The sequence below is a fragment of the Prionailurus viverrinus genome, chromosome D4, assembly GCF_022837055.1.
Source record: "Prionailurus viverrinus isolate Anna chromosome D4, UM_Priviv_1.0, whole genome shotgun sequence".
NCBI classification, from domain to species: Eukaryota; Metazoa; Chordata; class Mammalia; order Carnivora; family Felidae; genus Prionailurus; species Prionailurus viverrinus.
In genome coordinates, this window is record NC_062573.1 from 33,251,811 (window position 1) to 33,323,899 (window position 72,089).

General features: G+C 36.9%; 1 pseudogene; it reads right to left on the bottom strand.

The window, feature by feature from the left end:
* Positions 1-70,702: 70,702 nt before the first annotated feature.
* LOC125149859 (GTP-binding nuclear protein Ran-like) overlaps positions 70,703-72,089 on the bottom strand; it is a 2,609-nt pseudogene continuing 1,222 nt past the window's right edge.

The following is a 72,089-nucleotide window of genomic DNA, read 5'->3' on the forward strand; positions in this document are numbered from 1 at the left end:
TTGATCTCTGAAAGGAATACAATTAATGAGAATATTGGATTCACAGAAACCTCTGAGTCAGGATGTCTGTGGATGCCAGCATTGTGATTATGGCTTCATCACTTGACAATCAGAGATGATTTTTAAGAGTTCCCACATGAGCATATATTGCACATTACAATTTTTACTTATAATCTTGAATCAGCTGAGAAATCTTGTTAATTGCTTAAGCTACTCCAGACTTGTTTGGATGGAATATCACCCTGAAACCTATTAGCTCACTTCTCTCTCAGCATGGCCAGTTATACAGGCCTGAGCGTCAATTCCAGAAAAGTTATTTTTTAGGATGTCATTCAACATTTCATCAAGTCCCATCACACTTGGTGCCTTGAAAATATCCTCTATAATCTTTCTTCCCCCCGAAGCGTGTATAAACAAATCTAATTCCTTGTTAGATGCTAATTGCAACTGCCATATAACTGGGCCTCTGAAACTTTCTAAAAACATTATCCATATGTCAAGGTCCTCCCCTAACTGCCTAATTATCCTAATGAGAGGCTTATTTTTTTCTTCCTCCTGCTGACTACACCCCATCTATTTTGCAAGCTAAATATCCACTATAAAAATATCTTCAGGATGGTTCAAGATTACCAGCAGCGTTTCAGTGATAATGACTGTAATAGGTTGCCTTACAAAGCATCATTGGTATAGGTCTTGTGAAGCTGGAAAATCTCCCTCATCTTTGGTATGTTTCTAAATTAACTCATTTTACTTAGTAGTTAAGAAACCTTCTGGAAAACAAATAAACAAGTCTGTGTGACATCTGTCAATGCTTATGCATATCAGAACATCCCTGGAAGACTTTGGGTGTATGTATGAGAATGCTGTGATGCAAAATTTCAAGGAAGAATGTAGGGGCTCTTGTTTTAACTTCACTCAGTGTAATGGATGCTGTAGTATGTTGCCAGGACCCCTATTATAGAACCTTCCCCCAGCTGCCAAAATATTGACTGCCAATGTCTCACAGCTGAATTTGCTTCCTTGGCCAACTCCTGGCACCAAAAATCTTGGGTTAACTCCCTGTCTAGAAATTGCCCTCAGTGGAGGGGAGCTGCCTTGGTCAAGATTATACCCTGATCCCTGTGGGGTTGGCTGAGGCTCTGTGGCAAACCTCTTAGTTCTTTTTCTCCCATTGTCTACAAATCCCTCTTGCTCCACTTCCTTATAGGTGATAAAGGATGGAGATCATATCCCCAATAGACGTCTTGCACACAGATCTCTGGACCTGAAATAAGTGGATATTGTAGGAGTCGTGCTGCTGATATTAGAGCAGATATTGGAAAAAGGGAACACTCAGATATTTCGAGGACTATTGGACTATATGGTCCCAGCTGACCTTGATACCTCGGCTTCCAAAGTGTCATCATGATCCCTGGATTAGAATCAGAGCATAGGTGCACCAGGTATTAAATAAAGTTCTGGCATAAGTTTATCAGAGTGAAGTTAAGCATCTTGATGAAAGACATTCATGAAATACATGCTAATATATTTAGTATATATGCTAGTATATATGCCAGAGTCCAAGCTGAAATTTTATTGCAAATCTATCTGGTTCCACATGACATCCTCTCCCAGTTTTTCCCCCTCTCAAAGTTTATAGGTGCAACATGGACCTAAGAACTATAAAAACTAAATCATACATTGAGAAGAATAATACCATTTCAGCTGACATAAGAATTGATGGCCTCTGGTTTGCTTTTTAGAAGTTTAGAGCATTTCCCTGAAGAGAATAGATAAGTAAAAATTAAAATTCATGTAAGATGAAAGATGAAGGGATATGTGATCAAAGTCCATAAATCATGAAAGGTACACACAGCTTTGCCCAAAACAGAAGTACCAGGAGATTTGGGATTGGTCTTAGGCTTTTTAAAGGAAGGCACAACTTACGATAGTTATATTCCTCTTTACTGCAAAGATAGATATTAAGTGTGGAATGTGGATATACTCAGGAAGATGTTAGTATTCCTGAATATTTATGTCTGTCTGATACACCCTCTTAGGTGACAGGAGTCCCAGAGTGTTAGAGACAGGCTGTGACACAATGCTCTGAGACCTTGGCCTGGTGTGAAGGCGGGGGATAGACAGTGCTGGGGGGAATCAGAGAGGCCGCAGGGGCAAAAACAAAAGCAAAAGTAAGTTGTCAGAGCAAATGTCAGAACTTAGCAGAATCTGGATACCAGAAAAACGGGATGGCATTCTGGGGAAAATGCCCAGGAATAAGGCTGAAGGCAAAACTCACAGGAATTCCTTGACTCAAGGGACTAAATAACTGGCCCAACACCTCCCTTGCAAGAAAAAGAGAAATCTGTAAAAGGCCTAGCAGGAGAGAAAGAACTCAGAGCTTGCTCTCAGGTCTCAGTAGCTGATGAGAAACATGGAAATGCTTTTGAAGAATTTTGTTTTATCCCCCAAATTTGTGTAAATTTTGAATTTTAAAAATAATATTATTATGTTTGTTTTACTGTTAAAAAGTGTTTTGTTCCTGATAAATTTTGAAATAATATTATGCCTCCAAGAAAACGTGTCATGTATGTTTTCCCTCGTGACAGCTAGCACTTTAAGGGATTTCTCCCATCATTTCCAAAGAACAGAAGGTAGTGTTTTGGATATTGGATCTTATTGGGGCCATATATAATTGCTGTTAGTGTGTCTGCTCTCTGTGTCCATTCTTCCTTCCAAACACTGCTCTGATTTTTTTTTTTGTGGAATTACTCTTTCACGTTGGTACGGTCTAGTGGGGATTCTAGTCTGGTGACCAGACTTCATTACCCAAGAGGTAGGCCCTGGACATAAAGTTGGCTAAAAACAAATTTCTATCCTGGATTTAATTTTTACACAGAGTGGTTTAAATCAGTGAGCATTTGTTGATCCTATTGGCACATCCGCTGACTATTAGAAATCTATTTTGAAGGGGCGCCTGGGTGGCTCAGTCGGTTGAGCGTCCGACTTCGGCTCAGGTCATGATCTCGTGGTCCGTGAGTTCGAGCCCCGCATCTGGCTCTGTGCTGACAGCTCAGAGCCTGGAGCCTGTTTCAGATTCTGTGTCTCCCTCTCTCTCTGCCCCTCCCCCGTTCATGTTCTGTCTCTCTCTGTCTCAAAAATAAATAAACATTTAAAAAAAAAAAAAGAAATCTATTTTGAAGAGTGACAGAATCAAAGAGTAATAGGAAACTTCTGTACTTCAGTTGTTGACAGATCAAATCAAATAAAAATAAGCATTTAGAGAATTGGAGATAATAGATCTGAATATGTGTGTTAGTATGTGTTTGTCAGATGCAGTATGCAAGACAAATGAAGTGCACCTTCTTTATGTTTTTATTTTTATTTTTGAAATCCACTTTATTAATCTTAGAAAATTTTTAATGAATTGGTGATACACTGAACCATAATAAAAGTTATAATAAATTTGGAAAAAGGGATATACTACATTTTATGACAATAAAACAATAAAACTTGAATTTTTTCATTTAAACGTTTTTTAAGTTTATTTTTTTTATTTTGAGAGAAAGAGAGAGAGAGAGAGAGAGAGAGAATGAGTGTAAGAAAGGCAGAGAGAGAGGGAGAGAGAATCCCAAGCAGGTTCTGTGCTCTCAGCACAGAGCCGGATGCAGGGCTCAGACTCACGAACCATGAGATCATGACCTGAACCAAAATCAAGAGTCAAATGCTTAACTGACTGAACCATCCAGGCACCCTGAAAATAACCTTAAAATTTAAATAAATAAGCTAAACAAACAAAAGAAACTAAAGAGTTAATTGGAAATAGAAGTTACTACTTTTCTAAACAAGCATTATTGAAATTAGAATTCAAAATTGTTTGCATTATTTTCAGGAAGGTGAACATAAAACTCCACATATCAAGATGTATGTGGTCCAGTCCAAACTGTTTACAGAAGAAAATTAATAGTTACATACTTTTAATTATTAAATATTATAAGAAATAAATCAAACATCCTTTAAGCAAGTTTTAAAGGAGTAGAATTCCATGTGTGCAAAAACCCATAGAAGTAATTTCATATGAACTGAAGAGTAAAAGGTCATCCTATGTTATGAAAATACAATTGTTTTTTTTTTTTTACCCAGCTTGAACATTATTGTTCATTTTAAAAAAATTTTTAATATTTATTTATTTTGAGAGAGAGAGACAGAGCATGAGCAGGGGAGGGGCAAAGAGAGAGGGAGACACAGAATCTAAAACAGGCTCCAGACTCTGAGCTGTCAGCACAGAGCCCGAGGCGAGACTTGAACCCACGAGGGATATCATGACCTGAGCTGAAGTCGGTTGCTCAACCGACTGACCCACCCAGGTGCCCCAAACATTATTGTTAATTTTTATTCATCTTTCTTGATTGCTAGAAAATTCTTTCATATTTTCTTCTTAAAATTAAAAAATTGTGTCAACTTATTTTTGCTTTCATATTAGATAAATAAATTATTCAAAAAAAATTTTTCAATGTTTATATATTTTTGAGAGAAAGAGAGAGAGAGCATGAGCAGAGGAGGGGCATAGATAGGGGGAGACACAGAATCTGAAGGAGGCTCCAGGCTCTGTGCTGACAGTTCAGACATGGGGTTCGAATCCATGAACCACGAGATGATGACCTGAGCTGAAGTCAGAGGCTTAACCAACAGAGCCACCCAGGGGCCCTGATAAATAGGTTATTCAAATGATATTTTGTATTTATTTCTCCATCTATATGTTCATTTTTGTTCACCATGACTTCAGGAATTGTATGGAATGGGAAAAATGTTTTATCCTTTTTAATATCTTTGTTGGCATTTTAACTAGCACAGGGGTTGATTATGCATATTTCTAAGGTCAGAATGCATTTACCCTTCTCTTACCTTACTCTTCCCAGTATTTATTTCTGAAAACACATTGTACCAGTAATGGCATGTTTCAAGAAAAGCCCATTAATAAGAACTAAGAATTCTATTTTTTATTTTATAGGCTAGGGAAACACTCAGTAGAGGAGTTTTAATAGAACAATGACATTGCGCTCTTCAAAAACTGGCATTAGTCTTTGTCTAAAAGCTCACATAACCCAAATCCAATTCAGGTTGCTTTAAAAAGTTTAATGTTCCATTTACTGCACTACAACATTTTCTTTCTAATTGAAATGCTTCCAAATGGGTAAAATGGAGGTGTTAATATTAGAAGTCTTTAAACCCACAGCTAATATCATCCTCAATGGGGAAAAACTGAGAGCTTTTCCTGGATGGTCAGGAACAAGAGAGATGTCCGTTCTCACCACTGTTGTTTAACATGGTACCGGAAGTCCTAGCCCTAGCAATCAGACAACAAAAAGAAATAAGCATACAAATTGGCAAGGAAGAAGTAATAGAACTTTTACTATTTGCAGATGACTTGCTACCCTCAAAAGAAAACCTGAAAAATGCTAAAAAATTGCTAGAACTGATACACAAATTTAGTAGTTGCAGGATATAAAATCAATGTACAGAAATATGTTGCATTTCTATACATCAAAAGTGAAACAGCAGAAAGTGAAATCAAGGAATCAATCCCATTTACAATTGTACCAAAAACTATAAGATACCTAGGAATAAACCTAACCAAAGATGTGAAAGATCTGTACTCTGAAAACTATAAACACTGATGAAATAAATTGAAGAAGATGACACAAAGAAATGGAAAGACATTCCATGTTCATGGATTGAAAGAACAGATATTGCTAAAATGTCTACATTACCCAAAGCAATCTATATATTTAAGGTAATCCCTGTCCAAATACCAACAGCATTTTTCACAGAAGAACAAACAATCCTAAAATTTGTATGGAACCACAAAAGACCTCGAATAGCCAAGGCAATCTTAAAAAAGCAAAGCAAAGCTGGAGGCATCATAATTGTGGACTTCAAGTTATATTATAAAACAGTAGTAATCAAAACATTACTGTACTGGCACAAAAATACACATGGATCAATGGAACAGAACAGAAAAGTCAGAAATGAGCCCACAACTGTGGTCAATTGATGTTTGACAAAGCAGGAAAGAATATCCAATGGGAAAAAGACAAATATTGGGGAAACTGGACAGCAACATATAGAAGAATGAAATTGGACCATTTTCTTTCACCATACCCAAAAGTAAACTGAAAATGGATGACAGACCTAGGCGTGAAACCTGAAACCATAAAAATCCCAGAGGAGAACACAGGCAGTAACCTCTTTGGCATTGGCCAGCTGTAGCAACTTTGTTCTAGATATGTCTTCTGAGGCAAGGGAAATAAAAGCAAAAATAAACTATTGGGCGTTGATCAAAATACAAAGCTTCTACACAGTGAAATAAACAATCAACACAACTAAAATGCCACTTGTGGAATGGGAGAAGATATTCTCAAATGACCTATCCAATAAAAGGTTAGTATCCAAAATATATGAAGAACTTATATAACTTAACACTCAAAAAATGAATAACCCAATTGAAAATGGGTAGAAGACATGAATAGACATTTTTCCAAAGAAGACATCCAGATAGCCAACACACACATGAAAAGATTCTCAACATCACTTATCATCAGAGAAATACAAATCAAAACCATGATACCACCTCACATCTGTCAGAATGGCTGAAATCAACAACACAAGAAACAACAGGTGTTTGTGAGGATGTGAAGAAAAAAGAACTCTCATGCACTGTTGGTAGGAATGCAAATTGGTGCAGCCACTGTGGAAAACAGTATGGAGGTTCCTCGAAAAGTTAAAAATAGAACTACCATATGATCCAGCAATTGCACTACTAGGTATTTACCCCCAAAATACAAAAATACTAAATCAAAGGGATGCATGCCCCTCGATGTTTATAGCAGTGTTATCTACAATAGCCAACATAATAGAAATAGCCCAAGTGGCAATGGACTGATGAATGCATAAAGAAGAAGTAGTATATAAGAATTAGTATATATATACTACTATATATATGGTAGTATATACTATATATGTGTATGTATATATAGTATATACTTATATACTACTTATAGTATATAAGTATATTACTATATATACTGTATATACTATATACTATACTTCTATAGTATATAGAAGTAGTATATATATAGTATATACTGTCAGTGCAGAGCCAGATACAGGGCTTCATCTCATGAAATGTGAGATTGTATGACCTGAGCCAAAATCAAGACTTGGACTCTTAACTGACTGAGCCACCCGTGTGCCTCAGGTTAAAATGATTTTTTTAAAGTGCAGTTTATTTGATAGGCTGAGTATTTCCAAACATGGAAACCATGAACAAAGCCCCATTTATTCTTGGTGGATAGAATAGTGAGGTGGTGGGAAGCATAATACAATGAGTGCATTCAGCCATCCCTTCACAGTCTTTGTATTAAAGCTTGACGACTTGCCCAACACTGTATTAAGGTCTAGATTTACAAATATGTAAACCAGTCCCTATTATTATGAGCTTTATAATCTGAGGATGGAAGTTTAGACAAATGATCGTATAAATGTGTCATGATATATATATACATACATACTAAGACATATATCACCTACCTGGGGAGGTCAAGAGTGGTTTCTGTGACCAGGTAACATTAGAACTTCATTGGTGGGAGAAGTGGGAAATAGGAAACTTTTCAGGCAACTGCAAATAGTTTGATATGGCAGAGTTAATGCCTTTTGAGAAATGACTGAAGGAATGCAGAATGATGAGCCTGGAAAAGTTTTGATAAATGTTTTTAAATATTGACAGCAAGTTCACCCCTGAATATTACTGTTGTTGTTGATATCAATACTAAATGCCATCCTGTCTTAAACCTTATTAAAACAAACAAGTTTTTGAAAATCGGGAAAGGTCATTTAAATTGCAATATATTTTGGCTTTTGCAGGACTAAAGGAGACAGGGAAATATGGCTGTTGAAAGCTCTTTCTATGGGGTTGGATAGACCTGGGTGAGAATCCCAGTGCTGCCATTTTGTGAAACCCTGCACAAATACTAACCCTCTTTAAGCAGGTTCCAGTTTCCTCACGTGGATGATGGGGCAAAAGATGTTTTCTCCATAAGACTAATAACATCTCCTTCCAGTTTTCAGCACAAAATTCGTGCACAAAAATGCTTGCTATTTTTATGATGTGAAGCTGTATTTCCACTGGTCCTTGATTCCAATTCACATTTTGGTATCTGTTAAAAAAAAAGTAACAGAAGACAAGTTTTCCACTTATAAATAACTCTTCCTCATACCACAGAAAAATAAATAATTGCCGTACTTGTATGTGTAAATGTGATATGCAATAAAAGATAAATGCTTCATTATAAATATTTCTTGTGCACTATCACATGCATTAAAAATACTTTTAGTGCATTAAATATATTTCAAAATATAGAAAATGACTTTTATGTCTTTAATGAACAAACATGTATAAATATCCACCTGCATTATGAAACAAAAGGATTGTATTTGAAGAAAACATTAATGATAATGCAGATAAAATGAGTTAGGAGGTCTGACAAAATAAAAGGTCTCAATGTAATCGTTTATTATATAAAATTATGAGGCTTATTTTTAATATAACTTTTTTCTTAACGTAAGTTTTGCTTATTTTATGATTATTAAACACCCAGACATTAATGACAGTTTGAAACATATGGAAAATTACAAAGAAAATACAACCAGTAAATCTAACACCAAACAATAGCCATTCTTGAGTTTTCATTTTTATTTTATTTTTTTATTTTATTTTATTTTTAATGTTTATTTTTATTTTTTGAGACAGAGAGAGACACAGCATGAGCAGGGAAGGGGCAGAGAGAGAGGGAGACACAGAATGTGAAGCAGGCTCCAGGCTCTGAGCTGTCAGCACAGAGCCCGACGCGGAGCTTGAACTCACAAACTGTGAGATCGTGACCTGAGCTGAAGTCGGACGCTTAACGACTGAGCCACCCAGGCGCCCCTTGAGTTTTCATTTTTAAATATTTATTATCCATTACTGCTGTACTGTCAAATACCAACATTATAAATACGTATTTTTATGTAATTATTATATAGGTAAGGATGGACTCATTATGCTGCCATAAGAACCCTGAATCTCAATGTTTTAAAATAAAGGACTTTAAAAAAAATGTTTATTTAATTTGAGAAAGCATGAGAGTGGGAGGGACAGAGGGAGGAGGGGATAGAGGATCTGAAGAAGGCTCTGCACTGACACCAGTCAGCCTGATGCAGGGCTTGAACCCATAAACCGTGAGATCATGACCTGAGCTGAAGTTGGACACTCAACTGACTGAGCCACCCAGGTGCCCCAATAAAGGACTATTTCTTTTCTTTTCTTTTTTAATGTTTATTTATTTATTTTTGGGTGCATACGCGTTCAAGAGAGAGAGAGGGTAAGAGAGTGTGAGTAGTGTAGGGGCAGAGAGAGAAGAGAGAGAGAATCCCAAGAAGGCTCCCAAGCTGACAGCATAGAACCTAATGTGGGGCCTGATCTCACAACTATGAGATCATGACCTGAACTGAAATCAGGAGTCAGGTGCTTAACTGACTGAGCCAGCCAGGCACCTCAGGACTATTTCTTGCTCTTGCCATACATGAGCTGCATTAGTTGTCCTCTGTATCACCCTAAAGGTTCTTGGGATGACATAGCAGCTGCTTACCATCTGGGAAATTGCCAGTCTCTATGAGGGAGAGAAAGAGAGAGTGTGGAAAATGGTGCACTGGTCCTTAGAAGTTCCACGTAAGAGTGATACATATCACATCAGCTCCTTTCAAAGCCGAAGGCAAGACATCTAACTCCAAGGGGGCCAGTAGTTGAATCCACTATTTGCCTGGAATGAGAAAGAAAAAAAATTTTGTGAAGAGTTTTTACTTCCTACTAAAATTGTTTTACAAGTATGTGAGAATATTGGCAATTATCTATGAAAATAAAATAGAGGCAAGAAAAGTGTAAAGTATAAGGAATGATTCGAAAAATTTTTGTAAGCACTCATGCAACCTCATACTTCTAAGAAAGTCATTCTACCCTTTCCAAAAAAATCAGTTTTGCTCGTTTGACTTCTGCCTGCTTTCTGAAATATGTCCTGACTTTCCAGTTTCTTGACAAGCAATACTCTTGGTTTTTCCAAACCATATGTAACACTGACTCTAAATCTTGACTTTTCCAAAATTTGTTACATAAGAATCTGTTATATGTGTTTATTACAGTTTAATTTATGATGTTCACATCCTGTGTTGAAGTCAGCTTTGCAATTCTTAGATGATAAATGGAAGTCACCAAAATTAAGAGAATCTATCTTATTGATGTTTTCTTTGTTTGCTGCTCTCTCCAGTAAAGATAATACCCTTCACACACACACAAAAAGTTTGGGAAGATAGCGAATTGATTCTTTAAGTCAGCAAAAATAGGCAGTAAAGCAGCAAGACAGTGATATCCGATCATTCCTTCATTACTAACTTCTCAAGGTCAAGTATTTCCTTACTGCCTTTCATGCACTGCAGTAATTGACACATGTAAGAGTTGTTAGTATATTTCTGCTATCTTGCATTTCCTTACCCCAACATTGGTCTTACAGGTACTTTGGGATCCATGCCTCTCTGACTACAGTTGATCAAGAGGCAAGTGCTTGTTTAAGTTGGGCTGATCCTAGGACACCCTCAGTCTCCAGTTATAGTAAGTGGTCCAGAGATGCAAGGGTAGACACTTGTGTCTGGACTATCTGAATCTACCTATTGAGGGAGCCTGGGTGGCTCCGCTGGTTAAGCATCCTCTGTTGGTTTAGGCTCAGGTCATGGCCTTGTAGTTCATGAGTTTGAGCCCCAGGTAGGCTCTGCACTGGCACAGTGGAGCCTACTTGGGATTCTCTCTTTCCCTCTCTCTCTCTGATTCTTCCCCATGTGCACTGTCACTGTCTCTGTCTCACTCAAAATAAATAAGTAAAGTTAAAATAATTTGAATCTATTAGATTTTTAAAGGTGGAGCTGGAAGTGGAATGCCCTTGGCTTGCTGATGGCAAAAACTGAGCCACCTGTGTCAATAGTTATAGTTATGCTGGAAAAAGTGATTCTGAAAGACAAAGTCAACAGAAGAAAATGAGAATGAGAAAGAGAGATTTCTGATTGTTCTCGTGTCTGTTTTTGGGGTTTCATGTATTAATTGTTCCTGAGAGCTGAATTCTGCCTCCCCCTCCCTTTTGATTATGAGTCAATAAACTCATTTATTATTGCCTCAGTGGACTGAATCTAAGTTTATTTTACTTGTAACTAAGAGAAGGCTGAGAGACATTAATGCAGGCAGGCTGGGTCTGGGGACCAGAGGGGGTCCCACAGGACCAGTCAAGAGAGTCCCTGGCTGCACGCAGGATAGAAACCACATGTGAGCCAGCAGGAGGTGAAAGTTGAGTTTACTGAAGGTATAAGAAAGAGTGCAGATACAGACAGGAGTGTCTGTGAGACTCAGAAAGGAAAGGAGAGTGAGTCTTGTCTTTGCTCGGAGTCTGGGGTTTTTACTGAGGATTGTAGACTGGTGTAAATGTTGTCTCAGGCATCCAGGAGCTGTTTGGACAAAGATGAGGGCCCAGGTGTCATTCCTTTGAGCCAGCGGGTCTTGGCATTGAGATGTCTAGCACCAGTGGTTTGGAATGCGTGAAACCCTTAACTCCTTGTCTCTTACAAGGAAGACATACACTATTTGCATTCTGGGCCATGCGAAAAGTGGGGGTACAGGTCCCAGCAAGATCGGAAGCTAGAAAAGGAAGCAGATTTTTATGGAGTTCTTCATTTTCCCTATCTCTATTCTGTCTTAGGTGCTATAAGGCCTCTCATGGAAAATAAACAAAAATTAATAATATAAGTATTTGCTAATTTCACCCAGGAATAGCAGAAAGTGTTTGTTTTAAACTGACTTTAAAGGGTAACATTTGGGGCGTCGGGTTGTCTCAGTTGGTTAAAGCTCTTGATTTTGGCTCAGTTCACAGTTTGTGAGTTCGAGCCCCATGTGGGGTTCCATGCTATCAGTGCAGAGCCTGCTTGGGATTCTTTCTTCCCCTTCTGTGTCTGCACTCTCTCTCTCAAAATAAATAAAATCAACTTTAAAAAAATGAAGGGTAATATAATTTTACTTTATCTCATAGTGAATTGGAGTTCACCATTGTCCAATCTTGTAGGGAAAAAGATACAAAAAAATTCTGAAAAAAGTTTTATAATTTACTTGAATAAAGAGACAAAAAATGACAAAGAGATAGTGAGTTTCTAATTATAATAGTGTCTTTAAAAAATGTGTAGTCTTATGTTAGACTCTATGTCCTAAGCTATTTGCAGAAACACCTATATTTTCTTCAAAATAGTAAAGGAAGAAAAATCAGTCAGTGAATAAGGAAATATAAGCTTACATGTCTGAAGTTTCTTTTACTGGCTAAACCTTTATGTAATTTATATATGAAAAAATATATTTTAAAATGTAAGTAAAAGCCATTTTGCTGTTTTTTACCCAAGGTTTGGGGAATCAGCAGTGGGAAAGCTAGGCCTAAATAGTCATGAGTTTAATTTCTTATTAATTTGACTTCATTAGGTCACTAGGGTGGCATTTTGTCTAGGTGGTGTTGGGAGTAGTTGATCTACATTAGCAAATTGATTATAGATTACTTTAAAGAACAGAATAAAATAGACTAATTACTATTTGGGGAAATGGCAGTGTAGAATACCTATATTTGTTGATTAGTGTGCCCTCTTTTGCATTAGGAGCAATTATTTAAGGAACAAAGTCAGTTTTAGATGATAGTATAGTAAAACTTTGGATTGCGAGTAACTGGTTCTGTGAGTGTTCCGCAAGACCGCAAACATTTCTAATTAATTTTAACTTGATAAACAAGTGATGCCTTGCAATATGAATAGTACATGATGCCAATCGTTACATGGGATCCCAACTGAGCCAATGGTTCTTTTATCTCTCTCACTGTGTGATTGTGGGTGATCGTCTCCCATGTGCAGATGCTTGGTCGCAGACTGCAGTGCTTGGCAGTAATCAGTGATTTTTCAGAATGTGGAAGGTGCCCACAACTGGTACTAGTGTATTTTTTGGTCAGTTCAGAGCATTATGGACAGTCCTTTGCTTTTCCGTACTAGAGTAAGCTTAGCAATGTGTTGTTTCATTCTAGGTCAGGCTGCCTGCGGATATAGACCCTTTCCTCTGCTGCCTTATTGCCAGTTACATTAAATGCAGTATTTGATACGAGTTTATTAATACTGTACTATAGTCAACATCCATGTGAGCGTATGCCATGGTCCCCCATGAAGAAAAAGGTTGAAAAGAAAGGCTGTAAGAAGGAGATGATTATGGTGGAAGTTAAGAAGGAAATCATCAAGATGTAAAAATAAGGTATGTGAGTGGCTGAAATTGCAAGACCTATTTATAAGAAGTCTACGTCTGCATCTTGTCTGAAGAGGAGGAGGAGAAAACGTCAGAGGAATCCCTCACTTCAAATGAGATTGGAGAAATGTGTAAAATGTGGGAAACAGTGCAAAACTTTGTAGGAAAGCACTGTAGCAGTGTGAGCTGTAGCAGTGCGAGCGATGAATCCGTGTAACGACAATACTATTTCTCATTTCCACGAAATCCTCAAAAGGAGGCAAAATCAAGTGTCATTGGATAGTTTTCTTGTTAAAGTTGCCCGAAAAGAAAAAGATTCCAAGCAGATGGCAGTGATTCTGTTAGTGGTAGTGAAAGTTGTCTTACACAATAACCCTCCTCTCTCTTGTCTCCCTCACACCAGCCACAAAGGTTTTCAAAGGTAAGTGGAGGTTAATTTGTTTATTTTTCTTTTTCTTTTGTATTTTATTTATTATTTTATATTATATTACAATATTTATATGACTGTTTTGTAATCAGTTTTACATGACTATTTTGGGTTGTGGAATGAATCATCTGAGTTTCCATTATTTCTTAAGGGGAAATTCGCTTTGATATATAAGTGCTTTGGATTACAAGCATGTTTCCGGAATGAACTATGCTCACAAACCAAGGTTTTACTGTATTTGGTAAGTAAAGGGTCAAAATAGCAGGATGGTTTTATATCACTTTATATGTTATATTTTATAATTCATGTAATTATAATGAACTAGAATAGTCTCATCAGCCAGAGTACTTCTCCCCTGATCAATCTTATTGGAACACAGACATTCTTCAGTAACTACTTGCAAATACTCTTTTAATTACCCAAATCATTGGCATTATCATATCCAGTATTATAGCTTATGTTTCATTAATTACATTTTAAATTGGCAATTTACCAACTGAATTAAAAGTTAGTATAACCCTATTACCATTATGTTTGCAAGTCATATTTTAATGAAGTTTCCTTATGGGAAGATAGTTACATATGGATAATCCCATGCACTACAGAAATAGTGTGATCTTTTAATCAAAGGTTAAATAAAAAGGTGATTTGAAAACATGAAGCATTGTCTAAATGCAATATGCCATTTATTCACTCCTGATTCCATAATCTAAGAATCTTGTATTTATTGGAAAGATCCTTTCCCCTTTTATTCTGATTAGTCTATTTTTATTCTCTGTATTAAATATCACCATGAAATTGACAATAAATATAATGAAGAATATCAACAAAGTAAGATACATAGTAGCCTGCCCGACTTAGAAAATGCTCTCTTGTCTATCTTTACTAACTCACATTTCAGTCAATAGATCACCTGTTCTATTGAAGTAGTTTTCTATGGTGTGATATCTGCAAAACGGATCCTACTTTTCTCGCACAGAAACAGAGAGATGAGTATTCACAGATATTCACACCAAAAACATAATGCTTGAATTTGAAATTTCAATGCCTACTGTAAAAGCTTATATCATTGACATTGCTGATTAAAATGGTGAATTGTTTTTCCCTGAAGTGGTTAATACTGACGATATGCTTTTGCACACATCTGTGAGTTTTGCTATAAAAAGAACATACTGTCCAAAGAGTACCAAGAAATGATGTTTCTTCCCACCAATTTCACCTTTGTGCCCCACCAAATCCCCTTTAAGAAAACCAGTATAACAATTTTTGAGCTTGCAAATAGCTGAATTAAGAAATAAGTTTATGAGGTGAATTATGAGTGAATCTAGAGCACTTACAATCTAAATTGATTCATAAAATTCAATTTAAACTAATCTTTTATACACTCAGGCTTGCCACCAGATGACACAGGAGTCAGTAATAAAAGATAAAATTCTAGTGAAACGAATTGAAGATATAACTGAATACAGATGAATAGCCTGATACTGAGACCAGGGAAACTTTGAATTAGAGAATTATTTCTCTGCGTGAAAAGATCTTTCCACTTGTTTGTCATTGTAAAAAAATGATGAAATTGTAAAATTATATCTGTGAAATGCTCTTCCCTTAAACACATGCAAAGATAGAAAAAAGTAAGTTTTCCGCATTACTAGATTAATTACTATTAATAATGTTAATAGGAAATGTGGTTTTTGTGTGTGAACATCAATTTTTGTGGAGAAGTTATGGACATAGAGAAATGTGATTTTTCATTGCATTGCAATTAGGCAGTTGTTATTGGAGATATTATTCATAATAAAATTAATTTTAAAATGTTTATGACATGATTTTTGGTTCTAGATGGATTCTTTCTGAAGGCAAATTAAGTAGGTTTTTTCATTATCCATATTTTAATGGTCACCAAGTGAAATTCACAGGTCTTAAAGGACTTGCCTTAGGATACACAGGTGATGAGAGTAGAGTCTTTTCCTATACTGTGTGCAGTTTCCAACTCTAAAGGATCCTCAGAGCTTAAGCGGTTTACTTTGCCAAGTTTACGTGGAATGGTGGCAGAATGAAGCTATTCCATAAAATGTTGAATATTTAGAAAAACAAAATCTCTAACTATTTAGGAAACATTTTCTACTAAAAGATCTTGTTTAGGCAGAGTCTGAGTCTACAATCTTGTTTACAGTTGAGTCCCTAATTAGTCATCGTAAGAGTGTTGTGGCTTAGTCCTTTCATGCCTAACACAGAACTAGTCCTAACAAAGAACATCCTCCTTTTCTGTTTGAGGCCAAACTCAGCAGTAGGGTCTCTCTCTTGCAGTCCTTCTGCACTCCCATCACTGGAGTGGAATTAGCAGGAAATGACCCAGTTGTGAAGCAGCCACTGCTTCACTGCCATTTCACCTTCCTACTGCTGCGTTCCCCCGCAGCACCTACTTCTGGGCACTGCACATTTTCGAAGCGCAGCAAATGAGAACGTTGCTTTGGCTGAATCTAGACAACAGGCTATTTGAGCAGGGAAACTACGTGCTGGATGCCTGAGCTCATCACCTGAAAGACAGCCTTAATGTTTTTTCTTCTCAGGCAGGTAGTATTTAAGTCAACTTGGTGGGATCTGATGGGTAGGCCAATTCTGATATTTAAATCGGTCAAACAGCATCAGCTGCTTGCCTGAAGTCATGGATTTTAGAATTTAAGTATAAAATTTTTAGGTTTTAAGATGACAATTTGTTCCTATTACATTTTTATAAAGTCACTACTAGGATACATAGACCCTAATAATTTGGAAAAAATTCTGGAATCTGAAAAATTACTACATTTAAAATAGAGTGTTCTCATTTATTTTTAGGAATGTTTCTATTTATCAAGGATTCAGTCTGATATTCTAACAATATATTCTAACAATTATAATCCTGTTGGCAGTTTGTGGGATTAAAATATGGAAATAAATGTGGTTGGAAGTTAAATGTCATTTTCATCTTGGGACTAAGAAAAATAATTGTTCCGGTATTACCTTAAAAACACATATGTGATTTTAGTGAAAAAAAGAAAAAAAGGTATATACTTAATGGTCCCTGTTAGCAATCTCCAATCACGGTCTAATTAGTATGTGCCATCTATTATGTCATTACTTTCTGTTTTGTTTTGTGTTTTGCATAGAAGCTTTTTCTAATGTATAGCTTGGTTATAGGTAACAACATGGCGGCATTTAAGGTTTCAATTCTTCATAATTTCTGCTGTTCTCAATCAAAACTTAACTTTCTTTTTGGTTATTGTTTTTCTGAATATAGAATAGAAGTATGTTTATATTTAAAAATTGTTAAATGCAGATAAGCAATAAATAAATAAATAAATAAATGCTTCCATTTACTACCAGCCATTCAGAGGTAACCATTGAAATACTAGATGTATGTCATCTGGTCTATGGCATATATTTTATTTTATTATTTATTTATTTATTTATTTATTTATTTATTTTTTCAACGTTTATTTATTTTTGGGACAGAGAGAGACAGAGCATGAACGGGGGAGGGGCAGAGAGAGAGAGAGACACAGAATTGGAAACAGGCTCCAGGCTCCGAGCCATCAGCCCAGAGCCCGACGCGGGGCTCGAACTCACAGACCGCGAGATCGTGACCTGGCTGAAGTCGGACGCTTAACCGACTGTGCCACCCAGGCGCCCCATTATTTATTTATTAAAAAAATTTTTTTTAATGTTTATTTATTTTTGAGAGAGAGAGTGAGACAGAGCATGAGTGGGGGAGGGCCAGAGAGAGGGAGACACAGAATCTGAAGCAGGCTGCAGGCTCTGAGCTGTCAGCACAGAGCCCGACACAGGACTCGAACCACAAACCGTAAGAACATGACCTAAGCCAAAGTCCGACGCTTAACCGATTGAACCACCCAGGCGCCCCAATATATTTTATTTTTTCTAATAATTAAAAAAATATTTTTAAATCTTTATTTTTGAGAGAGAGAGAGAGCGTGGGTGTGCGAGCAGGGCAGGGGCAGAGAGAGGGGGAGACACAGAATCTAAAGAAGCTGTCAGCTCAGAGCCGGATGTGGGGCTTGAACTCAGGAACCATGAGATCATGACCCGAATTGAAGTCGTACACTTAATTAACTGAGCCACCCAGGTGCCCCAGGAATATATGTTATTTTAACCAAAAAACTGTATCTTAGCATATTAATTTTTGGACATCATTTTTCTTACAGTTAATTGTCAAGCTTTTTCAAATCAATGAATATATTTTAACTCTATTAATTTTAATGACTCAAAGTTTGACCATAATGTGGGAATCCAAGCAAAAACTATATATAGTGAGTTTTATGTACATAAAAGAACATAAGATAATAAGAAAGGAGGAAAGAGTAGGGCAGAGATCAGGGGCACATAAAGATATAAACTGTAGATGACATAGTTTTACCTCCCAACTCAGCAAGTGTTAGAATTTTTGAGCTTTTGAAATTTTCTCCTTACATTTTATTGGGGTTATATTCAATGTCCAGTTTATTAAAGTTATATTCTCTCTTGGAGTACTCTATTGTGTGCGGCTAGAATGAGCCAGCTGATGGTTGCAGCATTGCACCTAGATACCTCCTTGCTCAAAGTCATGAATCCATTGGGTACATTTTATATCTTCTGAGTTATTATAGGCAATATTTTTAAGACAAGTTTTTGACTCTACATAACATGCTTTGTACTTTTCCAGCTTCCTATAATGGTTTTCTCATTATTCTTCATTCTCTTCATTCTCCTTTGACATTTGTTTGCCATGTTCTACTTAACCCCAAAGACAACCCTATATGTTTTAGACCATACTTCTTTTTCTTACAGTTTTCTAAATAGTTAACCATTTCCACAATAATGCTGCATGACAACCAAGCACAAAACATTAGTAACGTTTAATAAAAATCTTTTTTTTTTCTGATGTGACAGGCTATTTTAGGTCCTTTGCTTTTCCATATAAATTTTACATTGGTTTGCCAGTTTTGACAAAAAACGTTATAGTATTTTGATCAACATTGCACTGAATTTGTAGATCAGTTTAGAGAGAATTGGTATCTTAGCAATATTGTCTTCTCATTCGTTAACATGGTATAACTTTCCATTTACATTATTTCTCTCAATAATACTCCATAGTTTTCAGTGTAGAGTTCCAGTATATCTTTTGTTAAAATTTATGTGTTGGAGATGCTATTACAAATCACATTTTGAAATTTCATTTTTAATTATTATTTGATAATCTATAGAAATACAGTTAAGCTCATATATATGTATATATATGTATGTATATATATATATACACACACATATGTATATTCTTTTTTTTTTTTTTTGGTCTAGTGACATTGGAAAATTCACCTATTAGTTCAGCTTTTAGTTTTTTTGTTTTTTGTTTTTTGTTTTTTTTTGGTAGAATCTGTTAAGAATTTGTATTTACATATCAATGTAATTTTTGAATAAAGATACTACTTCTTCCTTTCTGATCTTTATTAAAGGTTGTGATTATAGTGCTGTACATGTGGATATAATTATTAGAATCCTCTGAGTTTCCACCAATCCCCAGATTCCCTACTAATATTGTGGTCTGACTGTTCTCTGGGATTTATAATCTCATTCTGAATATAGAAAAATGGAAGCAGGGTGTGGGTGGGTTTACCCCTTTGGCACAGAAGAGCAGTTATATGATTTTCTGATTGACACAATCCCTAGTTTTCTGGGTCAGGAGCATGGATGGTTTGGAAGAACAAATATTTTTCTGCCTGTATTTTTAGGTCGTTTTTTATTTTCCCATAAATTGAAGCCAGTGTGTGTCATTTGCTGAATTCCGATTTGTTTTTCTAAACCTAGCCCTGTCAGCCTTGCAATTGTTGTCAATCCCTCCAAGATTATAGTGTTAGACTGCCTGATAGTTATATTTTTCTTTGTGGCTGTGGGTATTTATCTTTTTTCTGTCTTTGGACATTTTAGTGAGAAGTTGAAAGGAGCTACATTGGAGGTTGCTGAGCTAGTTGCCAGAATGAACTGGAAATACTATTTTTTATTGAAAACTAAATACCCAAGGTCGATTAATTCACGAATATGTTCTAATCCATTTATGTTTCAAGATGAGACAATATTAACTTCCTCATGGAAAGATTTTATTCCTAAAAATTCTGCTATTGTTAAAAGACTAATCACCTTTTCCTGATTATTTGTTATAATTGTGCTTCTTTTTTTAATTTTTTATTTTTATTACATTTTTTTTAACGTTTATTTATTTTTGAGCCAGACAGAGAGAGCATTAACACGGGAGGGTGAGAGAGAGAGTGAGACACAGAATCTGAAACAGGCTCCAGGCTCCAGCTCAGAGCCGACACCGGGCTTGAACCCACGCGCGGGGGGGGGGGGGGGGCGGGGCTCGAACTCGCCCATGGCGAGATCATGACCTGAGCCCAAGTGGGACGCTTAACCCACTGAGCCACCCAGGAGCCCCAAATTGTGCTTCTTATAGAAGCGCTTTCGTGGTGTAATATTCTATGTGTTTTAATTACCCACGTATTTCATAAGAGCCTGCCATGAGATTCTCATGCACTTTTAGGTAGAGGAAGGAAGGATGCAGAGTGGTGGCAGTGACATTGTATGCAGTTAATTATTTCCCCCGATGTTGCTTTGGGTAGAATATTTGAGGAAATATATCTTACAGAGAGCTCTTGAAAACACTTTTAGTATAAGATCATGTTAAAAATCTAATTTAAAAAATCCATGCAATATTCTTAGTTTTGTAAATGTCATAGGAAGCCAGAGGATTCTGCTAACGCTCTTATTTTGTTACCTGGATGGTCTCTAATTTACTGCAATTTATTGGCAGTGGGGAGTTGAGGAGAAGTGAGAGAGTTGATGGGAAGAAAGAAGAGGAAGCTCAAATCTTCTGACTTCCAAAGTCTCTGGAGTCATTGTCAGCTTTAGACCCTGAGGTCCCAAGGCAGAGTGTCCAAGAACCCTTGAAACTTCATTATGCATGTGTTTTCTCCTAAATATTGCCTTTATCATCGTCACTTGAAAATAGATGACTTATCTTTCATAGTTTTTCAAAGAAATGCACCTTCCATTTCCATTACTACCCAACCAAAACCTGAAAAAATCTGGAGGAAGGAAATGCAGAAGGCTGATCCTCAAGGCACTTGCTTTTGAATGACACCCTTCATTTAACCGAAGCCCATATGTGTAAGGCTTAATAATAATGGCAACATGTGAAGGCAGAGTTGGAACATTATTTAGCAGTCTGTCATCATTTATAATTTCCAAGTAGTTTAAACTCAATATAATATACTCTTTTTTTTTTTTTTTTTTTTTTTTTGTATTTTTCTGTTTCTCTAAGCAATTGCTTTCAAGGTCACAAAACTTTGGTCACATGAACTGCGGCAAAAAAAATGTAACATGCTCAGTGAAATTTCATTTGCTAGGCTATCAAAAGTCAATCTGCTCATGTAGCTCAGTCACACAGGCCTTCTTGTTGTTCCTCTCGTTTCAAGCTGCCTGTCTACAGCAAAGTCTCTGCATGGCCTGTTCCCTCTTCCTGGACAGTTTCCCCAGATTGTCACCAGAATCTTCGCTCTCCCCCTTCATCTCTGCTCAAATGGCATCACCATCTCTGAGAGGTCTTCCTCGACCACCCTATTCCAAACAGCACCTCCCTCTCTCTCTTTTTCCTCTAATGTTGCTTGGTTTTTCTTTGCAGCATTATCACTACTTATATTTTTACCCATTTACTGATGGATTGATTACCTGTTTAATGAACTAAAATGTAAGCCCAGTGAGGGCATGAATTTTGTTCACTGCGCATGCCTAGTGCCCAGAGCAGTGCCTGGCACTTCACGGCAGTAGGTAATTTTCTTTTAATAATAACTGAATGGGTGACATCTTCCTTGATCTTTCTAACTAGATCAGAGTCCTCGCTTCCTTGTTTCATAGAATTTATTACATTCTGAGAATACATACTAGTATTAATATATATGTTTTCTTCTCATTCCATGTAATAGAGACTTCAAATAACAGTGGTTTAAATAAGAGAGAAGATTATTTCTCTTTGGTGAAATAGTGTGTAGGTAGGCAGTCCCAAGGCTGGCAGAGTACCCTTGATCCATGAGGTTTTGCAAGGCCACAGCTCCTGCTACCTGGTTACTCAACCACCCAAGGGTCATAGCCCTCCTGTGCGCTGCCCAAGATGGCCACCACGTTCACGTGCCTGCCTGCAGGACAGGGGAAAGGAGAAGAGAAGGTCAACTTCTCCTCTCCTTTTGTAGTGTGATAATTTCCAGCTACAAGCGAGTCTAGAAAATAGAATGTTTATTCTGCCCAGAGAAAAACTCATTTATCATGGAGATGAAGGAAATTATCCTGGAGGACAAGTAGCAGGCCCTGCTACAATTCTTTTGTGTAATAATTTAATAATGTTCCTCTCTTCCACTGAAGTGTTAAACACCTGTGGTTTTTCTTTTTGTTTTCTCCTCAGGCCCTGGCACAATGCCATCACATAGTGGTTACTGCGTACCTATGTAATTAAATGATTATTTTATCGCTCAATGACTACATAGTTAAATAATTATTTTATTGATGAAGCTGTTTTCAACTAGGCATGCCCATTTGTTACAAGAGGAACTTTTTCAGGGAGGAGGGAGGTAGGAAGATTATCCTATTACTCTAGGTGGGCGGAGAGGGAAGTTCAAGGTAGAGAAGTGTTGAGGAGGATGAGGCGGGAAAAGTTGAGGAATTTAGGGCTTTTGCAAGAGGAGGAGCCTGGGGATGGGAAGTGTCTGAGGTTAGGAAGTAGGAGGTGATGGGTCCTTTGTGGTGGTCACTGTAAGCTCCCTAAATGGACGAATGGGAAGGCAGCCAGGTGCATTTCTGGGGATCCCAGAGTTGCTTGCATCCTGTGTTCCTTCCTTCCATTCTGTGAGCTGCCCAGATTCTTCCTAAAATCACCATTCTGAACTTACTTTCCATTATGATTTTCTCTCTTTCAAGCAAACAAAATCCTGACTGACATCACTTAGGGCCTTGAAACTTGTTCTTTGATTTATGGATAACACCTACGTTATATGTCAATATCTTAGTTTATAAGCAAAATCTCCTGGAATGTTGAAAGAAACATATTTCTTATGAAGTTAAACTTAATGCAACAGGAAAAAGGCTTATTTATTAGAAACTGACAGACATGAAAATGATTTAAAAGAAGAATGCTGTTAAATGATACTTCTTTTTTTAAATTTTTTTAATGTTTATTTTTGAGAGAGAGAGAGAGAGAGAGAGAGAGAGAGACAGTGAGAGTGAGAAATTGGGGGAGGAACACAGAGAGAGAGACACACACAGAACCCAAAGAACGCTCCAGGTTGTGAGCTGTCAGCACAGAGCCCGATGCGGGGCTCGAACTTAAGAACTGTGAGATCATGACCTGAGCCGAAGTTGGATACTTAACCAACTGAGCCACCCAGGTGCCCCTAAATATGATACTTTCTATTAAAAGTAACATTTTTGGTGAAAAAAATCTTCTTATTTTCTATAGTATTAATAGCAAAAAAAGTTGCATAGAGAAGTCACATTTGAAACTTCTTGAAGGGGAGCAGAATTTGCCATCCCAAAATATACCTCTTTGGCATAGCGATTATTTTAGGCTGATTATTTTTAAGAAACAGCAGATCCGGAAAACCTCTGAAATTGGAGAAGTTACACTTTTGTAAGAGACATTCACTTTGGTTAAGGCAATCTTCATTTGTAAGGGTATCTCCTTCTGGGTACTGGGAAGAGGAGAGACTAAATCGCTAGGAACCTTTATCAATGAAGCCACAACTTAAATCTGTGTAACAACCATGCCTCTTGTTTACTGCGCTTTTTCAGATAGCTCCCAATAACTGGCTTCCCACCCTTCAGCATCTTCTTCTGTCTTTAGCTGGAGATGGTATTTAAGGTGGTGGCTTAGGCCATTTGGAGGAGTTACTTTTCCTGGGCATCATTCATGTATTTAAGTATACATGTTACTAAATTTCATTTGTTTTTCTCCTATGAATCTGTCTTTTATTATGGAGATGGCGGTGGTGGGGTCTCAGCCAAGAACCTAGAAGGGTAGAGGAAAAATAATTTTTCCTCCCCTACATTATAAAAACCCATTTTACTTTGAGCACTTTATATACCTCAAATAACAATAACAGGAATGAGCAGTGATCCTTAGGGAAAAAAATGAAGCAAACAAAACAAAAAATAGAATCTTCTGAAAATGATGATATTAACTTGAAAGCAGGAAAAAAAAGGACAAAGACAAAGGGCATTTTAACTATCAGGTCTTTATCATGTCATCATCATAATAAGATTCAGCTGGCTTTGCCTTAGGTGGAAGCAATTTTGCATCCTACTTTGAGTCTCTTGGTAAAAAACTGCAATGTGAAAAGGTCACTTTCACAACAAATTGTATCAAGGATGAAAAGTGAACAACAATAATGCCAGTATTATTTTGCTAAGGTCTTCTGTGAATTGAAAGTAGCAAAATTGGTGACTAAATGTGTAGTTTGCCATGTCAGTATAATATTGATACTTGAATAAGAAAACCTTAAAAGAAAAAGAAAAAGAAAGAAATGTGGGTTCTATTTAAGTTGCAATATATTTTACCAAATTCTAATATAGGATCCATTTTACGGTTTTTAGGGTTAGTATTGTATCATGCTTTCCACTTCATGCCATTCTTATTTTAGGAGTTAACAATTAGTCTGGGACAGATCATGACGGGCCTTGTAGGACAGCCTAAATAATTGGAAACTTTGCTAAATGGTGAGTCATATAAGAGTGTTCAACAGGGGAATAGAAAAATGAGAGTTTGGTTTGGACAAGATTGCTGTGACAAGCAGGAAGACTGACATGAGGCAGCCAGGATTGTAGGAAGGGAGATTTGCGGTAGGGGATTGGACATTTGAAATCTCCCACTCTTTCTCTACCCATGAATGTGTTTGCTAAACTGCTGGGTAATGTTTGAACTTCTCCTCTTCCTCCTCCTCTTCTTCCTCCTTCTTCTAGATCTTTTGCCTTCAAAGTGCATTTAGCTTTGTGAGAGGGACTATTATTCTTATTATTACTTTTAAGAGGGATTATTTTAATTAAAATCTTTGCTGTCCTTGTGACAGAGCCCCCAGCCGTCAGGACTAAGGGTAGATTTGAATCGCTGCCACTGTGTTGGGTGCAGAATCCTTATTCCTCACCAACAACTGAACGTTTTATTGGTTTAAATCCCTTGTGCTGGGCTTCTTCTAATGTAGGATAGGGTTTGCTGAAAAGAGTTTTCAAGTTCCTGTTTACACACCCATCAGTTTGGCAGACATGCCTAGATATGTCTGAACCCCAGGAAGTGATAGAACTCAAGAATTTTCTTAGGAGTCTCCTCAGCTTTGTAAATAGGCTTCTGACAGGCCTATCTTATCAGTTTGCTAAACATGCCTGAACCTGCCTGAATCTCAGCAGTGAGCAGGAGTGTCTCAAACTGAGCTCAGTGCTATATGCGGCAGATAAGGTAAAAATAAAATAAAAAAGCAAAATGATTATCTTTGTATCAAATTTAATATCTGTTGAGGGTTTTCACATATTTGATCTTCATAAGAACATTGTGAAGTACACACATTTCTTATGAAAGCATTTCTTATCATCCTATTTCAAAGCCAAGAGAATAGTAGGAGATGTGAAGGGAGTGGGAGAGAGAGAGGGTGGAAAGCAGCTTTCTGATCATTGAAATGGAAGATAATAGGAAACTTTTTGTTGCTGCAGGAACAGAAGGAAGAGGTATGTGGAAAGATTCAGAGGTAATTGATAACCAAAGGGACACAAGACCATGAAAGGAGACCCTTCCTAGCTGAAACTCAGAATCAATACGAAGTTTCTGGGGATAGAAATATAACAAAGCAATATACTTCTGAATTTGTTTTCAACAAATTACAGAAAAAAAAAAACAACAAAGAACAAACCCATGTAGGTAAAGATCATCTAGTTGAAAAATATATCTATCACATCTGACTGGTTTTGTAGAACTCTGGTGCTTTATTAAAATCGAAGTTAGTCCACTGTGGGATACCATACTGAATATAAGATAGACCATTGTTTTATGGGTCACTGAATTTTTTAAAAATGATGCCAATTAAATGTGGCAAGCTAGTAATTGTAACATACATTCTGATTTCAGAGATGATAAAATATTTAAATATATGTATCTCAGAATGACTGAAGGTCATCAATTATACCCTTTAAATATATTTTTATGTGAATGAGGACAATATATGCATATTAGTTGGATGAAGTTCATTGTACAAAGGATCATTTTACCTAGAGGGCTAAGGATCTTGAAACTTGCTGTGAGAAATAAGCCCACTGACCCAATCAAAGGTGGGACACGGAGACCTAGAGCTTTAATCAACGTTCTTACAAGAGAGGGTGTCTGACCGACAGGTACACTCAGGACAGTGACAGCAGACAATTTATCTCCAACATGCAATTCCCTCCCCTGGTTCCTTATTGGCCTTACCCAGAAGTCACCTATGCCCACGTAAGGCAAAACATAGTCTAATTGAAACAAATGTACATTTCCTGAGGTGACACAGAGACTTTCAGTCCCTCCTTTGTTCTTTGGCACATGCTCATTGCAAAGCCCACAAAAATAAGCCCCCAAAATGGAGAGGGGAAGAAGAACCAGGAAGTGAAGTGTCCAGGGGTTTGGGACTCCATTATGGGGGCAGGGGGCACTTCATATATATTTCCAATAGGTTGTAAACCTACTGTTAACTAGACAGCACAGCTTTTATTTGGTATTTCTGAAAATGAATCATCTCCCTTACTTCTCACACTTGCCATGTGACAATCTGGGGGAAAAGAAAAGAACTTTAAGCTGTCACAAGGAAAGCATAGTACCTCAGTACTTGGGGCATTTCATTCCTAAGGAAAATTTTATGTAAGTTATATCATGGAAGATATCCAAAGTATGTGTGTGTGTTTTTAAAGATATTTAAAATTATATTTTTTAATAATTTTGCATGCTTGCTTCCTTGCAATATTTCTATTAGAGAATAGGAAAACATATTGGTAAGTCCTTTCAATGAAAAAGGAAATTATTGTCAATCAACTAAAGCATAAAAGGGAAAATCAATTACTAGGTCATGTATAAGGCACTTAAGTAAGAAAGAACGTCTTATTGGGATCCCCCTTAAAATAAGGAGTAGTCTCTAGTGGGCTTGGATACATTTAAAAATTCAAGAAAAATAACGAAAGCAGCAAAGACTTGAGAAAATGATGTGGATAATACATGATTAAAATTTAATGTTAACTTTAATGGAAAGTAAGAGTGATCAAGTCAGTAATTCACATATCTGATGCATGTCTCCAAAAATCATGAACATCTCACTCACTATCTTATTAAAATAACCTTGTAAGATGAAAGAAGTAAATCTGATTCTTTGGCCAAGAAACCTTCTAAAACAAGTGAAAAGTGTACTTTACTAGAGATCTCAAATCCTATGTTTCAGTCTTGTATCGGCTAATAAGTAATTATATGACAGACAAAATTCCTTAACTTATTTAGGCCTCAGCTTCTTCTTCTGTAAAATGAACAAACCTGAGTAAGCAACATGATGTGTAAAAAAAAAATCTCTTTCTACTCAAATAATTACAAATATAAAGAGGCAGCAAAGAAATGGTCTAATTACCAAATTGACTAAATTTCATAATAAAGTTAGTATAAAAATATATGTAATGTATTTTGGGACAAATATCTGATAACTCTCTCAACAATCTTCCCTTTCCCCAAGAAAGTAAAAGCAGTGTGTTAAAAACGCGTAGGAGAAATCAGGGCAATTTCCACAGATACGATAGAATAGCTTGCAACCTATTCAACCCCTTTTGACCAGAGAAGTAGTTAAACTCAATTTAACGAAATCTGTTTGAAGCGATCCATGAACTTCAAAGATATAGAGCCAAAATCCTAGAAAAGGACACTCAGGGATGTGAGTTTGACATTCATTGCTTTCATTCTAAAACTGGGGAGAGCAAAAGGCAGAGGCACCAAACAGGAAGCCAACAGAAAACAGTGGCTAAGCAGAGTTTTTGGTAGTTTTCATAGGGCTGGGGAGACAGTGGTGAGAGATCATGGCTACTGTGGCAGACAAACCGAGATTTCAGAGAAAATGGAAACACAGAGAAGATAGTCCAACCTCAGCCCTGTTTTTCACCTTCAGACAGCTGGTGATTTGTATGTGACCTGTCCCTATAATAAACCAAGTGAAAAGCTCAAGTAAGAGACTAAGAAAATAGGTAGAACCTTCAAGAATTTCATTGCCCTGGGAAGATGAAAAGTAGAATTCCGGAATGTCCAAGGAGCAGGGAACTATGCAAATCCCTAGGGTAAGTATATAGGTAAATCTAAATGAGTTTTACATGTACAGAATAATAGAAATAAGGTCATATAAAGTTATAATGCATGTTAAATATTTGATTAAAGGGGCGCCTGGGTGGCGCAGTCGGCTAAGCGTCCGACTTCAGCCAGGTCACGATCTCGCAGTCCGTGAGTTCGAGCCCCGCGTCAGGCTCTGGGCTGATGGCTCAGAGCCTGGAGCCTGTTTCCGATTCTGTGTCTCCCTCTCTCTCTGCCCCTCCCCCGTTCATGCTCTGTCTCTCTCTGTCCCCAAAAAAATAAATAAACGTTGAAAAAAAAAAAAATTTAAAAAAAAAAATATTTGATTAAATATATACTTCGTAGGTTACTTATGTGATAAAAATATATGGCATCAGGAACCTAGGACATGAGGGATATATAGAATTAAATGTTCTAAAGTCATAGTATTGTCAGGCAAGTTACATTAGTACTAATATATAATACATCACAATAAGTCAAGGAAGCACATTTTAATCTTGAAGATATCATTAAAAGAGCAACAGATAAACAAGCTAATCAAGGAGAAAATTGGAATATAAAAATGTTTGAAATTTTCAAAGAAGAGAAGAAAAAATAAAGAAGGACAAATACTCCATGATTTTGGATATCTCACTTATAAGAGGTATCCAAAAATAGTCAAACTCCATACAAATTTTAGGTTGTTTGTTCTAGCCTTGAGAAGACTACTGGTGCAATTTTGATTGGGATTTCATTGAATGTGTAGATTGCTTTGGGTAGTATTGACATTTTAACAATCTTTATTCTTCTAATCCATGAGCGTGGAATATTTTTCCATTTCTTTGTGTCTTCTTCAGTTTGCTTTATAAGCTTTTTATAGTTTTCAGCATACAGATCTTTTACATCTTTGGTTAGGTTTATTCCTAGATATTTTATGGTTCTTGGTGCAATTGTGAATGGGATCAGTTTCTTTATTTCTCTTCTTAATGAAGCTTTATTTCTCTTCTTAATGAAGCTGTTGCTTCATTATTGGTGTATAAAAATGCAATCGATTTCAGTACATTGCCTTTGTACCCTGTGACTTTGCTGAATTCATGTACTGTTTTCACTTATATGTGGATCTTGAGAAACTTAACAGAAGACCATGGGGGGAGGGGAAGGGAAAGGGGAAAAAAAGTTACACAGAGGGAGGGAGGCAAACCATAAGAGACTCTTGGATACTGAGAATAAACTGAAGGTTAATGGCAGGTGGAGGAGAGGGGAAAGTAGGTGATGGGCATTGAAGAGGGCACTTCTTGGGATGAGCACTGGGTGTTGTATGGAAATCAAGTTGACAATAAATTATATTAAAAAAAAAACCCCAAATAGTCAAATTCATAGAAGTAGAGAGTAGAATGGTGGTGCCCAGGAGCTAGAGGGAGAGGGAAATAGGGAATGCTAATATATTGCTGAAGTATTTTTCAATGCTAATATATTGTTTCATTTATGCAAGATGCATACATTCTAGAGATTTGATGTACTGCATAGTGCTTATAGTTAACAATAATTATATTGTGCACTGGAAAATTTGTCAGGAAAGTAGATCTCAAATTATGCGTTCTTACCACACAAAAAAAGGTAGAGGCAGGAAGACTCTTTTGGAGATGATAGCCATGTTTATTACCTTGATTATGGTGATGGTTTTGTGGGTGCATGCATACATTCAAACACATTAAATCATATGCATTAAAAAATGAGACTGAGCCTTGGTGGACACCAACCTTTTCAGTAAATGGTGCTGTGCTATTTGAATATCTGTGTGAAGAAAAACTGACCCCTGCTTTGTAGCATACATGAAAATCTGTTTCTGATAGATTATAGGTCTAAATGCTGTAAACAGAACAGAAGACAGGAGAATAACTTTATTATCTAGCATTAGGCAAAAATTTCTTTATAGATAATTAAAAGCACTAATGATAAAGGAAAATATTCAAATATCAGACTTCACCTAAATTAAGAACTGTTATTCATCCAAAGATTATGTTAAGAAAGTGAATATACTAATCACAGATTGGGAGAAGACATTTGTAATACATATATCTGATCAAGGTCTTATATTCAGAATTAATAAGGAATTCCTACAGCTTAATGGGAAAAAAGACAGAAAACCCAATTAACAAAATGCATGTCACACACACACACACACACACACACACACACACACACAGAGAGAGAGAGAGAGAGAGAGAGAGAGAGAGAGAGAGAGAGAAGAGAGAGATCCAAATAACCAATAAGCAAATAATATGCTTATTGTTTCTCAGGAAAGTAGACATTAAACCTTCAGTGTCAAAATAGGATACTACTGAATATGCACCAGAATGGCTAAAATGAAAGACGGAGAATCCTAAGAGTGGATGAGGATGTAAGGCCACTGGAGCTCTCACCACAGCTCATGGTGATTTAAAATGGTAGAACCACTGGGAAAATTGTGTAGCAGTATATAAAAAAAATAGCAGTATGTTAAAAAAAAAAGTGAACATTCTCTTACCATTTGGTCCAACAGTTTCATTCTAATGTATGTACTCAAGAGGAACAAATGCACACAGATATACACGAAAAAAAATGTAGGAATTTGTTAATAGCCTCAAACTGGAAATCCCTAGAGATCATTTAACTGCAAAATGAACATATAAAAGTCAGTGTACTCATACAATGGAATAATATACAATATTGAGCACAAATGAGTTATTCTACATACAACAACATGATAGAATCTCACAAGCTTAATGTTGAAGGAAGAAAGCCAATGAATACATAATGTACAATTCTATTTATAAGCACTTAAAAATCTACAAATTAGTTTGTGGTGATGAAAATCGAGACAGTAGTTACTTGTGGTGAAACTATTAATGACATGGACTCTGAAGACGGTGTGCTTTTTGGATGCTAGTAATATTTTTGTGATTGATCTTATTAGTGATTACACAGATGTGTTTGCTTTGTACACCTCTTAAACTTGAATAAAATGTTCTAAAATTCGTTAGATTCAAGTTAACAGGGTGACAAAACTTATCTTTAGTGTTCTCAAAGGAAATGTCAAATCTAAACTGAAGATTCATAATGGAAACATTAACTGCCTGCAGTATTACCTTTAAATAAAAGAAATGCCTCTGAATGTTAAGACAATAAATTAGATTAAAATATGTGATCAAGTTGCAATTAAAATCTGAAGATTAACCACCTATGCACAGTATAAATTGGGGCAGAGCATTGGATTATGTGAAGAAAAGCAGTCTAGACATAATAAACTTTGAGATAGTGAAATGTCAGAAATGATTACAGACCTAGATTTAGAGATCTATAGTGTATATGTAGGGAGACACTTTCTTTTCATTCCATTCCAAGTTGAGGGCTGAACTGATTAGTTTCTTTATTCATTTTAAATATATGGTACACTTATATTTTGTTAAAGCATACTTGAAAGATGGATTAAACATATTCACATTTAAACTGATTTTTGAATAGTAATATATTTCTAGCAAAATATTTCCCCTTTATGTGTTGTGTGGGAAATGCATGGACTACAAAAAATCCCTTCTACAGAAACAAAGCAGTATCCTCTGTTCTGGCTTCCCAGCTGTGAGGTGACGTGATTGTTTTCTGGGTGAAGGTCTTTGGCTGTTTCACCAGCATACAAGGCTGACTGAGCATCATAATTAGTGGTTCACCAATGATGCTGATAAAATTGAAAAATGAATGACCTCAGATGTTTTACCAACAGTATCCACTAATTTGTTAAAGTTACAAATAGTATAGACAGATGAAGAAGGGGGAAAGAATTTATGTTATGCAAATAGAAATACCAATAGTTTTTAATATTAGTCTAAAAATGTTTTGTAGTTGATAAACACAGTCTTTCAGTGACTTGTAATTATGAGAAGTTATAATGCATGTCTATTCATCTCTGAAAGGAATAAAGTGCCAGAGACAGAAAAAATATCTATCCCATGGAAGGATTTAAAGTATAAAAGTGGGAACATTTCATTTGCCTCCATATTTTGGTAAAGTGATGTGTGTGTTCGTGTGTGTTCGTGTGTGTGTGTGTGTGTGTGTGTGTGTGTGTGTGTGTGTATCATTTCTTTTCTCTATGGAGGGCAAAAATGCAAAGGTGGTTATTTTCTACTTTTATCTGAATGACTTTAAAAATAGGAAGAAGGATGAAAGGAAAAAACCCCATCTTTTCAGACTTTGAAAACTGAAGGTCATTTTATTAGAACACTTGTGTTACTATCCCTTTTGCCACCCATGACAAATTTCCCACTTTTTCCTCATCTTCACTGCCACCCTCTGGCAAGCCATCTTGACAGAGATATCTAAATCTTCTGTCCATTTGTGCTTTACCCCTTCCTCAATTCTTTCTCCACTCCAGAGCCAAAGTATTATCTTAATGCCAAAGGGAATCATGGAATTTCCTTGTTTCATCCACCTGATTGAAATCACATTGCACTAAGGATGAAAATCACATTGATAGCATGTCCTCCACAGGTCTGCATGATGTGGACCCTGTCCACCTCTCCAACTTCATCTTCCACAGCCTTCCCCTCTCATCCTGCTGTGGCCACAGTTAGCTTCTTCCAGTTTCTCATATATTCCTTGCTCTTTCCTTCTTTTCCCAGGGAGTCTGCTCATATCTGGGACAGTTTTCTCATTCACCAATCTAAGTCAGGCCTCTCCCCTAGCCTCTTACTCTTCCATTATGACACATAGTGTATACATTCTTGTGTTCACTCATTTCAGCTCTACCTATCTTTCTAGACTATAAGCTCTATGAGGCAAAGGAAAATGATGATTTTGGTTTTCACTATATTTCTAGTATCTAAGACAAATAGCAAGTGTTCAATAGATGTTAGTCGAATAAATTAACAAGCTTGATGTATCAATCAGAGAACAAAATTACTATCTTTATCTTATTATCTATTCATTTAGGGTCTCAATTCAGGTTTATTTGTAATACATTCAAAAAATCCAGGGGCGCCTGGGTGGCGCAGTCGGTTAAGCGTCCGACTTCAGCCAGGTCACGATCTCGCAGTCCGTGAGTTTGAGCCCCGCGTCAGGCTCTGGGCTGATGGCTCGGAGCCTGGAGCCTGTTTCCGATTCTGTGTCTCCCTCTCTCTCTGCTCCTCCCCCGTTCATGCTCTGTCTCTCTCTGTCCCAAAAATAAATAAACACTGAAAAAAAAAAATTTAAAAAAAAAAAAAAAAAAAAAAAAATCCATCCCGTTTCTTCTCCACGTAGCCCCTGTACTTTAGAATTTTGAAAATAGAAGTAAGGTAAATATTGTTATGTTTAAACCTCCCATTTTATGGACTCAGGAGAGGCCAAGGAGACACCGACTCACTTGTGTCTCTCCCAAGCCAAATATCTTTGTGTAATTTAGTTAGTGGTATTTATCCATGGGAATCCCACTTGAATTTTTGTGGTAGATAACAGTAATTGCACTCTAAGTTTTCTGTATTATAGCATGAGATTTATTCTATAGAATGCAATGTATATAGGAAACAAATCAACTTTTGTGTATTCAGACATAAAGCAAAGCATCGGGCCTTAAAAACAGTGTTTTAAAACATACAACAGTTTTAGAATGTAAACACTTTTCCCGATCATACATATCAAGGCTTTCAGGCATAATCTCTGTTTTCATTAACTCAGGCTAAACATTGTCAATGATATCAGATAGTTCCTTTCCAGGTGTTTTCTGAGTTGTCTTTGATTGATATTTTGATTATACCTTTTTCCAGTTTCCCTAGTACTTAGGTAGTAGTTTGTATATTTTCTTTAAAATGTATCATTTTCATGGTAGAGTTTCGGAGCTGCCATTCAAAGAATAGGATTGTCTCCCCGAAACTTTGGGCTGCTCACATGAAGGTATCTGATGAGAAGTTGGTCTGGGCTTGGGATCCTCTCCCTCTTCATCCAGCTGAAGGGGTAGCACCTAATCTCAGCATCCACCAGATATGACTTTTTTCCCCATGGAGAGGTCCAGTAACATCCATGCTGTCTCTGTACCTGTGCATGTGCTTCTCTTTCTCTCATTATCTTCTTGATCTGCTCCATTTTTCAGAGCTAAATATTATTCATACTTTGAGAACATAGATATCGAATAGTCATGGTCACTGTGAGACTGAGTTAGACATCCCTCAAATACAATCTGTGAACTCTCACATCTTCTCCATTATGGTCTTTATCAAAGTGTGATGAGGCAGCCACTTTTCTGCATGCCTCCACGAGTGGAAGTTTTTCCTAGGATGTGGTCTGAGTCTTTTGCTCACCCAACACTTAACACATTACCTGTCATATTGCTCAATACATGCATGCTGTTTGTTGCATGAAAAATTGCCATCTAACACCATGATTTAAAAAGATCATGCAATACCAAAACTCATTCTTCATTTTTTAGAAATAAATGTCCTGCAGATGAGCATGAAATGTGCACTCTTTTTGTTTTTAAAATAATATTAAAAGGGCAGCAACCATAACAATATTCACTAACATCTGTTATTAGGACCTAACAACTCACAAGATTTATATTTGACACCAGTGTCAATCTAAAATTGTAAGATAAAGTAAAATGTATTTTTTTTTAGATCAGAATGGTAGAAGTAGAAGAGTAGAGTTGAAATTATTTTTAGACTTGGATCTGTCTGGTATTTTTTAACTTTCATGTTTCCCAATTATTAATGGTACCGAAAGCAAAATCTGGAAAGCAAGAATTTACTAGCATTTTAATAATTACTTCTTTACTCTCTCGGCCACAGTTGATCAGTACAGAATGTACCTTACTATCACTGCTTTTGGTATCTGTGATGTATATTATAGTTACGGTGACCATATATTCCAGATTTTTCCTGTTGTCCTGGAATAATTACCAGGAGTGTCCCCTTTTTACTCTCAATAGTATCCTTAATTGAATAACAAACTATATACTCATTCCAGTGATAAAATTGGAACTACAAGAAGGCATGGAATTATTTACCTTGCATTTTTTCTACTTTATTCCTTGTTGCTAGCAGAGGGGAGGGATGGATTCGGCAGCACGGATGGGTGAAAATGGTGTTGTGCAATGCCAATAACGTGGGCCCTCTGATACTTTCAAAACTTTAAGAAGAGGCAGGTCTGGTAGGAAGGGCTGAGTATTTGCTCCGGGCTTTTTCTGCGCCTCACTACATCGGAGGATAAATGAGAAGGGTCTCACAAAACACACCTCTGGCATCTTGTATACGTGAGCAAGGCTGAGAGGAAACAGCGTTTATCGTGGGCATCATAACATACCATGTGTCAGTCAGTCACCATGGACTGGGCCTTTTGCATTCATTACCTCATTCAATGTCCCCAACAGCTCTCTGAAGTAGATATCTTCATGCCAGATTTACAGATGTGCAAACTGAGGCTTAGCCAAGTGCAGCAGATTTCCAGTGGCCACACTCATCAGTAACCTGTATTTGGACATTCGTTTTATTACCTTGGAATGGTGCTACTAGCGTGTAAGTTATCATACGTAAAGGTGTCTTCCAAGTTTCTTTCTCCCCAAACTAAGTGTGCTGTGTACAAAGTGGCACTTCAGTTTTACTTTTGCTTGAATTTGTTACTTCCCTGAGAATGAGCATTTGTTCCTACAAGGCACACTATAGATAGACTCTGAGGCCTTACCTGCCTGCCCCGCCCCCTTCTCCCTCCAGACCAATCTCACTCCAAATACGCACCTCACTGTGTGTTCCTGTTACACCTGAGTTCTCTCTGTCCCTGGAGGCAAACATGTTCTCCTTCTGTTTCACACCTTTGCACACGTTGTGTCCTTCACTGGCAAGTCTCTGCTGCTGCCATATCCCATGCTTCTGCTGACTTATTACTTTCTCAGCAGAACCTCTTCTTCTCAGACCAGCGTAGTCCCTTTGTCACATTCTGTCTTTCCCTTTTGGTAAAGCACATCACGCCTGCAATTTCTCATAAACTTTTCAAGGACAAAGGTAATATGATATTTACAACCCTCCACTTTATTGCTAGCACACAGAAAAGAGCCTGACACATCATATGTACTCCTCACGCACCAGTCAATATTAAATATTGAATATTTAGTCCTCATTGATACTCTACCTCTTTGACGATGGTTTCCAATTATGCTGTTGGGCAATACCATCATGTTTAAAGTGTAACCAAATACATTTCGCAAAAAACTTGAAGCATTAAGCAATATGTTCATGAAAACAAAGAAAACCAAAAAGCTTTAGCTACATCTGTTGTAAAGATTTTGCACGTAGTCGAGTCCAGGAAGATTGGAAAAAAAAAAAAAAAGGAAAGAAATGCATAAGCCTCTTTGTTACTGTGGAGTTGCTTTATTTGCAATCAGGTTCACCAAAAGCTTAATTAGTGCTCTTTAGAGCAAAGAAATAATGCCTGACATGGTTCACTTCTATCTGGAGCAAAATTAAAAAGAAATATGTAAGGTGTGAAGAATTGAAGGTACTCAGAACGTATCAATTATTTATATTAACATTCATTATCTGACTAAAAGGCAGGATAAAGGCTTTGGGGAATTGTAGGGTTCATATAATTTCTCTCTAATTATTCTAATTTACTGTAATTAAGACACTAAAATAATCCTGAGAGAAAGCAATAATGTCTTTTAACATCAACTGAGGGTGGTGGGGGGGGGGAAGCTATTTTGCATTTTTAGCTTTATTTACCATAACTTTTCAATGTGACAGAAAGACTGATTCTGACTTGTAAGTTTTTAAAAATTATGGGTTTTAGAACTCCCAATGCAAGCCTGGATGAAGCACAACTCGAAAGTATAACATTTAAGTCTATAAATTTATTTACAAATTCATAAAATTTATCTCATCAATGCTATATATAAACTTTATCATGATCATGGCTTTTAGAAAAAGGGCACCTGTAATATACATTTACAGAATTTCAAGCGTAGGGAAAATACAAAGAAGTAAGTATGAGTTAGGTATCCTGTCTGCAGAAGTCATTTCCAGATGGTGATAAAGAAGGATCTGGAATGATAATTTCTTCAAAATATTTTTCATGTTAGTGAATTTAGAGTCTTAAACAGTTGAAAGGTTTATGGGAAAGCACATGCTGAAAGAGAGTTCCCTCTTCAGCATATATTTTATTTCACTGAGGATGTTGAGTGGAAATGAAGTGGATAAAATAATTGTGGTCAAGATTCTGCTGTGTGAGGGAACACGAAGTTACATCCTGCAGGTGGGTGGATAAGTGATGAGCCTTGATGTTTCTCAGTGTTCCCCATTTACCATCTTAATAGTATTTTCAGTTGTTTCAAACACCTACCTCGGGTTGCAAGTTTAAGAATACTGCCAAACAAAGACATAAAATATTCATGTTACAATATATTCCTTTTCATTTGCTAAGGTTATTTTAATAAGAATATAATATCCAGTTTGAGCACATGTTGATTGAACTATTTATGAGTATTTTTTGTAGTGACTAAGTTGTCTTTTCTTATGGATCAAAGCCCCCCAGGGACCAACACTGTGCTTGTTATTCCTGACCACTATTGGGTGTAAAATTCCCCAAATACTAAGCTGAGTTTTGCCAAGTCTTGTAGTGGGAAAAACATTGCAACTTATGCCTGCTATGTTTGAGAGCAGTTCAGTATCTTTCTTTTATTTATTTATAAAAATGTTTATTTATTATTTTGAGGGGAGGAGGGGCAGAGAGAGAGGGAGAGAGACAGAATCCCAAGCAGGCTCTCTACTGTCAGTGAAGAGCCCGGTGTGAGGCTTGAACTCACAAACTGTGAGATCATGAGCTGAGCCCAAATCAAGAGTCAGGCACTTAACCAACTGAGACACCCAGGCGCCTCACCCACCGCCCCCACCCTGTATATTCCTTTTAATTTAGCAGTTGCCAAACAGTTGATTGCAATCTACTTTCTATATTGTAATTTCACTTTTAGATTTGGTGACTTTCTGTGGCTATACTTCTTATTTTTCCATTTGTCTCTAAATTGTAGGCTGGCTTCCCAGTCATAGAATGGTGGCGGTGGCGGTGGTGACAATACCATGCAGTAGTGCCCCTTTCCATAATTCACTGCACATGTCATCAGTACGTACTCTTCTTCTAACTCCTTGAATTCTAGGCCTTCGTGAAAGTGAAAACTCGTTTCCTCCCAATACAGCAAAAACTCATTAACCTGTAAAGCTTTATCACTAATGTGAACTCCTTCCAAAATTTCCTAGATCCCCCACAATCTCGCCAGTCATGCCCCATCTTCCCCCAGTGCTTCCCTCCGCTGGACTGGATTTCTCTTCTAAGCCCCCATCATAGATTTCCATTTTCTCTTATTAGCACTTGGCCGAATGTACTCTACTTTCTGGGACATTGTGAGGGACATTGCATTTTGAAGGGAAGATAGCATGATTGTTGTTTAAGGAAGTTCTTTGGGCTTGGGACAGGGAAAAGGAGGGCAGAATTATCTCGGATAGTCACTTTCCTCAGCTTTGCAGGTACAGAGTCAGTCCCATGTTGTTAGCATCCCGAGTGGACTTGTCTCTCACAGGTGACTTGTAATCACCACATCCATATAGAGCACAATGCTAATCCATTATTTCTCAATTAAAACCAACAAAAAGTCATCTAGATCAGAATGTTCCTAATAATCTAAGGATACCCTTCTGTTAAATTTCCAAAGAGAGTGAGGCTATAATCAGCTACTTGTTGGCAGTGAATTAAAAATCCTGGTAGCTAAGTGATAATACCTGAATGTATCCACCTCCACGATAGGGCTGGACCTGACCTAGGACCACATTCTTGCTGGGAATAGTTTCTTTCCTCTAGGGCAGAACTGGATGGATATTGCCACATTCTACCTCATTTATCTCATTTTCTCATGGTTCCATACTAAATGAATCTCTTCTGTTGATTTCTTTCTTCTTCAGATGTTTTTCCTTCTATTAATTTTGAAACATTGTATTCAACTAGAATTAAGTCCTGTTTTTCTGGCATTAAGCTTAGGAATTTTGTCTTGAGGTGACCTCTTCCTGTAGGTGATCTTCTCCCTCAAGAATGGATTTTAAGTATTTCTTTCCTAGTTCTGAGAGAATCTCACCTTTAATCCTTTGCAAAAATTACATATATCTGTCTTTCACTAATCATATGAAAATTTCCATAGGCAGGAATAATATTTTAAATGTTATACACTTAGCACAGTGACTTACACATGGTAGGTACTCAAAATTTAATTGAAAAAGTTTTACCGGACAGATCCCTGAGTGAAAATAATGGACTGCTAAATAAAAACAAAACAAATTAGAAATAATAATAACCAGAATATTGTCCTTTCCAAAAAAATAATTCTCATATTTTTAGGTTCCCTTCTGGTTATTGTTTGTATGCATAGCTTTTAGGTTCCCTTCTGGTTATTGTTTATATGAATAGCTTTTTTGCAAAATTAAAATAATAAGGGAAAGTACAATTTTGTACTCTTATTTCTGCTTTTTTCCCCTTGTTTCCTTTTTTCTTCATATGTCAAAAATATGTCTAAAGTGTGACAAATTTTCATAATTATCATTTCAGTGGCTGCATAATATTCCATGGAGTGAGAGTGGTAGTATCATTATTTGTATAATTATTCTTACATTTTTAAACATTAAAATTATTCCTAGCTTTCATTATTGTAATAAACAGTGTAGTGAATATCTTCATATCACAGATTTTTCTTTTTTGGTTATTTCTTTGGGATGTATATGCAAAGAGGTAAGTAAGTTTCTATGCAATTGAATTATGAAAGAATTAGGAAAGAGCTGGACATGAGCTGAAAACTCCTTCCTTACAGTCAGAAGTTGTATGTGGTCCCAGCAGCTCTGTCACAAGGAGATAGAAGAGCTGGTGGACCCTAGAGGGGATCCTGTCTCTGCTGAGTGTAAAAGGTGGTGAGGCCCCTCACCTGGCTCATTTCTAGCTCTGTGAAGATAGCATTTGACCACCAAACTTCAATCTTGCTTGTGGGGGGCGGGGGGGGGGGACGGAAAACTACAAAGACAAGAAATCTACATAGACTCACTTGTATCTTTAACTTTTCATCATTGTTTGCCAGTTTGAAAATAAATCAAGGTGAACATAACGTAGATGAGGCTAAGACATTTTCCTTACAAAGTCTCAGTTGTAGAGCCAGCCGTATGTCTGGCTCAGCTTGGGGTGCCATTAGATGATGACATTAGGATGGCCTGTGACAATGTTTAGACAGGGTCCTGGCAATGCCTGAATGTTTCATTCAACCTCAACTACTCTTCCCGTAATGTCCTTAAGAAAGAGAAAACCAGATGTACAGAGATGCAAAGAAAAGCAACATGTGGCAGGGGATTTGTCTCTAAACCCCCAAATCAGAGCTTCGGTAATCCAGCCTGGCCAATGAATGGCTTCCCTGACCCAAACTTCATAAGAAGTCTCAGAGGTACTGTTCCAGTCTGAGCAGATGTGAAATGCTATTTATTATTAATTAAGTTGGATGGGGTTAAAAAATAAGCAGGTATCTGCCAATGCATCAGGCATTTTTGTCTATTATCTTTCTTTCCCACTGAAAAATAAAGGCACTAACCTCACCAATATTCAGAATTCAAATAGTATCAGTATCATCTATATCTACATCTACATGTGTATCTCCTTCTATATATTCAAAATGAATCATAATGAACCTACGATTTTAATATTAACTCCTTTCCTTAATGAATTGAAGACCTTTTTTCTTTCTGATACACAAGGTTTATGTTTTTCTTTTAAAATATTCTACTGAGTTTCAAAATATTCTACCGAGAAATATTCCAGTATTTTTATTCTGATTTATTTTATTTCCCCAGAGTAATCCCTGAAGAAATATTTTCAAAAGGTGGAGTGAGTGCTATATTTTCTGAATCCTGATGTGTCTGAATATGCCTTTCTTTTGCCCACGTACATGGATAAAATTTGTCTGGTTATAACCCCATGGTCACAATCCTTTTTATCCAGAATGCTGTAATATTGTTTTATTGTTTTCTAGCATTAATCTTGCAGACAAGAAATATAAAGACAGCCTAATTTCCTTTCCTTTGCAGAACAATCTATTTATTTTTCTTTATGCCAGCTTATGGGATTTCTAATGTTATTGCAGTTCAGAATTTTCCCTAGGATATGTCTCTGTGTGCATCTTCTGTCAATATTCATGTTCTGCACTTGGAGGGGGCCCTTTCTACCTAAAGATCCAAGCTCAGGCATATTTCCTTTTATTATTTTATTTATTATTGCCTTTCCTTTGTATACCTGCTTTCTCTTTTGCCTTCCCATTCTGGACATACTCTCGTAGGAGCATGGGAGGAATAGTCAGGGCAATTGCTAGAGTGTTATTATGGAAGGAGTTTCTGTGTTCTGTTAATGGTCGTTCTAACCTTGGATGGTTCTCTTCTCTGAGTTCTAGAGCTTTCAAGCCCTTGGAGAGTTGAAGCGAACTTTAAAAATGTCTTTGTTAAGTACCAGGAATTTCCTAGCAGAATCTTTAATTTACTATTTTATCATTTGACTGGATATGAACTAAAAGAAACCAGTCACTAAATGTAACTGATAACTTCAGCTCCTTTGGTGTAGTCACTTCTTCGATCAGTAATACCTAGGACATGGAGCTTCAAGCGGGGTCTTCATGAGAATGGTGTATTTATGTGTAATAACTTCAGTAAATAAATCTGCCTTATAAAAATGGTTGTATTTCTAAAACCCTCTAGTGATCACATTATATCAATGTTCTATATTAATAGCAGTAATTTATACACATAAAACTATTTCAGATGAACAAATTTAATATATTCTTAAAAAGTATCTTTCTTGTACCACTTTTTTTTTAGTTTTTGCTATTGAAAAGAACACATTTTTAAGTAATCTGCATGGCAGTGATATACAGGTTGTTTCTACACACCTTTAGATCATTCTCAATCCTGTCAAGTGTACCTAAGTACTTGGATGCAACATATCACCCAGGTAAAAAGGCACAGAGGAACTGACTATTCTATTTTGTATTTATTCACATGTGAAAAAGGCTTTATTTTAGGAAACACGTAAACAATGTGGCTACTACTTCCAAAAGATCAGCTGTAATTATAAGCTCTACATGATGTAAAATCTTACATCATGCTTTGTTTTATTCTGGGAATTTCTGCACCTAAAAAATTTCAGGTTTAAACTGAGGACAGTGTATAATATGGTTGTCTTTGAAAAAGTCTTCAATTATATGACCTCATAAATCACTGCTATGACAGTGACTGATTTTAGGTTATAAATGTAGCCAGATTGTGTTTAAAAGATCCTTCATGTTGATAAGGCAATAGATTCTATCAGTTCCTCAGAATAAGATACCTTTTCAAATATTTATTTCATGGTATTGGATGAAATAGAACCAACATATATAAAAGTCTCCTCTTGCAGATAAGGAAACAGAGACACGAAATGCTTAAATGACTTTGCAAGGGTCCATTTCAGAAGTTAGGATTCAAATAATGCTCTTTACCACTATATGCTACATGTAAGGTATTGTTAAGTACGGAGTTTTACTCTAGTTATAGCTAGGATACACTATAATATAATACACTATAATATAATATAGTTATAGTTAGAAAAACAAAAAACAGAGCTTAGAAAACAGAGCAGAAAAATGTGCTCAGGATAAAGTGTCTCAAACAAAAATAAATGAAAGAATGACTGTCCCAGGACCTATGGATTTGAATGTTAAGGGAATAAATCAGATTACAACTGAATTCAATATTGGGACCTAGAAAGCTGAACAATGATACACCTCATTTATTAGGCTATAGAATGTAATAAAATAATTGGCTATGTAAAAGAACCAATTTTTAATTCCAAAGCAATATCTCTGAACTTGCTAATTTTAATTATTATATTAATTATTAACATATGTGTAATAGTATGATTGTTTATTAAAGTGGAGTAAATTCAGAGGATGAATAATTATTTTTGCCAAATATTTCTTGTTTCTTTCATAAAATTTCCCCATTCTTTTTTACTTTATTGGCATCAGAGTGGCAGCTATCTATCTGTATTATTAAGTTGACTTTCTTGCTTTGTTTAAGTAGAATAATTTTCTCTGCATTTTTGGTATGTATATATTTACTTAAGTTAGGAAACATGACAATTATGAAAAGGACATATAATGTGTTCATTGATAGGTTAAGAAAAATGATAAACACCTGTGTACCCTTTACCATGTTTAAGTAAAAGAATATTTCCAGTGCAGTTGTGCCCCTCTCCCCAGGGAAACAGTATTCTGAATTTTGATTTTCCAAATCCATGTGGATATAATGTAAACATTATATGGTTAATTCTTGTTGAATTAATTATGAAATCCAGGTGAATGCTATCACACTACATGAATGCTCCTGCATGTGGCCTTTTCCAATCTACCATGGTTGGTTTTTTTTTTTTTTTTTTTTTTTTTTTGAGATGTTTCCAGGTTCATACACATAATCTTGGCCTATTAACTTTCACTCCTCTGTGGTGTTCTACTCTGGCTATATCAAAATAATTTACTCATTGTCCTTTTTGTGATTATTTGGCTTGTTTTCAGTTTTTCTCTGTCACAAATGATACTGTCATGGTCTCTTGTAGATGTTCTCTGATGTTCATGAGAAGGAATTTCTAGGGGTGGAACTGATGGGTGATACCATAGGCACATTCTGAAACTTTACAAGGTAGCTCTGAATTGCTTAACAGTGTTACTGAAACAGTTAACACTCCCACAATGACTAAAAATTCCCTTAATTACACATCCTTACCAGAATGTAGCATTGTCAGAATTTTAATCTTTGCTAATCTACTTAAATAAAAGTTTATCTCACTTTGATTTTAATTTGCTTCCTCAGGTGTTAATAGTGTGTTTATTGATCATTTCTATTCCCCCTTTTGTGAAATATCTTTTCTTCTCTTTTTCTTCTTTTTATGTTCTTATTATTTTGTAGAAGTTCTTTGTATATTCTAGAAATATCATATTTGTCTGTTATAAGGCTTTTAAACATTTCACTAGTTTTGTATTCATTTTAAGGCTATTTACCTTAAAATTTGAATACCTATCAAATTTGAATCATGTTTTCCAATTCACTTCCTTGAGTTCTATGATGGTTTATGATATTCAAGCATTAGCTATCTAAACTTTCCGAGTTCAGAATTCAAATCTATGAATAACTTTTGCTGTGATTGCTTTTTCAAATTTAGAAGACTCTATGATGTCTCAGGATCAGTGAAATATTCTTTTATTCTACACTATATTATACACACACACACACACACACACACTTATAATGTGATTGAAAACAGTGCATTCCGTTATTTAATTTGAAATTCGTCTCACAGAATACTTAATTGAATAATCCATAGGTTTCTCAAGATTATTAATTTTTATACAATCAAATTTCTGTATATACTACGATCTGTTTTTGGTCTACCTAAGTCATGCATGGGTCTGACATTTTTGACTCTTAACCAAAGACTACACCCTACTATTTTAATTGTTGAATTTCAAAGTGTGTTTCATTTATTTAGATTCCTTAAACCTAAACATATATTTTCATATGTCTAAGGTCCTTAAAATTTGAAACAGAAATAGCTGAAGGAGAAAAAGAAACATACTTCATTGACGTGACATATAAATTGTATTGTTGTTCCTGGATTTTTGCTCCTAATGGTGGTTGCTCAAAACTTATTCCTTGCCAGAACTACAAGAGGTGTCAACACTTCCAAAGTCTATTGAAATATTCACTGAATGCTCTTAGACCAAACAAACAAACAAACAAACAAAAAGATGTCTCTAGAAGGAATATCATTAATCTCCCTGGAGTATAGAATGGGAATATCTTCTAAGATTATTGATACCTGGCATACCTTTCACTATTGCTTAAAAGCCCCTTTCTTCTACCAAATGTGACCCATATTTATTCTCACCATCACCTGCAGCAAATGTGAATAGAAATTGCCCTCAGTGATAAAAATGCCCTGTCTTCAGGACTGTATTAGTCAGAGTTGTCCAGAGAAACAGAAATAACAGCATGTATGAGAGAAAAAGAGAGATAGAGAAAAGGGGAGGGGCAAGAGAGAGACTTATTATAAGGAATTGGCTCATGTAATTATGGGGGCTGAGAAATCCCCAGATCTTCAGTGGGCTAACTGGAGGCCCAGGAGAGCTAGTCGTGTAGTTGCAGTCCAAATCAAAGGCTAAGACCTAGGAGAGCTGATGGTGCAAGTTTCAGTCCAAAAGCCAGCAAAAAGGGCCCATGTTTCAGTTCAAGTCTGAAGACAGGAAAAGACCAGAGTCCCAGATGTGTAGTCAGATAAAAGGACTTCCCTCTTACTTGCAGGAAAGCTTTCTTCTTCTATTCAGCTGACAGTCAACCACATTAGGAAGGCAATCTGCTTTACTCAGTCTACCGATTCAAATGCTAATCTCATCCCAAAACACCCTCACAGACACACCCAGGATAATGTGTGAATGAATGTCTGGACACCCTGTGGCCCGGTGAGGTTGACATATAAAATTGATCATTACAAAGATTTACCATTTCTCCCATTTTATACCCGCTACAGGAAGGTTATATAAAAGCTAATGGATGACCAACTTTCTTAGTTTATTCTGATATTTCAAATTATTATCCCAGTTGGAAATTGTAAATGGAAGTATATTTATAAGATATTTCAAAACCATTAAATTGGTTTGCTGGAGGGAGTTGCTCTATCTGAACCATCATCTGTCCTTGAATTTTTGGATATTTTGAAGCCAAAGGAAATATGAACTGCAGCACTACAGATCAGCTAGAAGGAATGGAGCTGTCAAACCCTTTGAAAAGATATGGCGGGGAACCAGAAGTGTCAAAGAAGGAACTAGAAAACAACCATGTTTCTGCTAGAGCAGTTGACATTTTGAAATCTATATTTCTTCTCGGAGAAGTCTACATGGCTTGTATAATTAAAATTGTTTTGAGTGAAGGAGTGGAAGGAAGTTGAGAAGAAATGAAGTATTCAAACCTTTGTCATATTCAAACCCGAGTGATGTTCATAGACACAGAGTTTATATCGACAACTGGAGAACAGATACTTTGAAGGTTTATTATATTTTACATGCTTATGTAATGAATTGTGTATATTTTCCCCAAGGAAACTTAATTTAGATACTTGAAATCAAAGTCTTTCAGAGAAAAAGCAAACATTAGAATGTTAAAATCCATCTCAGATTTATCAGTCTAATTAAAAAGGAAAGTCAGACTCAAATTTTTTTAACTCCATTCATCCAATCAACAAACATTTATTTCCTACGTGAATGAGTGATTTTGTGTACCTAAAACATGTCTATGGGATGAAAGAGAGAGAAAGAGGAAGCATGTGGACTTGAGGTATATAACTGGTGAGGGAGCGTGGGGCAAGCTGGGGGCAAAAAACAGGCTAATAGCACCCCTCCCCACCCCCCCAGGTGGAATATGTGTGATATTCCTTGGGCACTCCTGGCTACCCAAGAACAAAGGAAAGGGGTTTAAGTGCCGGCCATGGTGATGTGGGAAACTAAGGCAAATGAAAAATTAAATTCCCTTACTGCCTATAGCCCATTGACAAGTCCTTGAAACTGACTGAGTGGCCTCCCTCTACGAGCTCAGCTGCCTGGATGATGGCACTTTGCTGGGGCAAAAGAGAATCTTAGCTTAACATTATCCCAACCTTGAGGATCCTATAAGTCTACTTCCTTTACCTTAACTGTCCCAAGATATATGCTGGCAATCATAGTGCAAGCTTATGCCCCCCCCCCCCCACCTCAATATACATCTGAAGGGTCTCATGACCGAGGTTTTACTAACCGGTAATAAATGGCATTTCCCTAGCAACAGCTAGCCCCTCAAGGTCTTAGAAGCCTTGCTTCCAAAATTCCTTAGAGACTTACTCTGTCCCTAACCCCCGCCGAACCTGAGGGTATAGAATCAGTTACCGTCACAACCCCAGTGCAGCTCTTCCTGCCCATGGGTTCTGTCCCTGTGTTTTAATAAAATCAACTTTTTGCACCAAAGACATCTTCAAGAATTCTTTCTTGGCTGTTGGCTCCAGACCCCACAACACCTCCCCCACCCCGTCCGTCACTCCCAAACCTCATCATAAGCATAAAATATATAATAAATCTATTTGCATAAAATTGTTTTAATGGTTGTTTTGTTGGGCAACGGGGTTAGAGAATCAGAGAGGTCATTTTATTTTTTAGTTAAAATCATATTAAGGGAAGTGTGAATATTTATTACTTACTATGTGTGAGAAACTATGCTGGGAACCAGGAGAGCCAATGGTGAACAAGACAGCCGTGTTTTATGACATCATGGGCTGAGATAGTAACTAATTACATTAGACTGTGAGATGGTTTTACTGCATGCTGTGATTCTAATTGGATGCTATCTATCTTCTGCTTTTATGATGATAGGAATCCTAAAAACATTTAGACTTTCCTGGAACTATTTAGACATAAACATGTAGAAAAGCAGCATTAGTGAGAAATATTTAGCTTCTAAGAAATATTTTAGGAATAATTTTTCAATATGATTCATGATGTAGTAAATACTCATCTACATTATAATGCCTAAGTCCCATGATTTCCATTTATCTTTTGTCTGACACATTTTGGATGAGACAGAACATTTTCAAACACTCTCTTTGGAGTATTTCATGCTGATTTTCTTCTAAGTTGTTTAATTCACTCCACTTATTCATTCAATACAGATTGATTGATTGGTAGATATATGGTTACTTAATAGGAGCTACAAAAAAGAGGGATCAAATATGAAAAAGACATAAATCCAATCTTATAAAGCTTATTGACCAGTCATGTAGTAAAAAGAGAAGACATGTACTCAAGATATAATTAAGATAAAAAGGATTAGATGCCACAAAAGAAGAATGGGTAGAATTCTATTTCTGTTCATGTAACTTCAGTGAAGGGGGCATCTGATGTAACACCTGAATATGAATTAATATTTTGCAAGTGGAGATGGGGAAGAGAGTCCTCTAGGTAGAAGAATAGTGAAATCCAAACAAAGGGTGATATGTAACGCATGGAATCTTCAATGGCATAAATAGTATAGTAATGTTTAGGACAGATATGAAGGCCTTAAATAATGTCTAAAGACTTTTTTGTTTGTTTTCAATGGGAAGCTATTGAAGAGTTTTGCACAGCAGTGTCTTTAGCCTGAAATGATAAAGAGAGTTTATTGCCATCACCTGAAATAATGGGTATGAAGGATGAACACATTTGGGAAGTTGTGTATGTGTTAAGGAGTCAGTTCTGGTGAATCTTCCATGAGGTGCTTTATACAGGCAAATGGAGAGGCAAGTTCTGTGGCTGTAGGTGTTAGAGTCACTGCCAGCCACATGGGAGTTAGTGCTGAAACCATGAAATTCAATGAGCTTTCCAAGAACAGCCATTTTAGGTAGGGAAGATGGTTGTGTCTAGGGTATAGTCCTGAAGTGGGAAGGGAATAAATAACAATCTGTGATTGGAAGATGGGGGGAGGAAGACAAAGCCCAGGAAACAGAGCACTAGTTGCCCTGCCAGAAAGAGAAACAGAAAAGCAGAGAAATGTCATTCCATATAAGGTAAGAAAGGACAAAAGTGATGGGACAGGAGATAAAGCTGGAAAATGCATCAGAGACAGCAGGTAAGGAAATGCCAAGGAAATATTTATAAATATATAAATAGAACTCAATAGAAGGTGAACATTTTTATAATGATACATGTAATTCGCTATCCTTTCACTGTGAATTACACACTAACTGTTTAAGTCACAGATACCAAAATATGTTACTCTTCTTAAAAAAACTTACCTATTTAAATTCAAGTTAGTTAATATACAGTGTAGTATTGGTTTCAGAAGTAGAACTCAGTGATTCATCACTTACATATAACACCCAGTGCTCATCCTAACAAGTGCCCTCCTTAATGCCCATCCCCCATTTAGCCCATCCCCCAGCCACCTCCCCCTCCAGCAACCCGCAGTTTGTTCTCTGTATTTAAGAACCTCTTATGGTTTGCCTCCTTCTCTGTTTTTATCTTATCTTTCCTTCCCTTGCCCTATGTTCACCTATTGTATTTCTCAAATTTTACATGTGAGTGAAATCATATGATATCTGTCTCTGACTTATTTCACTTAGCATAATCCACTCTAGTTCCATAGACATTTGGGCATTGTTGATAACTCTGCCATAAACATTGGGGTACATGTGTCCCTTCGAATCAGCATTTTTTAATTCTTTGGATAATAGTAGTGCAATTGCTGGGTCATAGGGTAGTTCTATTTTTAATTTTTTGAGGAAACTCCCTACTGTTTTCCAGAGTGGCTGCACCAGTTTGCACTCCCACCAGCAGCGCAAAAAGGTTCCTTTTTCTCTGCATCCTCGCCAACATGTGTTGTTGCCTGAGTTGTTCATTTTAGACATTGTGACAGGTGTGAGGTCATATCTCATTGTGGTTTTGATTTGTATTTCTCAGATAATGTTACGCTTAAAGTGTTATAGCCCATACTCCACCCACAGGAAGAAGAGTGGCTCTTTGTATGGAGGATGTGATGTTTATTTGCTTGGGCTCTTGCATCATGCTGTGCCTCTAAGACTCAGTCCTAGGAATGTGCTCTGCATGGTTGAATGAAGTACTTGGAATAAATTCCCAAAGCTTTGGCAGGACAAGAGAAAGGGCCAGTGTTTTGTGCATCTTGGACTTGAGGGTGAGTGTGGAGTTTGATAGAAGGTTTCATTGGTTTGCATAGTCTTTTCTTTCCATTCCTTTCTTTGTGTTCTTTCTCAAGCTAAGAAACTAAGAAATATAACATTTGCAGATGAAAAATAGTGAGCATGGCTGAGACACCATTGAAATCCTCTTTCTTTTAATAAAATTTAACTCTTTAAGATAGCTATTTTTCATAGTTTTCATATTTCACCGTAAAAAGTGGCACAAAGTTAACAAAATAGATGGTGAAATCAGATACGTTTAGCAATGAACAAATTTAATCAAATTGAACAGTGGAAATAAATTTAATAGACTTTGACCTAAAAGAATAAATTCCCTGTTTTTTTCCCAATATTTCTAGTCCCTAATCATACTCTTTTTGATTGACAGCTTAAGTATTTTTCCTTCTGCTTGCCTCTGACATTTCTGAAGTAGAGTTCTCTTCTGCTGGGTTTTCTGCCCTGGAGATGAATATATACAAAGGTCTATATTCTCCCACTTGACCTTCCTGAGTACCCACCTGGTTAGCCTAGATTTCTTCTAGATGCCAATAACAAATACCCCTAAAACAATGGCGTAAACAAAGTAGAAATGTATTTCTCTATAAAAATAGTCCAAAAGTAGAAGTCAAGATCAGATTATACAAGATCCACAGTATCACAAAACTAAGATCTTTCTATTTTATTCCCCAATTCATGTGACTTTTATTCTCCAGGTCACTTCATAGTCCTCTGGCTGCTTGAGTGTCACTATATCAGGATTCCTAGCAGCAGGAAGGAGGAAAAGGGAAGAAGCAGGATTCCTTTCCCCTTGTAGGGAGATTTCTGGGAAATATTCACAACAATTCTGCTTAAATTTCTTTGGCCAGACTTAGGCACGTAGCCACATCTGGCTGCAAAAGAAGCTGGAAAATTAATCTTTTAGGTGTGGGTGATCTCTCCTTAAATTACAACCAGAATAATCATTTGTTTTCCCCTACAAAAATTTTTCACGAACTTCCCATTGATGATGGATTAATTAACAGTCCCTCAGTTTGGTGGTTAAACTCTTCATAATAAGCCCGAACATATTGTTCCAAATTTATTTTGACTCTTACACACAGACACGCACACACACACACACACACACACACACACACACACATGCGTATGCTTCAACCATATTAAAGTAAAAAATGTTTATGAACACATCTCTTGCTTTCCCTTTCTTGTACTTTTTTCTTTGTGGTTTTTCTCACCTAGAGTTTCCTCTTTCTGCCATTGTTTATTGAAATCTTATTTATCAAATAAGGCTAATGATAAATTCTTTCCTAATTCCTGAATAGCATATAACTTCTGTTCCTTTGAGTGCTCATAGCATTTGATTTGTATCTTTTTTTTTTTTTTTAAGTAAGCTGCACACTTGGCATGGACCCATCACAGGGCTTGAACTCATGACCCTGAGATCAAGACCCAAGGTGATTGGACTGAGGCACCCAGGTGCTCCTGATTTGTATCTCTTATGTGATGCTTTGTATTTTATACCATTCATATTACGTTTGGATTTGCCTTAACTTCCTTGTAGACAATGGGCTCCTTGAAGAGTCAAAGATGTATCTCATCATGGGGTGCCTGGATGGCTCAGTTGGTTAAGTGTCTGACTTTGGCTCAGGTCATGATCTCGTGGTTCATTAGTTCAAGCCCTGTGTTGGGCTCTATGCTGACAGCTCAGAGCCTGGAATCTGCTTCAGATTCTGTGTCTCCCTCTCTCTCTGCCCCTCCCCCACTCATACTGTGTCTCTCTCTGTCTCTCAAAAATGAATAAATGGTAAAAAAAAAAAAAGATGTATCTCAGCTCATTTGTTTCCATACACACTCTCTGAAGCACCTATTTCTGATTTCTACATAGGAGGTACAAAAAACTGAGTCATAATATTTAATTAAAATAAAGTTTCCACAGAAGTTTATACTTATATCTTAAGCACTATGGAAAAGAACACCTTTATATATGGTGTTCATTAAATATTATATATAATATTTTCGGAATTAAGATTATAATATGTTTGAAGCATGAATTTTGGAAATAACAGCAGAAGACTCAGAATGTCCTGATGAAAGTGAGTAAGGGTCTAGGAGAGCTGAATATATTTGTTCTCCTCAGGGGGTACAGAGGAATCCATTTATGTGTGGAACCCAAAATTTCAGGGAAGGTATTCAAGCATGTTTGTTGGGGAATCTAGCCTGTCATCATATCATCTCGAAAAAGTTTCTCCCTGAACTAATGTGTTATTATAGGATATGACGTCAGAATGTGACCGTAGGTGCCCTATGAAGTGCCTGGTGACTCTCCTAGGGAGTAAGTTATTCACACAAACCTGCCTAATTTTCCTACAGATTTGTTATTTTATTCAGTAGTCACTGAAGAGAATTCTACTCCCTATTTAAAATGAGAGAGAAGGCTTTCTTCTGCTAGTGGTGAACGATTGCAGAAGAGAATTCTGGATAAAATGTCTCTGTGTAGGAAGGAGTGGCTGCCAGATTCCTGCAGGAGAACCAGGTCTAGGAGAACACCTAGATTTAAATCTCTGCTCTACCGCTTTGTTAGTTTGGGAAAGTTGCTTGAATCTTTGAGCTCTAAACAAAATGTGTTACTACATACTGCCTGGCATTCTGATAAATGTAGTTATTAAATATTGGTTGCTGCAGATTAAGACACAAATCATATCACAAAATCACCAGGTCCGTATTTGGAATGTCAGAGGGACAGGTTCCACGAGAATTGACAAGGTTGAAGTTGTTTGGTGGGGGGTGCTGGGTGGCTCAGTCAGTTAGGCGGCGGACTCTTGATTATGGCTCAGGTCATGATCTCAGGGTTCATGGGATTGAGCCCTGCGTTGGGCTCTGCGCTGACAGCACAGAGCCTGCTTGGGGTTCTCTTTCACCCACTCTCTCGCTGCCCATCCCCAGCTCTCTTTCTCATGTACACTCTCTTTTGCTCTCTCAACCTACATAAACATTTTAAAAAAATAAAAAGAAGTTGTTTGGTGGATTTAGATTGTATTGGACTGCCAATTTTTACTCTTCATCCCCACAGAATTAGGCACAGTCATAGATAGCATTGTAGAACAGAAATCCTCTCTATGGGCAGGAAAGTCTTAGGAAAGAAAAGAGAAACACTGAGGTAAGTACTATATACCTAGTTTCTTCTTTCTTTACTTACCAATTATGTTAGTGAGAGTAAAGGGACAGGAGAGACCAGGATTGTCACCACAGTTCTGTCTCCAGCTCAGAGGTGGGCAGTCCTCAGGCCCAGGACAGCCCTCCTCTCAATTTTATGAGTTCACTTCCTGAATGCCAACCTTTGCTCCCTTGGGTCATTTCTCCTGGGACCACTGTGGGCATTATACACTGTCTGCAGTGGTCCACAAGAGTATGTAATCAAATCATCTCCATGATTTAGAGACTGAAATTTTATACCCTATTCTATATCTCATCCAAAGTATATGCAGCCACATTATCTAATGTATCATGTAAGAAGTTCTGCCTTGAATATGAGTGCTATAATGAAACACCTAAATACTTTCCAACAACAAAATGCCAGTAATAGAGTCACCCCAAATTTGTCCTCTGCATTTATTAAATTCCCTAGGAGAAATTGAAGCGCACAAATAGAACTCCTTTATCAATTCAGGTTGAACATTATAATTCTGAAGATACCAAATCTGAAATAAAATTGTCTTGCCCTCATGAGTTAAAGTCCAAAGTCCAACATTCTTAGATTGGATTAAAATCCAAAGTTACTGTCTCCAGTCTGTTATTCTGCTCATTCTTCCCTAGAGGTTCTTGATGCCTGGGTAAATGCTGAGTTCTGCTAGCAGCTACAGCCTGAAATATATCTTATTGGAGTGGACATGGTTTTAGGGCCTCAGAAGTGGTATTAACCCAGTGGATTTGAGGTTAGCACTATTGCTGATTGTTTCATGGCTTTGGAGGAAGTTGATTAGTGCTGTTCTGACAGGTTTGATCAATAACGGGTAAAACTAGAACCTCATTAGTGCCTGGGAGAGCAGTTGGGAATCAGCTGTCTGGGTTTGCAAAGCAGTGAATATATTATGCCATGCTCTAAGATACAACAGACTCTTCTCTGTAGTTGAATCTTTTCACAAGACTGACCACAGTACCTTATTCCAGTTTTTGCTCAGAAGCCACCTCTTCAGAGAGAGATTTCCTGATCCCATCCCAAATTACCCTAATTACACATCTCTTTTTCTTTTCTTTTTTTTTTTTTTACATTTATTTATTTTTTGAGAGACATAGAGAGACAGAGCGCAAGTTGGGGAGGGGCAGAGAGAGAAGGAGACACAGAATCCGAAGCAGGCTCCAGGCTCTGCGCTGTCAGCACAGAGCCCAATGCGGGGCTCGAACTCACAAACTGTGAGATCATGACCTGAGCCGAATTCGGACGCTTAACCAACTGAGCCACCCAGGTGCCCCCACACATCTCTTTCTATGTTTTTAGCACATACCACTGTCTGAGATTCTATGTATGTCTTTTTGTTTTCCTTGCTACTAGAATATCAATGAAGGGAAGAACACTGTTGTCTTATCTTCGGGCCATCCCTAGTGATGAGAAAAATTCTTTGTACATAACAGTCAACCAATCATTCTTATGGAATATGTGAATGGAAAAAAAGCAAAACTCTCCTGGAAGACCCTCCCATTCACCAGTATCTCATCTCTATTCCTAAGGCAAACTGTCTTTAGTTCTGTTTTTAATTTTTCTGGGTATTGTTTGTATTTCCTGATATATCAGTTGAGGAATTTGTTTTGACTCTCTGCTCTAAATAATGACGTATTTTAGCTCAGATCAGCTGTGCTTTCACCTCCTGAATGTTGTCAGTAATATTACCTTGAATACTTCAAATTATGTACTAAAATTATTTTCCGCATTGTAGTGGATGTTATTGAGTCACTCAGCACCCGCTTTCCCATTAGCTCTGTGTCCTCTTCATCTGGTATGGAATGTGAACATAAAGTGGGGAGGCACAGCAGCATTTCTGTGGCCCTGGAATACAAGAAAGAAAGGAAGGAAGGAAGAAAGGAAGATTCCAGCTCTTTGTGAAATTGTTGAAAAGGTGTACCAGCCCAGACTGAGGCAGATACACTCGCATGTATTCCTATTACTTTTCTTTTTTTAAATTAAGGTGGTTTTTTTTAAGCTTTTAATTTTTTTATTTAAGTAATCCCTACACCCAACATGGAGCTCGAACTTGCAACCTCAAATTGAGTCACATGCTCTTCTGAGTCAGCCTGGTGCCCCATATTCTCGTTACTCTTAATCTTTGTTTTCTTGTAACTTAACATTGAACACATTACTAACTGACATATACAACTTTGAGCCATAACTCTTTACTCCCCATTATGCAAAATGAGGGGAAAGCCTTCATATATCAGTCCCCTACATTCTCCTTTGCCAGTTTCTTTCAGCTATATCATTATTTTGCTACCAGAGTTTATAACTTTTACATGCTATTCTATTATGATAATTAATTCTCCTAGGATTTGCCTTCAGAGTTAATCTAAAATTTGATAAATAATGAACAGCAATATAATTATGTAAATATCAGTCACAATTAGAACTTCATATTATGATTGGACTCAGACAAAAAGTATAATTATGAGCCACAAAACCTGTTCAGCTCAAAGAGGAATCTTGAATCAGTGTCACCTATAGTCTTATAGTTTAATTTGGTTTGTTTTATATTTGGACCATTCCCTTCTTTTATATATTTTTTCTGAAGTATTTGTCTTTATTTTTCTCATTATCATTAAAAAATGTCTTTTTCGGCAACCAACGGAATGGGAAAAGATATTCGCAAATGACATATCGGACAAAGGGCTAGTATCCAAAATCTATAAAGAGCTCACCAAACTCCACACCCGAAAAACAAATAACCCAGTGAAGAAATGGGCAGAAAACATGAATAGACACTTCTCTAAAGAAGACATCCGGATGGCCAACAGGCACATGAAAAGATGTTCAGCATCGCTCCTTATCAGGGAAATACAAATCAAAACCACACTCAGGTATCACCTCACGCCAGTCAGAGTGGCAAAAATGAACAAATCAGGATACTATAGATGCTGGAGAGGATGTGGAGAAACGGGAACCCTCTTGCACTGTTGGTGGGAATGCAAATTGGTGCAGCCGCTCTGGAAAGCAGTGTGGAGGTTCCTCAGAAAATTAAAAATAGACCTACCCTATGACCCAGCAATAGCACTGCTAGGAATTTATCCAAGGGATACAGGAGTACTGATGCATAGGGCCACTTGTACCCCAATGTTCATAGCAGCACTCTCAACAATAGCCAAATTATGGAAAGAGCCTAAATGTCCATCAACTGATGAATGGATAAAGAAATTGTGGTTTATATACACAATGGAATATTATGTGGCAATGAGAAAAAATGAAATATGGCCTTTTGTAGCAACGTGGATGGAACTGGAGAGTGTGATGCTAAGTGAAATAAGCCATACAGAGAAAGACAGATACCATATGGTTTCACTCTTATGTGGATCCTGAGAAACTTAACAGGAACCCATGGGGGAGGGGAAGGAAAAAAAAAAAAAGAGGTTAGAATGGGAGAGAGCCAAAGCATAAGAGACTGTTAAAAACTGAGAACAAACTGAGGGTTGATGGGGGGTGGGAGGGAGGGGAGGGTGGGTGATGGGTATTGAGGAGGGCACCTTTTGGGATGAGCACTGGGTGTTGTATGGAAACCAATTTGTCAATAAATTTCATAAAAAAAAAATTAAAAAAAAATAAATTAAAAAAATGTCTTTTTCATTACTATTTTTTTAAATGTTTATTTATTTATTTGGCGGCTTTAGGTACTCATACTTTTTACATGATGACTCAGAGTGTCAAGTATGAGTATTCCAGGGAACAAAACAAAAACCCCATGACATGTTTTGAAACATCATTGGATATCACACAGTCGCTTCCTCTTTGCTCCGTTGATCAAAGCGGTCACAAGCCTTCCTAGATTCAAGTGGAGGGAGACAGGGACAGCACTTTTAACGGGAGGAGTGGCAAAGGTATATAGAACAGGATGTGGGATGGGGGATATTGTTGGGGGTCTTTAAAATACCTTTATGGTTTGGAAAACTGATGAATGGATAAATAAATTGTGGTTTACATATGCAATGGAATACTACTTGGCAATGAGAAAGAATGAAATATAGCCTTTCGTAGCAACATGGATGGAACTGGAGAGTGTTATGCTAAGTGAAATAAGTCATACAAAGAAAGACAGATACCATATGTTTTCACTCTTATGTGGATCCTGAGAAACTTAACAGAAGACCATGGGGGAGGGTAAGGGGAAAAAAAAATTAGAGAGGGAGGGAGGCAAACCATAAGAGACTCTTAAAAACAGAATAAACTGAGGGTTGATGGGGGGTGGGAGGGAGGGGAAAGTGGGTGATGGGTATTGAGGAGGGCACCTGTTGGGAAGAACACTGGGTGTTGTATGGAAACCAATTTGACAATAAATTTCATATTAAAAAAAAAAAAGGAAGCTTTATACATTCAAAACTACTGAATTCTGTTCTTGGTCCTAGAAGAGAAGATTTCAAGCACATTTAGCTTAAAGACAACATTACAATAAATAAAATATATACACACATATATTACTATTTTAATATATATGTATATTAATATAAAAATATATTTTATATATTATACACATAATCTATAAAGTTATATATCATTATATTAGTACACATCAAATATTATATATTTAAGTATAAATAACAAAAAACCAACAATACTTTGACACATCATTTTGGCAATGTTCTGAATCTCAGTGTAAATGGATATATAATCTTGTTCTTTATTAGGAGTAAAGCGGAAGTTTATTTCAGTCAAGATGGTGTAGTGAGTTCATGCTTTGATGCATCCCTCTTTACTACAAATATGTAACAATGATAGATAAAATATGAAAAAGAGATAACAGCCATACATGGACTAATTTGCAAAAGCAAATCATCTTAGCACATCAATCTGAAATTTCAAATACTTTAGACAAAGAGAAGTTTCTCAACTTCCAGGGAGGAAAAGGTAGAAAAAAATATTTAATTTTCCATTTTGTTATATTCAGTTCTTTGTTTTGGAGGGAGGATGAAAACATTCAAATTTAAACTATTTTATCATTTTAGAAGTTTGTAAGATGTTAACTAAATAGGAATTTACCCTCTTACTAGCATGTATCTAGGATCCCAGAAGCAAAATGAAAGAATAGACAATGATATTCTGAGTATTTTCAGAAATTCCCCTTAGCAAAATTGTGTGGTTGTTCTCTTTGACAAACATAGACCATGATGTAACTTTTTGTGCTTTTTCTAAATTGTTGTATTCTCTGCACTTTCATAAAGATTAAGATTTTCTTTGTCTATCCCTGAACCCAAGAGACATTTTAATTTTAATTGAAACTCTTTAAGCTCAAAATTCCATTACATAGTTTTAAACTCATCTGGTGATAAGTTTAACAAATATATAGTTTAATTTCTTCACTCAGACTTTCAAAAATTAAAAATCTGAATAAGGATGAATTTCAATAGGACATAAACAGAGTGGGTTTTTTTTTTTTGTAGTAAGAAAATATTTTGTGTAAATTGAGATTATTAGTGTTTAGTGCTTCTGTATCCCATTTGTTCAAGTATAATTTTCTTTTCCTTTTTCTTTCTTTTTCTTTTTTCCTTTCTTTCTTTTTCTTTTTTCCTTTCTTTCTTTTCTTTCTTTTCTTTCTTTCTTTCTTTCTTTCTTTCTTTCTTTCTTTCTTTCTTTCTTTCTTTCTTTCTTTCTTTCTTTCTTTCTTGAGAGACAGACTGTCTTAAGCAGGCCCCATGCCCAGTGCAAGCAAGAAGCGACCTGCACTGAAATCAAGAGTCAGACGCTTAACTGACTGAACCACCCAAGGTGCCCCTAATTTTCTTAGTAAGAATATATTTCAACACCTTAAATGTAAAACTGTTAACTTTATTGTTTTACTTATGTTTTTTTCCTCTGCTGCTACCATGCTTTTTTTTTTTTAATGTTTATTTATTTTTGAGAGAGAGAGACAGATCATGAGTGGGGAGGACAGAAAGAAAGGGAGACACAGAATCTGAAGCAGGCTCTAGGCTCTGAGCTGTCAGGACAGAGCCTGATGTGGGGTTCAAACTCATGAGCCATGAGATCATGACCTGAGCTAAAAACAGACTGAGCCAGCCAGGCACCCCTTACTTATGTTTTTGATGTTCTAAAGTGGTTTATTTCAGTCAACATGGTGCTGTGAGTTCATGCTTTGATGCATCTTTCTTTGCTATAAATATATAACAATGATAGATAAAATAAAAGAGAAGCAACTATAAATGGACTAATTTGCAAACACATATCATCTTGTAAATTACCCCAGGAGAATCAATTTGAAATTGCAAGCACTTTTGACTTAAGCACTTAAGAGAAATTTCTTAACTTCCAAGGAGGAAAGAAAATATGAATCAGAAAAGCTTTGTACTTCCCAACAGTGACACTAGAACATATTTAGACAAGATCAGGTGTGTGCAGCGTGGTATGGCCATAGACAAGAAGGTATCTAGATAATGTAGGTTTCAAAATTCTGAAGAAATTTCTCACTGAGAAATTTCTCAGCCAAAATGTGAATAAAATCAATAGGTAGAATGAAGACATGAAGCCTCTAGAAGACATGATTCACCAAACAAGAGAAAGAGGAATATATATGGTTTAGGAAACAACATCTGCCACACAGGAAAGAAGCCAAGGACTCCCCAAGATGATCAGAAAGGGAGGGAACAGCATGATAGCTATGTTTTTGGGTTAGAGAGAACCTAACTGTAATTAAATCAAGTAAAAAAAAAAAACTTCTGAAATAAACCCAGGACAATGAAACTGATACAGTACTTAATGTATTTCAATCTCTTGAAAGGAAAATTAAACAACTGAAAAATACCATGACAAGGAAAAGGTGGGTGGGTGGGGGGAAGCAATGATCAGTACTTCTGCAGGAAGGAAAAGTCACCATAGTTTACTTAGCTTTAATGAGGACTTGCATGTCATAATCACATAAACATTCAAAATTGATGAGACTGAAACTCTGCTTGAGAGGTTGAGAAGGGAAGGAGTACCAATTCTCTGTTGCTATAATTAAGGAACACAAATTTAGTGGCTTCAAACAATACCCATTTCTTACCTTGCATTTTCTGTAGGTCAGGAGTACAAGCAGAGGCTAGCTGGATCCTTTGGTTGGAGTCTCACCAGGCTTATTCAAGGTGCTGGCCAGCCTGCATTGTCATCTGAGGAAAGACCCGTTTCCAAGCAATGTCAGGTAGTTAGAAGAGCTCATTTTCCTCATGCCTGTAGAACTCATGGTGGCTTCCTTCTTCAAAGTCAGTAAGAGAGCATCTCTGACTAGCGGAATTGCCTGGGTCCCTCTTTTAAGGGATTTTACTCAATCAAGACAAGCCTACCCAGGATATTCTTCCTTTTGATAATCTCAAATTCAACTGATTTGGGGCCTTAATCACATCAGTAAAAATGCTCCACATTTGCATTTTCTATAGGTTAGAAGCAAGTCACAAGTTCTGCCTGCACTTGTGATAGGGATTATATAAAATTAAGACTCATAGGAGGTCAGCTCAAAAGGGTCTGTGTATGTGTGTGATGAAGGCAAAGGGAGGAACAGAGGCTAAATTCTCACCCTGCATAGTGACAAGTCAGTATCGATAATGCTTAAAACTGGAGAACTCATGGGGCTTCTGGCTGGCTCAATCAGTAGATCTTGTAACTCTTGATATCAGGGTCATGAGTTCAAGCCCCACTTAAGTGTGGAGCCTACTTACAAAAATGGAGAAATCTATTAGCAATATTAAGAGGTGTAGAAGTAAATCCTAAAATAATCTACTAAAAGAGGGGAAGGTTGCTTTCTTTGAGAAGAAGGGTATTAGCAGTGATAGCAACTATTACTTTTCACAGGAAACTTTGTAGAATCTTATGACTCTTAAATTAAGTGACTGCATAAATTTGATAAAAATAAAATCATTAAGGGAAGAGAGTAAGAGACTTTTCAAGAAGTCAAGAAGGACCCAAGTTTTTATGGAAAAAAAAGTACATTTTAAGCTACAGGTAGAATAAATAAATATAAATGTTCAACATGACGATTTTAATGGAGTTGTAGAATATCTCTAAAAGTACAAAGGTTGCTTATGTGGATTAAGATAAAAAATATGAAAAATGCTTGGAACATAAAAATAGACACTTCATAATACCAAGAATGAAGAAAAATAAAACCTTAAAGTTATCACACAGAAAAGACAAATTATCTACAAAGAAATGACAATTAGAACAGACTTCTTAATAAAATAAACACCAAAAGAAAACGGAGAGCCATAATAAAAATGTCTAAAGATTGTTAATCTCTCATTTAAATTTTTTAATGTTTATTTATTATTGAGAGACAGAGAGAGACAGAGCATGAGCAGGGGAAGGGCTGAGAGAAGGGGAGACACAGAATCTGAAGCAGTCTCCAGGTTCTGAGCTGACAGCCCGATGTGTCAGAGCCCCCGATGTGACGCTTGAATTCACAAATGGTGAGATCATGACCTGAGCTGAAGTTGGACACCTAACCACCTGAGCCACCCAGGTGCCCCTAATCTCTCATTTTATACTTAAATAAACTTGAATTAAAGAATTAAAATAGAGACATTTCTAGCAATGTGAAGATTGAGAGTTTGTAACTCCAAGATTTTTCACCAGCAGAAATACTGGACACAGGAAAAGTGTGAACTCAAAAATTAACTTAAAAAATATCAGTTAATTATAGTAGCTGTTAATTACAATAACCTTGGGAGCCTAAAAATGGTAGAAATAAAAATCCAGACGAGAGTAAATTATATTATAATGAGATGGCTCAATAAAGTTTGCTAAATATTGTGTTTTGTTTTAGAGAGGGACAGAAATTAGAAACCTCTGCTTCGTTAACTTATAGATAATTATTTATATTAAAAATTAGTGGTAATTAAACTATATACAACTGTATTTTAGATCTTCGTATCTTGTTCATCTTATAACTAAAAGTTTGAACCCTTTTACCAATCTATCTCTATTTCTTTCTATTCTCACCTCTTCCAAGTCCCATCCTCTGGCAATCATTTTTCTTTTCTCTGTTTCCATGAGTTCAACTTTTTTTTTTTTTTTAAGATTCTACATACAAGTGATACCATGCTGTATTTATCTTTCTCTATCCGGCTTATTTTACTTAGCATAATGCCCCCCAGGTTCGTCCATTTTATTGCAAATGATAGATTTCCTCCTCTTTAAAAGTTGAATTTTATATATATATATATAAATATATATATATATAATATATATATAATATATTATATATATATACATTATATATATAATATATATAAATATGTATATAGGCTAGATAGAAAAAAAATATATATATATTTTTCCCGATCCATTCATCCTCAGTGGACACTTGGGTTGTTTCCATCCTTTGGCTGTTGTAAACAGTACTGCCGTGAGCATGGAAGTACAGATATCTTTTTGAGACGATGGTTTCATTTCCTTTGGATATATGCCCCAAAATGGAATTATTGGATCATATATTTATTTTATTTTTAATTTATGAGGAACCTCCGTAATGTTTTCCATAAAGCGTATCAGTTTACAATCCCATCAATGGTGCACCAGTGTTCCTTTTTCTCTACATCCTTGTCAGCATTTATTATTACGTGTCTTTGTTGATGAGAGCCATCCTAACAGGTATGAGGTTATATCTCATTTTGGTTTTGATTCACATTTCCCTAATGATCAGTGATGTTGAGCACCTTTTCATGTACCTGTTGGCCATTTTTATATCTTTGGAAAAGAAGTCCTTTGTCGATTTTTATTTTTATTTTTTTTAATAAAAAAATTAAAAAAATATTTATTTATTTTTGAGACAGAGAGAGACAGAGTGGGGGAGAGGCAGAGAGGTAGAGGGAGACCCAGAATCTGAAACACAGAGCCCAACACGGGGCTCAAACTCGTGAACCAGGACATCATGACCTGAGCTGAAGTTGGCTGCCCAACTGACTGAGCCACCCAGTCACCCCTCCTTTGTCCATTTTTAAATAAGGATATTTGTTTTTTGCTATGAAGTTGTATGAGTTCTTTGAAACATTTTCATTGAAACTTTCAGGTGAACCAGTAGAGTCTTTGTTTTTTTTTTGTTTTGTTTTGTTTTAGGATAGTCTTCTTAGAACAAGGAATACTTTCAGATTTATGTTGATCAGTTGTCCATCTAGAAAACCTGCAGTAATATGATCAGACATCTTGGACAGAATATTTGTCCTGAACTCTGCTGCCAATATTAGTACGTAGCCCAAGTTTGTGATTGAAAGTAAAGAATGGATTAATAATGCCTGGAAATGTCTGTCTCTGTCAGAGTGCTTCCAATGATAGTTTTGTTTTCTCTGAAATTCTTTCTGTATCACAATACATTTTAAAAAAATATTTGCATTATCATGGCACTTTAGAGTCTATTCTCCTTGGAGAAAGAGAGATACAGGAGCTTTGATTATGTTTAGCATTCTTCAGAAATTGAAATGAAATCCATGTTTTTAAAAATTTTTTTATTTGTTTTTGAGAGAGAGAGAGAGAGTGCAAGCTGGGGAGGGACAGAGAGAGAGAGAGAGGCAGACACAGAATCCGAAGCAGGCTCCAGGCTCTGACCTGTCAGCACAGAGACCGCTGCGGGGCTCAAACTCAGGAGCCATGAAGTCATGACCTGAGCCGAAGTCAGACATTTAACCGACTGAGCCACCCAGATGCCCCTAAAATCCATGTTTTGAACCACCGTTGAAAATCTTTTGTTAATTAGGTTACATTTAAGATTGCTTTATTCAATTTATGATTTTTCATTTATATAGATATATAGGAGACTTTCTCTAGATGTGGCATCTCATTAAGCTCAGTAGATTCACATATTTTTGTGGGATCATTTCCCTGGCAGCTACCAAAATCCTTAGAAAATGCTATTATATAGATATAGATAAATGTATATGTAGATGTATATAGATACATAGTATGTTCCCCTTTCCCACCTATATCTATATGTGTATCTGTATCCATGAATCAATTACCAAACTGAAAAAATAAGATTGCCTTTGGTTGTTACAAAGCTGTGAGGAATTTTTGGAAGATGAAACACATGTAAAGTCATTTGAAGAGGGAAACAGGTGTTGAGATACGGCAGGAGGAAGGCTGGTTCAGAATGTGGGAGCAAATTCTTATGTACTCCAAATGTGGAAATGACAGAGATCTGTCACAGGTGCCTTTGGGCAACAGACAGGGTAATTGGCTGCTGTAGGAACATCCAGGTGGATCATATTTCCTCCAATCTTCTTTCCTTTGGGTCAAGGGGCAATAAGTGGGGATATCTGCTTTTAGGCATGGGTATTGAATGTGGGGACTTAGATAGCACAAGAATCACAGAGTCTCAAGTGACTGGTGCCACCAGGAAGAACTGGGAGCACCCATGACATGAGGCCAGGTAGTGGCACACACTGGCCAGTAGCACATGATTATGGGACTGAGCTGACTGGAGAATGCAATTCACCTGAGCCATGAGCCAAGTATAAAACCTGAGAAACTCCAAGACGAAATGGCTTTCTCTGAGCTGACTTGACTACTTCCATATGTAGTTCTGGGCTCTTACTCTGAAACCTAACTATGTCCCAGTGTTGAAAAAGGAACTTCTGGGAAGTTGCAACTGATCACCTGAGGTCCTCCGCAGATGAATGAATGCTGTTTTTCATATTTAATTCGCGAATACGCAGGGAAGCTTGTTGCTGGGTAAGACCTAAGATTCGTGGGATTCCTCTTTCATAATTCAAATCTTTGAAAAGCTTGAGCACCAACTGTGTATCCAACTCAGTACACGTGTCCTCTCATTGAAACAGGACAACAGCTCTCATCTGCCACATGAGGAAGCAGGGGCATGCAGCTAATAAACAGTAGAATTGGGGCACAGAACAGGCATTCTTAACCCCAAATTGCACTTTAGCAATTTAAAGTGCATTTTAGCACTTACAAGAGGGGCAAGGTGAACATTAAGTAGTAGCAAAAAAGGAACAAAGTTGGGAAGTTTTTTGAGATGATACTGATTTTTTCTGTGCTAGGAGGTAGTGAGGTGAGGTGGGAGAGGACCTAGGCAGTTCTAACTACTCAACAACTACTCCAGAGAGTGAGGGGGACAGTGTGGGGTTAAGCTGGGTTGAGTGCCCATGAACATTTGGACTCTAAATAGATTTTCTTTATTCAGTTGTTTCTTATCAGATTCAAGTTAATGCATCTCGAATGTATTCTTGTTAAGAAAACTTTGACCTAAACCTAAACATTTTCATGAATGCATTTCATAGTAAGATTGTGATTTGGTTCTCATGAGGATCTTAAGTTTCATGTCCTCTAATATATTCTTGTGCATGTGTGTGAGTGACCTTGAAATGACTGACACGTTTTTTAGTTTCAACATTTCTCAGTCAATTAGTGTATATATTCAAATTGGTAGCCTGCTGTAGACCAGTGTCTGGATATTTTCTTTATTTCACATGGCAGCTCCATTTAGGGTTTTGTATTTCCCTTTGGCAATTAATTCAGAAATGTACAGGGTGTTCTGTTTGTCCACTTTTGGGGCTGAAGGAGCTCTATTTAATCAAAAAGGTGGATTACACTGATTAGAAGTTATGAAATCAATAATATAGATTTATTGGAAATACGAATAAATACAAACCCCGTTACTTTTGGGAATCTGTTTCATTACTTGATAAAGGAACACTAAATCATGTACCTTTTTCTGTAGTCAGAAGTCTCCTTTATAGTTTTGTTGTATTGATTAGTGAATATATTTAAAACATGGATTTCCTCTCAACATCTAATTTAAACACATTTTATTTTTAAAGACAAATATATTTCCAAACTTAGGTACATTTACAACATGAGATATTATACGCTGAAATATTTTACTCTTCTATCCTCATACTATTTGAGGACATCTAATCTCTATATGCTTTTTAATATCGTGCAGATGGGGAAAGCAAAGCAGAAGGGATTTTACTTTAGTTTAAATACCATGTTTAGGTCATCATCACTCTTATGTTTGTAAATTGAAGTAACTTTAATTTATTTAAGTGGTGTTTATAATATAGCATTTTGAAGATAAACAAATGCCATGATCATCTTCCAGAGGGGAAGCTAATCAGTTTGCTAAATAGAGACAGACTAACATGCCAGTCACTGTAACTTGTTTTTGACTTTGCTGCTGATAGAGTGTGAGTCCCCACAGCATATGATAATGTTTGAAGTGTTAGAACACATTTTTTTCCCATTAATTCTCCTTTATATCGCCACCCACATCAGATATGCTTTCCAGCAGTGTACTGTTGGCTGTGCATTCAGAATTTAAATTGCTAAGGGCCTGTTCTCCTTCCCAAGAATATTATAAATCTCACCACTACTAATTGAAATTGTATGGTGAGGGCGCTTTTTCCTTCTGCTGTGTGTTTAAATACCTGACTATTATCAATAAATAGGCCGTGGTGTTACAGGTGCTGCCTTCCTAGTCATCACAGATGCAAGGTGGAGGGAAGGATGCCTGGGCTGTTTAAGTGCAGGTATAAAACTGATTAAAGATGGAACACCCTGCAGCACTCACAGGATTTCAAATCTTTTATTAGAGGAAAATACTTAGGAAAAGAAGGGTATATCCCTTTTTGGTTTTATTCATTTGATAAACCAGTATTTATTAAGCATCAGCATGTGTCACCCCTGATCTAGACACTGGGAAAACATCAGGGAAGCAAAGAGAAAAACAATTCCTATCCTCATGGAGTTCACATTGAACTAAATAAATTAGATATTTAAGTTACAGATAACGTAAAATATAATAGAAGGTAGAAACAGAATAGAAAATAGAATTTTTCTATGGAGAGAAGCCAAGTCAGGATTTGATGTGAAGGCTGCTGAAATATTAGACAGATGGCCAGGAGAGACCTTGCAGAGAGGATAACGTCTCAGTAAATCCTGAAGTGAATCGCACGGAATACTGAAGGAAGGGAGCCCAAGCCGCAGGAAGTAAACTGTAATAGCCCTGAAGCAGGCATGTGCCTGGACTGTTTAAGGAGAGTAGGGTCGCTCAAGAAAATTGCATAAGAGAAAAGCATAATAAGAGATGAGGCCATCAAAAGTATAAGAGCTTTGGATGTGGGGCCACATAGATCTTGTAGACTTTTCTTTTTTAATTTTTTGTTTAAATGTTTATTTATTTTTGAAAGCTGGAATGTGAGCAAGGGAGAGGCAGAGAGAGGGAGGGAATAGAGAATCTGAAGTGGGCTCTCTGCTGTCGGCACAGATGGGGGGCTCGAACCCACAAATAGTGAGATCGTGACTTGAGCCAAAGTCGGAGCTTAACCAACTGAGCCACCCAGGTGCTCCAGACCTTGTAGACTTTTAAGGTGCTATAGAAAATTGTAGACAATCACTGGGAACTTGAGGCAGGCATCTGACAAGGTCTGTCTTATGTTTTCACCAAACCACTCTGGCTGTGTGCTTAAAAAAAAAAAAAAAAAAAAAAAAAGGAGCGAGGGCAGAAGCAAGGGAGAATAGCAGTGGATATCACTCTCCAGCCTTCTTTTTCTGCCCTGTGCCCTGCAGGGGTAACCTCGATGGTATATATTAACCACTGATTGGCTTCTTTGAGTCTGGCTTGCATGGGGCTCAACTAATGAGAGACACTCATGGTGGGGGGGGGGGTTGCACAGGGACTGGGAGGAGAGTAAGATTTATCTCTTTTTTATGCTCTTCTCTTGCTGGCTCAGGTCACCATTGGTTGTTCCTGTCCATCCACCAGGGCCACAGTTCCTTCTGGTGCCTCTCTCCATGTAGCTGCTTCTCTCATTTCCTGTAGCAGCTCCTTGGCCTTTGTAAATAGTTCCTTTACTAAATCCTTCTTAATTATTCATATTTGTCATCTGTTTTCTGCCTAGGATTGCCTGATGTATCAGATACAAGGCCATGCCATATTCCAGGGAGATATGATGATGACTTGGTCCAGGCTGATGGCAGTGGAGGTGGTGAGAAGTATTTGAATTATGGACATTTTCAAATGAGAGCCTACTCAGTTTACTACTGAACACAATGTGGGGTGAGGGTGTGAAGACATGTAGGGGGTGCCTACATTTGTGGCCTGAGAAACTTCAGTAATGGAGTGGCCTTTGAATATATTCTCTTGAAGTTCAGGGGAGAGAGCTGAGCTGCAGATCTAAAATTGAAAGTTACCTGTGTAGAGATGGCTTTTGAACCCTGATGTAGGATGAGATCACTAAGGGATTGAGTCTAGACAGAAAAGAGAGCAGATCCAAAGGGTGAGTCCTGGAGCAACCTGGTATTTAGAGATTCAACAAATGAGGAATCTGATAAGGAGAGTGAGAAGGAATCATGCAAGAGGTAAAAAGCATTCCAAAGGATTGTGATATTCCTGAATCCAGGTGAAGAATCTCTACAGTAAAAATGGACAGACTGTTCTGTAAGGTTCTAATAAACTAATGCTGGCTTTCAGTGTAAATTAGAGCACTTTAAATAGATACATATGTATATATACATGTAAGATTTTGATACGCAAATTAAAGAGGCATATTAAAACTATGTCCCACAAGTAATAATGGCATTTCGATGACACACATTTCAGTTATCCTCGGTCATCTGAGACTCACTGTGACACTCTCACAAGGCAGCTTATATTTAGACACATTAGCGTTTCACAGCTTAACATCCTATACAGTGTTATCTACATTATTTCCCCAGAAGAATTCAAGTGTCAGGAAAAAATTTTAGAACTTATTTACCCCAAAGAAGTAGAAGTTTCTGCAGTGGCTGGGGGTGGGGGGTAGGGAAACAGCCGAAGGAACTCAACTCTGTGACTCCAACAGGAAAAACTATGAATTTAATGGTTTAAGGGGGACAGAGTGCTGCCTCTTAGCTCATCCCAAACAATTAAAAAGTAAGGAACAGGAAAGGCAACTTGGAGCCCTGCGTGAGTTTGGGAAACATATTTACAGTGATTGCAATTAATTTAGAGAAGTATTTCAGGTAAGGATAGCAACCGTAGACCATTGTTCATGGCTTTAAAATTCTTAACTCTCCATGTCATTAAAAATATTTATTTAAAAATAACTAGTGATTAATTTAGCTCAGTAAAAATATTTAATACACTTATTTTCTTGAGTTTTAATTGATACATAAATTTTTCAGCTCATTGGAAATTCACTTTTTATGAAGTGATTCATTAATCATTACAAACATGCTCATGTGTGTCACATTTCTGTAATTAAATTATTTTGAAAAAGGAGCTATTGCTGTGTAAAAGATTGGCTTCAAAACCCAATTCAGTGCTAGATTAGTGAAGTTTCTTCCTAAGGAACTTGAGTTAGAAAGCTAAAAGGGATCATGCAGTGTATAAAAGGAAATTCATATTTACTGTATGTTACTAATTTCAATAATCTGCACATAAGTGCCAAAGTGACTAATCAAAAAATTGGTATTCACAGTCACATAAGAAGGTTTGGTTCTGTTCACTTAAGTGTTAAGGATGCAATTTTCTAGGACAACATTTTGGTTGCATTTAATTTTACTGTGAAATTTGAGGGACCTGAGATTTTTCTGATTTTCCTCCTCATAATATTACCTCTGTTTATTATGTTCTCCATGCTATCCATTTCTCCATAGAACTATAGTTTCCACAAGCACACTGAAGATTTACAAGATCCCTCTTACCGACCAATTTGCATTGGTTCTTTTCACATGAATCTTTTGCTAGCTTTTTCTTTTTTAATATTTTTGAAAAATATGTTCAATATGCTTCTATTTATTTAAAAAGTAGATGGCTAAAAACATGTGGATAATAACTGCGATGGGTTGAAACACCATCAAATATGTTGAAATCCATGAGGTTCTAATAATATATTTTTTTAAAGAAGCTCATTGTTTTGAATACGGGTGGAGAAATGAGGAATCTGAAAAGGAGAGTGTGAAGGAATTACAGGAAAGAACCAAGGATTTAACCTGGCTTGTCTATGAGAACTGTACTTCTTAGTGACCAAACAGTTGAGGAAAAGATTACCTTTAAAAAGATACACGAAGCTGGACAACATTAATCAAAGATGAATGATTAATTGATCAAAGATTATAGGCTTAGTGAAGTTATATATTAAGTACATATTATCCTGTAGATTTTTGTCTAGTAGATGAGCAAATTATTTCTATCCAGTGGAAAAGATAACCCTAAACATAAAACACCAACCAGTTGGTATATAATCTAACAAACTGCCTCTAACATTCCTTTATTAAATTGACGGTAAATTCTTAGCACCTCAAAATGTTCTTTTTCTGTGATGTGACTGTAACAGTCTTCTATTTGCAACTCAGGGAGGAAACAACTGTGTTCCAAAACAGCTAAAATACATAAGTCCAACAACTGAAGGTACTTTTTAAGCTGTCTCATTCACTCTGAAGCCTATTCATCTCCTTCAGGATCCCAGAGATTAAGCACCTGTTCTGCTCAGCTATGTAATAAAGTGGCAAACACGCTGTGCCACTGACATCACAGGACAGTTGCCTCTAGAACTAGATGCTGCACTTTCTCACAGATTTTCCTCCTCAGCTGAGACAGCAGTTGTCTTGAGCAACCTCTAGATCTCGTTCATACTGTGCTGCCAGAGCTGGGTCCGTGACAACCTCCGGTGGGGCAAGAGCAAGCATGGTGACAAACTTCAAGTCAGGGTCTCCAATTAGTTTTCTGGCAAGCCACAGGAAGGGCTTTTCAAAGTTGTAGTTACTTTTGGTAGAAATGTCATAGTACCGAAGGTTCTTCTTTCAGCGGAAGACGATAGATTTTTGCCTTAGCTTTCCTGTCCTGAACACCCACTTTGTTGCCACACAGCACAGTGTGGATGTTTTCAGATACTCGTACCAGATCTCTGTGCCAGTTAGGCACATTCTTATAAGTAACCCGTGGTATTACACCAAATGTTATAATGGCACGCCGGGCTTGGATGTCCTATATCTTTCAGCCCACCAAATTTCTCCGAACCAGCCGTATCCCATACATTGATCTTATCAGGTCTTCTGTTGGTATGGAACACAAGGGAGTGGACTTCAGCACCCAAGGTGGCTTCATATTTCTTTTCAAATTCACCAGTCAGAAGACGTTTTACAAATGTAGCTTTTCCAATACCACCATCGCCAAACAATTCAAGTTTGAACTGGACTTGGGGTTCTCCTCGGGCAGCCACTGTGCTGTGGCTTCCAGAAGTGTCTCCGGCCCATCTGACTGAGGCTGAACCACTCTTTATATCTTACTGTTTTTCTCATTAATTAATGAGTTGAGTAAAATCCTAGACATATATTTATGTTAAATTTGCGTGAAAGTCATGATTTTTGAAAAATATATTCAGCAGCCATAAGCAATAAAGCTAGTAAATGAAGTAATGGAAGAGTCAGTATTCTGAGTTACTTTGCAACTCCTAATGAATTAGTGGATCTAGGCAACAATCATCAGTTGCTAGTGACATCACGTACAAAAATGAGACTGGATGGCTCCATTGGTAAAGTGTCCAGCTCTTGATTTTGGCTTAGGTCATGATATTACTATCTGTGGGCTTGAGCCCTGCATCGGGCTCTGTGCTGACAGTGTGGAACCTGTTTGGGAATCTCTCCCTCTGCTTCCCCCCCCCCCCCCAAAAAAAAACCTTAAAAACAAAAACAAAAAAGAGACAATTAGGCAATATTCATCCTGTGGTGGAAATATACAATATATTCTATGAAGCAGTCTTGACAAAAATACTAAACCTGGATCTGAAGATACAGGTCAATGAATAAATTTGGCTTCAGGACAATTTGCATTGTATTATTAGTGATAATTTTTAAAACAGCTCTTTCATTTTATCTTCTCTCTGTCTCTTTCAGTCCAAACAGGTAGTGCTCTGCTGGCAAACATTTTCAAGAACCTTGTTCACTCATGTATGTCTTAGAATTCACTTCACTA